Source organism: Cavia porcellus, unplaced genomic scaffold, assembly GCF_034190915.1.
Source record: "Cavia porcellus strain 051 isolate PalLab524CR breed Dunkin Hartley unplaced genomic scaffold, mCavPor4.1 scaffold_9, whole genome shotgun sequence".
Classification (NCBI taxonomy): domain Eukaryota; kingdom Metazoa; phylum Chordata; class Mammalia; order Rodentia; family Caviidae; genus Cavia; species Cavia porcellus.
The window spans coordinates 82504630-82576718 of NW_026947492.1; the positions used below are offsets into that span (position 1 = coordinate 82504630).

General features: G+C 36.4%; 1 long non-coding RNA gene across 1 annotated transcript; it reads left to right on the forward strand.

The window, feature by feature from the left end:
- Positions 1-49074: 49074 nt before the first annotated feature.
- On the forward strand, positions 49075-52845 carry LOC134477591 (uncharacterized). The gene is made up of 3 exons (XR_010049599.1): positions 49075-49189; positions 51583-51737; positions 52577-52845. It is a non-coding gene; the product is annotated as an uncharacterized LOC134477591 (long non-coding RNA).
- The last annotated feature ends 19244 nt before the right edge of the window (positions 52846-72089 follow it).

A 72089-nucleotide genomic window follows, 5' to 3' on the forward strand; every position in this document is an offset into this window, starting at 1 on the left:
CAGTTGTTTTGAAGCCTCACTATCTAATTCATATTAGAAAACACTGTTTTCAAAGTGGGAGAGACAGGATGAAGGAAAACCAGTGCAATGTTTGCAGTCACTGAAGGTCTACCGATGAGAGAGGGAGGTAACCTGCTCTAGGTTAAACACAGAAGTTGATGGGAAGGCGGAGGGAAAGGTATGTAACAGGTAACGTGCACAGGACTGGTCCATAGACTGATGTGGTCATTGGTCATTGAGGGGCAAGTAAAGTATTAGCAAGGCTGAGGTGGGTATCTGACTTACTTAGTAAATACTCACCTAACTTCACATTTTAAAAATATGGATGATTCATCCTAAATGGGCTAAGAAGCAGAAGGGTCCATTTACTTAAGAAAAAATATAGGGTCCCCAGATCTAGCCACGGTGGAACTTAAGCACCTGAACTCTTAAGAAAACATTTCGTCTGCCCTCCTGGTATGTGTCCCATGAAAACCAGCCAGCATGTCCGCAGATCCTGCCATGGCAGAATTTAGACGCCTGGATAACAAAGCAATTTGTCTGCCCTCCTGGTAAGCACCCCACCCACGAGAGCCAGGAGGAGAACCAGCCAGCGTGTCCTGAGATCTGGCCGTGGTGGAACTTATGGGCCTGAACAAGAAAGCATTTCTTCTGCCCTCCTGGTAAGTGCCCCGCACGCCAGCCAGGAAAAGAACTACTCTCAGTGGCATAAGCACCTGCCTTGCAAGCAGGCAGTCGTGAGTTCGATCCCTGGTACCGATAAAAAATGAAAAAATGAAAAAAAAAAAAAAAAAGAGAGAACTACTCAACGTCTCCTGTGAGCCTAATTGCGAGAATCAACCATCTCATCCCTTCCCCGCCCCACCCCCGCCTTCTCCCCCCACCCCCAGGAGCATCTGGGGCCAGAGGTGTGAGCATCTCTTGGGAGGATGATCACATACAATATAGCAAATATGATTTCCTTCTATCTTCTGTTCGAAGGCAAATGTTCTTTCCACTGTTTCACTTTATTATGATTAATTGTAATGCTCTATTCAATATTCTCTTTGGAATGGTTTTACAATGTTCTGTATTTGATTTGATTTGGCTATATCTGATTGAATGGACAGCTATTGTGAAGATAACGAGATATACTATGGTACTTATTACTGTTGTCCTGGTATCCTGCTGTGAAGTTCTATACCAATCTCACTGCGTTGTCTGGATTGGCTTTGTTCTGTCTTGTTCTATTATATTTTTACTACCTTCAAAATAAAGTTTAAAAAAAAAAGAAAAAGAAAAAGTAAAAAAATATGGATGATTCCAACTTAAGAAATTAACTGAAAAAAAAAAAAAAAAACAGACATCTCTGCTAATACTCCAAATAATCTTCAAGCAATGAAGCAATCATCTTGCCTTTTTTTGATATGCAGTACACAGAGTAATTGGTACTTTCTCTGTAGATTCTCCTTACTCCTCTGCTTTCTCTTTTTATATTCAAAAGAAGTCAAAAGACAGATACACTATTTGGAATATGGAAATCCAGTGATAGCATTACTGGAAAACTGAAGAATCAGATTAGGAGCTACATCCAAGTTTACATACGCTTATTTATTTTTTTCCTTACTCACTTCATATTTGCGCGAGAAGAGTGGATGTGCAAGCCTGCAAAGATTGGACCACGAACATAAAGGAACCCAGAAACAGAAAGAGATGTGACTGCCAGAATGCTTTCTATAAAGCATATCATGGGCCCTTATTGTGGCGGAGATTAGCACTGAAATAATGCCAGCTAGCTCCATGAGGAAAGTTCCAAAGAAAAGATATAAAAGGAGGTCATGAGGAATCAAGAGTCCGTTCAACTCGCAACTCCTCTACCTATCGGCAGGGTGCTGGTTCACTTTATACTCTGGGATACCTGCACTTCATAAATACACCTCTGCAATGGGTGAAAAATACCATGTGTTCTAGAAGGCTTTCTTCAATATGGTCCATTTCCTTTTGGAAAACAAAGAGAAATCTTCCCCATGGAGAGATAAGGAGAAGTTTGTTCTGAAAATCAAACATATATTTCCTTTTGACAAATAAAAGTGAGTTATAAAACATGTAATTCTTTTATTCAGTAGTATCAATGGGCTTTAAAAACAGTACATGTATTCTGTAGTTAGAGTGTGTTAATATTGAATTCTCTCCCTCTGGATTACAAGTTTGCTTCTCATGATAAGGATGTTTAGGGTTTGTAAATGTTAACTGAGCTGTGCAGAGGAAGCACAGATGAAATTGCATTTTATTCTTGTGATGGGGCATTGCCACCTGGACACTGATTCTATTTGTAGGCACTGAAAAGGGCTATGTTGAAGACTGAACCTTCTGGTTTAGGAGACTTAAAGTCTCAGAATCTATATTTTTTCTCATTTTATCTCAGATATTTGGGTAGTTTCTCTGTGAAGGCAGAATTTAAAATCACTTATCTAAAGGGTTACTATTTTATTAACTCAGAAATAAAAATTGTACATTGATCAGTGATTTACAAATTATTAAAGAATCTGTAAAAGAGTAAAAAAAAAAAGACTACATTTGTTCGAGCTTTAAATGCCAGATAATTAGGCCAAAGATGAAGGGAAGAGTTTATTATATTTTTATTGTATATCGTGGATGCTGTGTGGGTGAGAGATCTGCTGTCCAGTTCCTGCATGATGAGGTGCATATTTCCTTTCCACACTGTTCCCTCAGGAGAGATTTATGTTCTACCTGTCTAAGGGCAAAGTATCGGTGAGGATGATTTATTTGTTCATTCATTCACTTATTATTCATTTATTTATTCACTGACTTTCAATTCTTTGAAGGTGTACTTTCTTTTCTCCTCTCCAGCAAGAGAAATATTGGTTAATTTTCCCAGCCTGACAATTTAAAGGTTATAGGATGAAAGTAGGATCACTTAAAAGACCATAAAATTCTTGTTACAGAAATCATGTTTACTACAATCAAATCAAATAATTTAAGTAATGAAAGCGGAAGAAACCAAACCAGTGATAAATATAAAAAGCGATATCATGGTTTTCTCTCCAGGAGCCTGGGTGATGCTATGAGAAGATTTGAAGAACATTCTTTGACAGGGCGACACTTTTCCTGTGCTTAGTTTTACCTTGTGTGATTGCTCATGTGAGAATGTAGCTCATGAGTTAAATACGTCTTTGGTTTTCCTGGAGTCCAGTAGAATATGCGAAGTGCATTCTACTTTAGGATTGTAAGAGTAAACAATACAAACGACATAACACTGAAACATAGAAATGAATGACATTGCATCATTGGTATTTGGAATTCTAGACGGAGGCTGTTTTCTTCACGACATGTAGATCACTGTAATAAATGATTCAACACAGATTTTATAATTTAAACGTTGTTGACTGTTGAACTTGCTCAACTGGAAAAAGGCATTTGTCAGTTTTTCATGTTGAACAAGAAGGTTAAAGTTATGCTAGGGCATCAGGCATTATCTGTGTGCCTGAAGATAAATTCCATCCTCTTGGCACCTGCAGGTGGAAAGTGAGGGGACTGTGTACTTCTTCCTTCCCTGCCACAAATCTGGTGCAGGAGGTTTTCCAAACACCCTCTGCAGTTTCACCTGCAGCCATCACAGATCAGTGTTTTTCAGCCTATGCATTGCGTTTTAATCATGACGGCATTCGGTCCCAGGAGCTGCTGCCTTAATGGACCTGGAGTGTAACTCGGAAAACAAGATTTCTCAAGCTCCTGAATACTTTTAGTTTGTAGCTAAATTTACAAACAGAAATAAATTATCTTGGCAGTAAAAGGAGTCTTTCACAATAACTTTTTTATTCCTATAGTCCTGATTCTAGATAAAAAGACCTTTTTATCAAGTCTAGATATCAGTTGTCCACAATTAATAGGTATTTGTATGGGTTTTTGATTGAAAAATGGTTAATTACCATATCACCTCTAAACTTTACAGTTATCTAGAAACATTTTCTTCATACTCTTTATAGAAACACATATTTAAATGCTTATCTTCCAGTGTATTATAGTGACACTTAAGGGACAATGTACATATTTTAAAATCTAAAATATTTAGATCAATACATAAGCATAAATCTCTTGATATTTTAACTTGAAATGTATTAAGTACAAAAGCCATATAATTGAGTCAGTAAGATATTAACATATTGACCAAAACTACAATTATGGTCTTCTAACATTGCCACATTGGTTGGTGTACTAAATACTTTAAAAATAAGCTTATAATTTTCCCCATTTCATCTTCCTCATGAATATCAATTAACAATATGACTTATGAACTCCATTCCTTGCTATGCTCTTTGAACCTTCTGCAAAATAATTTTTAGCAATTTAAAGATAAAATCCATCTCCCACCCAATTCAAAGGAAAAGAAAGAAATGGTAAAGTAGCCTGGTTCCATTTCATCATCATGTTATCATTATAATTGTTGCCAGTATCCCTGACAGCAGTAATGGCCTCTTGGTGCCTCAAAGTAATAAATGCCAAGCTATTATAAGAGTACTACAGCATAATTTCTGCTGGCTGCTTACCTATTCATAAGATAGAAGGATCCTTACATTTCCTCATGGCAATGAAGCAAGTATTAGTCTTATCAAATCTAAGGATATTCATTTATTTTATTCCCTTCACATATGAAAACTATTGATAATATTTTTGCTTACATAAAAACTAATAAACATAAATGCCAGATACAAAATACTACTTTTTACTGGATAAAAATGTGGTTTCTTTTTACACTTCTTGCCAAGAATATTTATCATTCTAAACAGATGCTTTATTTTAAACTTTATTAGTTAAGTAAGCTTCTGAGGAAAACATGCAGACAAGGAAACATGCCTGAAGTTACATTTTTGAGAAGGGTACAGGTGCTGGTTAGGTAGAATGCAGATTCAGAGAGCAAGAAACCGGAGATGGGGCCAACTGCTCACAGATGGTCCCATTTGGGGTAATCGAAAACAGTGGTAAGAGAAAAAGAAGGGAGTGGGATAGATGTGAAAAATACAACTTTGATCATTTTGCCAGGAATTTGTAGAGTTCTTTTAAGGTGATCAGGAAGAGATAAGAGTACTTAAGAAATCCTGTACCAACAGGAGGGAAAACATGACAGTACGGTATGATCTTTGATGGTGGGCTCTGACATTTGTTGTTTGTTTGATAAGCCATAAGAAAACACATATGCATGTTCACACAGGTAGACAGGAAACAGAGGAAGAAAGATGAAGAAGCATCAGTGAAAGGGTAAAGGAATCGAAGCCAAGCTCCAGAGGGAGCTGCAAGATGTGGTCATGGACCCCAGCAGACCAGGTGGACAATGAAGAAGCTTGGGAGAAGAGGTGAGCTGGTGAGGCGCTACCAACATCTTGCAACGTTTGATGTAAACATGAATAAAGCAAAAACTGCTCTGTCAGTGAGCTGAATAAAAATTCTTAAGATTGCTTTTCATAAGTTAACAGATCCACAGAGACTTCTTGACTTGGAGACGTGGTATGAAGTATGTCAGTGCGACTCTCATCCCATACCAAACTCTGCCATTAAAATCTTCCCTGCAGGGTCTGCTGAGCATTGGCTTATTTTTCACTTTGATCTCAAGATCTGAAAAGATAATTAGCATGCGTTTTGCTCCAAATAATAGCAACAATATGAAAATTCAGTCCTCGAAACAAGAGAGGACTCTGAATTTTAAAGTTAAAATTTTCTGCACATTGATTCCTTGTTGTATCCTCAAGCACCATCTTTTAAAGATGGGATTATTTATGAGCAGATATGCCTAAGTCATGTGCATGCAAGTGGAGAGAATCGAAAACAAATACTTTCATGATTTAAAGTGTCTTCAAGTTTTATTTTTATTAGTAAGGTTTTGCAGTATATAATGCTCAGGTTCTTTGGGAGTTGCTACACGCAACACAGACCTTAATTCTTTGTCATCCTCTTCCACTCCCTCCTGAGTTGGGGTTGGTGTTTCTAACTGCTCTATGTGCCTGGATTTACCTGCTACATTACTGAGGTCACCATGGATGATCCAGATGCTGTTTTATGCACCACTGGTCTGGAGAACTGTGCTGGACTCTTTCATCCATTCACTTAACTACCTTGCTTTTTCTGTTTAGTAGCATGTTTTTAACCACAATAACAAACTGCACACCAGTGTAAGGAATCTAGGACCAAGCAAAAATATAAGAGTGCACTCAGAGCATGACACAGTGTTCACACCTGTTCTTACCTGTTCTATGGCTTTTAATTTCATGATGTAAGAGACTTCAATTCCTCACCCATAATAAGCAGAGGCAGGCAAAGACACTGAGCACCATGCAACAGGTTTGTGTGGGTTACTTTTGAGACTGATGCTTGCATGAGCATCTCTCGTGGTAGCAGCTCCTCATATCCATACTAGTCAGCTTAAATCTCAGTTCTCCTAGGTACTGGTGTGTATAAAAGAATCACCAGATCAATCACTGTTCTCTCCCTTGGACTTCCCATTCATAGAGTGAGGTTATTGTATGACTGCATGACCAACTATCTGTAAAATGCTTATAAGAGGCAAACTATTTTTATTAGAAAAAAAAATAATTTCTGAGTGACATAAGTGGAAAACAGAAAAATGCACCAGGAAAACTTAATTCCATATATACAGTGTTTCCTTGGTTCTCAAAGGCTTCTGTTTGGTGACAACTTGGCTTCCAAACAGAAGCATTTGGCAAAATTTTGCTTCTTTCTGTGAAATACTTATTGATATTAAACACAACCACAGCTATTATCTCCATAATTGTGGAAAGAATGAAGTTTAAAAACAAAGGTACAGAGTTTGGGATCCTCGCTTGGCCCCAGACATGGAGCTTCTTGACTTTCTATTGCACTGGAGCAGTGTGGCGGGTCCTGAGCGGGCCTACAATTGCCTCACTGCTCCCTGTCGTGCTTGACAGACTCTGGAGTTCTGCGCAAGTTGCCGCCATAAGTTCCAGAGGCTGGGAGGCCTGGGGTTAGTGTCCCCACACCATCCCCCAAGCCCACATATCTTGGGATGTGCGCTCGGCCCTGGACAGAGAACTTCAAGGCTTCCTGTTGCACTGGACCAGCTTGGTGGGTCTTGAGTCAGCCTGCCCTACCAAGAGTGAGCCTCTCTGAATCTGGGGAAATGGGCAGCCAGAGTCCCAGGAGCTGAAGACACAGAAGAGGATTTCCAACAGACCTGGGGAAGCCATGGAATAACACTTGTAACACAGAAATATAGGAAAATGACAAAATAAAAGACCAAATTACAATCTCACAACTCCTGACAATCCCAAGAAACCTTAGGAGCTATGTATGTAGAAGAAAATATATGCTATGCACCTGAAATATCAGACATAATAGCAACTGAAATAAAGAAGCAACTCCAGGAAGCTTTAAAGTAATTCAAACTAGAAATAATCTTGATGTTAAAGAAGAAATGATAAAAAGAAATGAAGTAGATGCTGAACATATCTAAAGAAGACACAGTTTAAAAATAGGAGGAATTAAACAAAAAGATAGAATTCTTGGATGAACAATATAAGAAACAAACAGATTACATAAAGTAGATGCAAAGAGATATACAGGAAATCAAAAATTCCATTGAAAGTTGTAAAAACCGCCTCAGTGAAAGTGAAAATAGGATTTCAGACCTCGAAGACAAGATTGCAGCTAATGAACAGGAAAGGAAAGATATTTTAAAAATAACAAGGAATCATGAAAATAATTCAATAACTGCAAGATAATGCAAAGAAGAATAACATGAGATTGACGGAGATAAATGAAAAAGAATAGGCCAACATAAAGGATGTCAAGAGGACAGTCAGAGAAGTAACAGCTGAAAATTTCCCAAACGTGAGATTGGAAACTGACATGAGGATCAATGAAGCATTATAGAATTCCAAATAGTTATAACTAAAGTAAAACTACACCCAGACATATAATGATCACCATCCCAGAAATACAATATAAGAATAGAATAGTAAAAGCTGTCAGAGAGATCACTTACAAAGGAAAACCTAACAGAATCACAGCAGACTTCTCAGAACAAACAATAAAGTCAAGAAGACCATGGAGTGAAGTATTTCAAAACCTAAAGGAAAATGATTTCCAACTCAGACTGATATACCCTGCAAAACTGTCCTTCAAAATCGATGGAGAAATATGATACTTCCATGACAAAGAAAAACTGAAGAATTTGATGATCACCAAGCCAACCTTGCAAAGAATACTGAAAGACAGTTTAGATACACTTAGGAAAAGACCACTAAGTAAAGAAGACAATTAAACAACAGAAAGATAAAAATGCAACAGCAGGAAGATAACATGTCAGTTCAAAGTAAACCAACATATAACAGTTATAACCACTAATGTAAATGGCTTCAATGCACCAATTTAAAGAAACAGACTGGCAGAATGGATCAAGAAACAAAATCCAACCATATGCTGTCTACAAGAAACTCATCTAACCCAAAAGAATACTCATAGACTGAAAGTCAAAGGATGAAAAACAATACTTCATACAACAGGAACAAAAAAAAGTGGGGGTAGCTATTCTGTTTGCAGACAATGTGAATTTCAAACCAATAATTACCAGAAGAGATAAAGAAAATCACTATATACTGGCTAGGGAAAATCTTCAAGAGCAAGAGATAACTATCTTAAATATATATATCAAATTCCAGAGCCCCCAGGTATATAAAACAAGTATTAACAGAAAAAAAAATTAGCAGTAACACAATTATGACAGGAAACCAAACACCATTGACACCAAGGGAGAGATCAACTAGACAGAAAATCAGAAAAAAAAAAAAGAAAGAAAGAAAGAAAGAAAACACCAGAACTGAATCACACCTGTGAACAAATGGACTTGATAGACATATATACAGAGTGTTCTATCCAACAACATCAAAATACTCATTCTTCTCAGCAGTACATGGGTCATTCTCTAAAACAGAGCATATATTAGCTCACAGAACACATGCAAAAGTGTTGAAATTATCCCTTGCATGTTATCGGATCACAGCGCTATGAAATTAGCAATTAATGATAAAAGATACTGCAAAAATCCCACAAACACATGGAAACTGAGTAACACATGCTTGAGTAATCAGTGGGTCACAGGGGAAATAAAGAATAAATTAAACAATACCTACAAGCAAAGGAAAATATAAATACAACTTACCAGAATCTGTGAGATGCAATAAAGCTGTCCTCAGAGGAAAATTTGTTGCACTGAGTTCCCACATCAAGAAAACAGAATGAATACAAATAAATAACCTGATGTTACAACTCAAACATCTAGAAAAAGAAGATCAAGCCAAGCCCAAAGCCAAAAGAAGAGAGGAAATTATAAAAATCAGAGAAGAAATCAATGCAATAGATAATATGAAAACAATCCAAAAAATCAATGAATCAAAATAGTTGGTTCTTTGAAAGTATAAATGAAGTTGATAAGCCCCTAGACAACCATATTTTTGAAAAAGTAAGAAAAAGCTCAAATTCATGCAATAAGGAATGAAAAAAGGCAAAATCACTACAGACTCTGTAGGAATACAGAAGATCATCGACAATCATTTTTCAAAACCTCTATTCTCAAAGATTTGATAACACAGAAGCAATAGACAGAGTCCTAGAAAAAGATGTAAAACTCCTGAATAACTCAATTTCATCTGGAACAGAGGACGAATGCAAATAAATAACCTGATGCTACATCTCAAATATCTAGAAAAAGAAGAACAAGTCAAGCCCAAATCCCAAAGAAGGGAGTAAATTATAAAAATCAGAGAAAAATAGAGACTAAAAAAAATAGAGACTAAAAAAAATCCAAAGAATCAATGAATCAAACAGTTGATTCTTTGAAACAATAAATAAAATCGACAAGCCCTTAGCAAAGCTAATTTAATAAAGGAAAGAAAAAGCTCAAATTCATGCAGTAAGGAATGAAAAAGGTGAAAATAACTACAGACTGTGGAAATACAGAAGATTATCAAGACTTGTTTCGAAAACCTCTATGCTCATAGGTTCCATAACAGAAGAAATGGGCAGATTCCTAGTAACATATGAAGTACCAAAGCTGAGTCAAGAAGATGTAAAAATGTTGAATAGCTCAATTTCTATTAATGAAATTGAACATGTAATTAATTCCTTACCTACAAATAAGAGCCCTGGCCAGATGGATTCACTGAAGAATTCTACAAGAAGTACAAAGAAGACTTAATGCCAACACTCCTCAAACTCTTCAATGAAATTGAAAGGGAAGCAATCCTTCCTAAGTTATTCCTGGAAGCAAATATTACTCTAGCACCAAAACCTGAGAAAGACCCAACTAAAAAACAGAACTACAGGCCAATATCCCTAATGAACACAGATGCAAAAATCCTCAACAAAGTATTCGCAAATAGGATGCAGCAAATCATCAAGAAGATTATACACCACGACCAAGCGGCATTCATCCCAGGCATGCAGGGATGGTTCAACATACATAAATCAATAAAGCTAATCCAATATATCAATAAAGCCAAAAGTAAGAATCACATGATAATTTATATAGATGCAAAAATGCTTTTGATAAGGTCCAACATTCATTTATAAGAAACTTACAAAAAATTGAAATAAATGGTCTTTGCCTCAATATAATAAAGGCCATCTATGAAAAACCAACAGCCAGTATCATACTAAATGGCCAAAAATTGAAGGTCTTTACTTTAAAATTAAGCACAAGTCAAGGATGTCCCCTATCACTGCTCCTATTTAATATAGTATTATTAATATAGTATTGGAAATAGAATCCAGAGCAATTAGACAAGTAAGAGAAATAAAAGGGGCAAAGATAGGAAAAGAAGAAGTTAAATTATCATTATTTGCAGATGACATGATACTCTACATAGAAGACCCCAAAACTCCATTGAAAATCTCTTAGATATAATAAATAAACTCAACAATGTAGCTGGATAAAAAAATCAATACTCAAAAATCAATAGCATTCCTATACACTAACAGCAAAATCACTGACAGGAAAATAAGAGATGTCACACCCTTCACACTAGCAACCAAAAAAAGGAAATATTTAGGAATTACTCTCATGAAAGAAGTGAAATACTATGCAGGGAAAATTATAATACACTGAAAAAAGAAGCTGAAGAAGATCACAAAACATCGAAAGACATCCCTTGCTCATGGATAGGAAGAATAAGTATTGTGAAAATAGCCATTCTGTCAAAACTCTTATACAGATTTAATGCAATCCCAATAAAAATACCATCAACATACCTCACAGATCTAGAGAAATCACTCCTCAATTTCATCTGGAGTGAAAAGAGACCTAGAATAGCAAAGACAGTTCTAAGCAGCAAAGGCAAGGCAGGAGGCATCACAATCCCTGACTTGAAGTTATACTACAAAGCAACTGTAGTAAAATCAACATGATACTGGAATCAAAACAGAGCTGAAGATCAATGGAAGATCAATTAGAAGATACAACCACAACTACAAACACACTCAACTACCTTATTTTTGATAAAGGGGCCAAACATGTTCACTGGAAGAACGACAGTCTCTTTAATAAATGATGTTGGAAAAATTGGCTCTCCATATGCCAAAAACTAAAACTAGACCCATGCCTATCATCATGTACTAAAATAAAATCTAAATGGATCAAAGATCTGAATATTAAAACAGAAACACTAAATTATTGGAAGACAAATTGGGTAAAAACATTGAAGACATAGGAGTAGATAGAGAAATACTGAACAGGAATCAAACCACATGGGAAATACTTTCAGAGTCAATAGCTGGAATCATGTCTTATTAAAAAGTTTCTGCATGTCAAAAGAAATCTCCAGCACAAATTGGGAAAAAGTCTTAGTGAACTGTCCCTCAGAAAAAGGACTTCTGTCTAAAACATACAAAGAATTTAAAAAATCAGACCTCCAAAATTCAAAGATCCAATCCAAAAATGGGCATCTGAAATGAATACACACTTCTTAGATGAAGAAATACAAATGGCAAATAAATACATGAAAAAGTGTTCATCATCATTAGTCATTAGAGAAATGCAAATTAAAACCACACCAAGATGCATCTGAGACCTGAAAGAATGGCCAGGATCAAGAAAACCACCAACAACAAACGCCGGACAAGCTATGGGACAAAGAAACTCTCCTGCACTGTTGGTGGGAGTGTAGACTAGTGCAACCATTGTGGAGGTCAGTCTGGAGATTTCTCAAAAAGCTGGGATTGGAAGTCCCATTTGTTCCAGCTATTCCACTTCTAGGCATCTTCCCAGAAGAACTGAAAGCATCATACTACAGTGATATATGTGCATCCATGTTTATAGCAGCACAATTTGTAATAGCCAGATCTGGGAAACAACCCAAGTGTCCATCAACTGAGGAATGGATAAAACATTGTGGTATTTTTATACAATGGAGTACTTCTCAGCTATAAAGAAGGATCACATTGAGATATTTATAAATAGGCGCAGCTTGAGACCATACTCATAAGTGAAGTAAATCAAACTCATATGTATAAGTACTGAATAGTTGTCATAGTGTAAGAAGTAATAAGAATAAATAAAAGTATGTGGTAATCATGATTCCTGATTATATTGCCTTGAAGCCTTATAATGTTTTCACTCATTAATTGGAATGGTTTTGTTTTGGGTTGTTTTATTGTCTGTGATGGTATGAACAGCTATTTTGAAGAAAACCAGACATCATAGTAGCTAGTGCTGATTTAATATCATCTTGTTTTGAAGTCCTATCAAACTGTTGTTCTTCTGTCTCCACTGGTTTTATCATGTTGTGTTTTATTGGATTTTATTATATGTGATAGTATAAACTAAATTTTTTATAAGCAAGAGATAATATAGACACCATTGTTCAATTTCTGTTAGTTAGTTCTAAATACCCTGTAATACTTTCATTCTCTTGAATGGTTTCACACCGTTTTGATATGTTTGATGCTATAGTATAGAAAGTTATATATTTCAAGGAAAGTGACACCAAGGTAACTACTATTATGTCGAGTTATCTTGTGGTGAAACGGTATGTTGCTTAAATTGTTATGTTCTAATCTTTGCTGTGTTGTTGTTATGCCCTCATTTATCTCAATCTCCTTTTTTTAAAAAAAATATTTTTCTTATTTTTTTAATTAAGGGAAAATAAATAAAAAATAGCAGGATATATTATAGTAAGTTTTTTATTTCCTATTAACTTGATTTGAACTCCTGTAATTTAAACTCCCACCATCTTATTTTGATTGATTTTAATCTATTCTGTTTTGTTTGACAGTATGAAGTTTGAGGGTATAGGCAACTACTTTGAAGGCAATAAAATTCACTATGATGTTCATTCTGGTTTGATTATTATCTTGTTTTGAAGTCTTGTAATGTTAACAGTGTTTAGGTTTTATTGGTCTTATTCTATACTATTTTGTTCAACTTTATTATACCTAGTGATATAGGCAATTCTTTTTAAGGAAACAAGAGGCATTATGATAACCATTGTTGATAACCTTGTACTCTGTTTTTACATCATGTGCTATGTCTTTCCTTGGATTTGACTGATAGCATTGTTTTGTCATATTTGGTTTCTTAAGAAAATACTTAAGTCACATTTGACAAAATGGACCAATGCAGATGCCAGTGTTGATGCATGATAAATGTCATTAGTGCCACCAAATTTTATTTTTCTCAGTGCGTCTCACATGGCCTATTGTGGTGAAGATGTGACACCCATTGCCCTTAGTATTACTGTCTCACTTTTTCTTCCCAGTGTTCATTTGACAATATCAGTAGAAATAACGAGCATGAACAATCAATCCAATACCAAGTTATCTTAACTGTTATCTGGAAGTATTCTTTAGATCTGGTAACTCTTGAATTGGATTTCTTTTCCCTTCTTTCTTAAAAGACTTATTTGTATTTTAAACATATGGGCTAGATTTTAACTTTGGATAATTTAAAATGAGAAGAGAACTACACACACACATGCATAATTTCAATACTTACAGAGAGCTGGTCATAAACTTATTTGAAATCATGTTTATCACATACAAGTATTTTAAAACTAAAATCAGCATAGCATTTAGTATCTTCAACTACAATGCCATTAGAGTCTTAATTCCATCATCAGTTTAATGTTACATAGAATTTCTGTGCCTTTCACTAGTTTTTACTCAGCATTTTTTTTTAACTTACCACTTGCTTTTACTGTAGGACAGATTTATAAGTCATCATCTTGCAAATTTGTTGGAAGGAACAATCCAACAAATGCTGAGGCCTAAGAAGGAACTGTGGTGTTTCACTGAAGAGTCCTAGAATATTTAGCTATATTATTTATTGTCTCAGAATATTTCATTTCTAGCCTTCCAAATGTAATCAGTACTAAGGAATGTGTAAATCTTTCAAAGGATTTGTTTGCAAAGTTTTCCATACAACCTCACGTATAATATTAGAAAGATACCAAATGAATATCACTAATAAAATAAGGATTAAACTAAACTTAGTACTCATATATTGTACTGAGAAAACACTCCCTGTAATACTGAAAACAATTTGAGGATCTTGGGTCAGTGCTCCAATATTAATTACTCAAAGGAAACGTGGTTTTTACAAACAATGTATAGGGTGAAATGGTAATGTATTGTATATCCATGATTCATTTGAAGAATACTTGCCTTGCATGTGAAGGCTTTGCATTTAATATCAGCCCTTTCAAACAAATAAATAAAACTTTAATCATTAAAGTAAAAAATGAGCCCTGTTTTCGGTGAGTCAACAGAACATCCAGTAGGAGGTTATGGGAAAGCCCGGAATATCTCCGGATCATGTGCCATATATTTGCCCTTTTCCCTGCCGTTAACACCAAATCCATTTTGTTACATCTGTTTCATACACATTTTGACAAAGAATGCCTCATTTTCCTTAAATTCACTCAAAATGCCATTTCTGTTCTAAGACAAAGTGTTCTCCTTTACACACTGTTCAGTTAACCTGGAGGCTTTTCACTCAGAAGCATACTTGCTGGGTTTGCAGGCCACCAGCCTAGGGTTAAAGAAAGAGGGGCAGGTTCCCAGCACAGAGGACTGGGCCAGCTTCCATGATGGGGCATGCAGGGAGGAGCATGTTCTAAAACTCACTGCAATAAAAGAACTTATAAAAAAGAAAAATAAGAAATGCTGGTGAAGATTGAGGGGGAGAGGAAAATTTTACGTTTTTGGTATTCTTGTAAATTAGTGGAAACATTACAGAAAATGGCATGGAGCTCCCGAGTAAATTAAAGACAGAACTGTCAGCTGGGTGTAAACCCTGAGGAAAGGAGATCAGCAGTAGAGAACACCACTATTCTTGTGTTCATCGCGGGCCTATGCCTGACAGCAATAAAAACATCCTAATACTCCACCAGGTGATGAAGAGGAAAAGGAAATGTGGCCCATAGGCACCACGGTATGTTACTCCACCATTGAAAGGCATAAACTGAATCGTTATAACAGCACGCAAGTGTTTGGCTACTGTTAGGAAAGGTGAAGCCCAGTCCATGCAGACAAACACTGTATGATCTCATTCATATGACCACTCTCAAATGAGTCATGTGTAAGTTAAGATTATGAGACTTAGCTTCAGGGATGAGAATCAGGGAGTGATCAAGTACGCTGATCCGTGGTTACCAAGTTCTAGCATGTCTCAAAAAGCTAGGTGACAGAATTTTCTAATGTTTTTAACCATAAAGTAATGATAAATATTTCAGGAAGGAGCTATGTGTAGCATGATTTAATACATACATCAAAACATCATATGATGCTCAATGAGTATGTGTACAATTTTAACTATCAATTTAAAATAAATGTTTTAAATTAAAAAATTAAAACACTAAAGCTATTGCAAAAATTAGAATGCATATCAGTGTGCCTCTATCATGAAATCTATTTAAACATAAATTCACCATCAACCCTTGTGTGTTCTGCTAGAGGAGCTCCAGGGAATTGAGTCTACAAGCAAGCACAGAAAGAAAGTGATTTTTGTTTTGACTTTGAATTATTATCTTATGATTTTCTTAAAAGAAGTACTAATCATTTTGCTGTGTGTATCTTAGGGTTGTAAGTAACACTAAAATCATGTATATTATAGAATGTATTAATTGCAATCAGTTGCTTTTAAATTTAGGATCAGATCTTTTCCTACACTTTCACTTGTACTAAAAATCAAGAGTTAGAGTCTGGTACATACTGTGTTCTTTGCAAGTACTTAAGAAATTGTAAAGCATTCAGAGGGGCAGTTCTGTGTCATTATTTAGGACTTCAGCTCTATTCCAAAAGCCTAGCAGCTTAATCTCATTGTTTATAACTCAGAAAACACAACACGTGTGTTTTGCCAATATTTACTTTTCTTACTTGATTTTATGAGCAGCATGGCAGTACAACTATTTAGATTTGCAGAAAGATTTCTCATAATTTATCAATTTGGTATATACTGCAGGATTGACTTCAGGCTCTTAAAAATAAAGCAGGGTGCTATGAATTATAATTTCTATGTATTTATTACCTAATACTAATGATGCAGAATGATGATTTCCTCAGGGCACTTTCACTGTGAACAGAACATCCTTTGACCATAGCAAGCTGCCATCACATCTCTCTTCTTTCCTCTCCTTCCATCCTCTCTGTCTCAGTCACTTTCTTCTTGCTGACAATGTCCCACCTCCACAGACATAAAGAAGGAAAGCTGTATTTTGGTTCATACAATTAGAAGTTCCACCCATGTGGGATCAGTCACTGTGGAAGAGCCTGCCCTGGAGGAAAAACGCTTCAGGCCTGGGACCCAGGGATCCAGTTACCTGTGCTCTGTGATTGCCTCCAAACAAGGAGCACTTATCTCCTATCAGGTCTGCTCCTCAAGATCCAATCACCTTCCCAAATAAATCTTGGGGAACCCTTCAGATCCAAACCATTACTACCTCCTCTATGACATTACCTTTGCTATCAGGCTGTCTTTCTTTTATTCAGTTTGTGAGTGAGAAGGCTTAATATTTGTCTTTATAATTTGTATACCTTTCTTAAAATTCACAAGCTTTATGGTACATTAACTGACGCTCATTCTCCATCCTTTCAATATTTTTCACCATTTAAATGACATATTTATCTTAAAAGATAAGCATAAAGTCTTAAGAGTTGAAAATAAATATGCATGGATATCTACTAGACTTCAGGTACACAAATAGTGCTGGACATTGATATTTGTTTTCAACTGGAAACTGCATGAAATAGCTCTTCCATTTCTCCTGATGAATGAGTCACAGGAAACACAAGACATTACTTGGCAAATATCAAATGACATCATTGACATTTGAATTTCTCAGGTAAAGCACATCTATCCCTTCTCACTGCTCTTGTACACAAATCAGTAAAATTACTCACTGCAAGATTTGAGGATAACACATGCATAGCTACTTCATTCTAATCAGAATGGAACACTGAGTGAAGCTATGCTTTATTTAATTCCTAACATGTAGTCATTCTACCAACATTCTCTGCCTTTGCATCTCTGAGGAATAAAGCAAGACTCAAAGGAAAGGACCTGGGTGTGGTCCTGTCTTTACCTTCCTACCATGATATCATTTTCACATGAAGTTTCTGGGAGTAAGAAATACTATTATAGGATTTGTGCTTGCATTCCTTAGAAAAGCATTGCTTTTCTCCTTGCATTTGATGTGCATTCTGACTTGAATGGAAATTTTCAGCTTTCAGAGCTCCCGATGTCTTTTATTAATTGCACAGACAATTTTGATTTTTGCCAAATATTCAAGATCTCTGAATTGAGCCATTGTGAGCTATTGCAAATGTAATTGTAAGGACTGGCACATGCTGTAATAGGCTGTAATATCATTGAATTTACCTTGTAAACCAAAGAAAATCTTGTGTAACTTTGAGGATATTGACCACAAAAATTTGGAGCTCTTATAAATGGCAGTCCTGTGTATGGACACAGGTCACATATGCATATGAGGCTCTCCCTGTACCTAAAATCATTGTGCGCAAACCGATGAACATCTGCTGGCTCCCTAATTATTTTATTGTCCTTGGTTTTCATGCCAGGGACCTCTACACAGGAGCAAACACTCATCTCTCACATTCGCCTTCTTGTAATTTGCACTTTGATGTCACTAAAGCAATGACTTCCTACATTACAAAGCACGATCACTTCCAAGGTGCAGCATGGAAATGTCTCTGTTTTAAGCCATGTTTAAGCTCCTGCCTTTCCGTCTTCTTTCTTTGGCTGACAGAACATTTGCCTCTGTGCTCACCACCCATGCTGTGCTCCACCTAGCATGACTGCAGTTGTTACAGAAGTCCCAGAGATTAGAAGTTGAGATCATTCATCCATTTTTTAAAACTCTTCCTTGGAAGGCACTATATGAAAACAATAGAATCTGTCACGTGACTTTTCTATTTATGCTTGTGTAGATACAACAGATGATTAATACACAAAGAAGTTAGGGAAAGTCACCCAGCAAGGGAGACCAGTGTTCAGAGACCCCAGAGTGCACACTGCAGGACCACTCAGAGGATGGTCTCCTAGGACCTACTGAACCCTCCAGGACCTAGGAAAGCTCGTAATTCTGCAATGGGAAATGCAGCATTGAGGATTTATAGGAGGCTGAAAGGAGAAAAGGAATGCAGTCATTAATAAGTTCCCTCATAATACTTCACATTTATCAAAGCCTGGACTGTGAGTCTACCACTTAAAAATAGTAAAAATAGATAACTATAGTGTAGTAATGTATCACTGCAACACAATAATATACATGCCCTCGGACGGTAAATTTTACCTGAAAAATCAATGCTAAATAGTTAATATACATTATAGCAAAAACAACTACTTTGTACCCAAATTTCATGGACCTAATGCATAAGTCTAGTCTTAAGGCTGGGAATAGGGACTAAAATGAAGCTGAATATTTCAGGAAACACACCAATCATGATTAAATGAGAAACAGGTCATGCGATTGATAGAAAATTTAAATATATATTATTATATAAATTTACATTATATAAATTTTATAAATATAATTATCATTATTATACTGCTATCTTAAAAATGAAAATGAATCGCTCCAGAATGGCACATCATTCTGATGTGGAAAAGCCATTGAGAAAGCTAGATATATATGCACCAATAAAAAACAGATTTTGCCCATCTAACAACCATTTACTGAATTGGATATTTACTTACCATTTACTTATTTATTTACTGTCTTTTTGTGGCAGAGTCTCACTCTGCAGTTCAATCTGGACTTGAACTCGTCATGTAATGAAGCCCGACCTCAAACTCACACAATCCTCTTGCCTTGGCCTCCAAAGTGCTGGTATTACAGATGTGTGCCACTACACCTGGCATCAGACATGTATTTATTCCTTTATTTGTTTATTTTTTCCTCAAATACTCATTGAATGCTTTGTATGTCTCAGTCTACATAACGCAGACATCAAAAACTGAAATATGCTCTCCAGTTTTATATAGTTGGCTATTCTAAATTAACTATTGTCTATAATATACACATATAGTGGTAATGTAAGTAAATTTCTAGGAATGTACTCTAATTGTGTTGATGAATAGGAAAATAGGTATAAATGAGATAAGACGGTTATCATTTATGAGTGAGGAACCCATACTGTGTGTTTACATTTTGGCAGGAGTATTGCATAGATTATGTCATTTAATCTCCCCCATATCCTTGGGCTTGTTTTCATTTATATCTACATTAGATATTACAAAGCTAATTCTGCTGAAATTAAATAGGAAGTAATTGGCAAGAAAAAGGGCTGGAATTAAGGCTTAGCTGACTTTGAAATTCTTGGTGCTAGCTACTGTATGAGAGCCATTATCTTAAAAAAAAATAATGAATTAGGAAAATTTTGAAATGTTTATATGGCCTTGATGAAACACTTACCAACAAATGGCACAGGAAAAGTGAAAGATATTAAATAAATGAAAATAATTAAAATATTAATTCAAAATACTAGAAGACCCCAGGTGACTAACAATCGCTCAAGCCTGGTACTGAATTGAATCTATAGGTGAAAACAAGTATCACAATTGTACCTGACAAGAAAAATGTATCATTGGGACTGAGCTACTGGAAAGAGAATAAATTATATCTATGTCATTAAGTTAAAGAAGAAACTTCCTTTTGAAAAGATTTAAGTATTTACCCTCTTCTACTAACATAGTTTGCCAGTCAGAGGAGCTGATCTCGTATGAATAAATTATGGTATATATCCAAAATATTTACTAATAGAAATAAATTAAGTAGAAATTTAGTACTGTCCCCATCCTCTCAAACACATTGATACAAAGACCCAGCTGGGCACACACACACACACACACACACACACACACACACACTTCTACTTAAAGGAGGAAACTTCCCCCTCCTCTTGGATATTTACAAGAAGCCAAAGTTTTACAGTTTCATAACTTCTGTTTTCTTTTCTCATATTTTAAGAAGCATTTATTCAAGCTATACTCTGGGAAGTATCTTAAAAATTGTCACTAGACAGTTGTGAATGAAAAAGGCAATTGTTAAACATTTTATTATAAATGTTTTGTGGAGAATATAAAAAAATTCCACTAATTTAAAATACAAAAGTTGTTTTTACATATGCAGTTTTAATTTAGTCTCTGAAAAAAACATATTATTACAGTCACTTTAATCTGGCTAAATTGCATATTTTTTGAGGTAAATGTGTTTTTAACCTAGCTAAATTGAGTATGTTTAAGGTAAATTGAATATGTTTGAGGGTCGGGTTAGTTAATCACAGTGGTTATCAGGACAAAGTATGGGACCACATAGTCTAGTTTTTTGTTTGTTTGTTTTGTTTTTTATCTAGGTTTTAATACTATCTTCATTCTCACCAGTATTATAGTATTAGGTAAAACATTTATTCTCATTGCTCTCTGATTTTCTCATGAATAAAATATGATTGGTAATAGTTCATATCGCACAATTTTAAGTATTAAGCAATTTTATTTAATGATTATGTGAAATAATGTTTCACACTTGATCAGCAAATGGAAGGCATTATTAATAATAATAATGAGGAATATGGCTTTTAAGGTAATGTTTGGAAATATACTTGTTCTCACACCCTGTGATATTGTGGACATTTACTAGCATTTTAGTAATACTGGAGAATAGAGAAAACAAGCAAATATATATTTAGTAGCCTACACATGCGACAGATACTAAATTTCAGTCTCATTATTGTTAATTTGTAAATACTAAGGAAAATGTATACCCTGGGGAAAGAAAAAGAAGTAGGGGAAGTGGTGTTGTAATAAAGGGTTGTAATGAGAACAATTAGAATCAGGACACAGAATTTATAATGTTATTTTATCATGGTCATTCAGCGTTAAACACAAGAAAGTGCAGGAAATCTGTCCACAACACTAAAGACACAGAATATTCATCCAAAGGACTGGATCTCATAGCAATGTCCTGTGTGAGTCTAGAAGAAAACCTAAAGCCCATGATAATGCCTCCTATGAGTTCAACTGAAGGTCTAGAGACCACAAAGCAGGACTCATACCAGTCCCGTTTATGGATATGATGGGAAGGCCCAAAGATCAGGGGTGGAAACTAGAAAGTATATGCTAGCAGGTGAAGGAGCTGTCCAGATAGGTGGAGGGTTCTATGCTGGAGCCAAGAAGTCACGCTCATAATAAAGACCAGGGCTGCCTTGAAGAGCACCACAGCCATCCTCAGCGACACAGAGGCCCGGAGCTCCTCCAACAATGAGAACAGGTGAGTACATGCCAGGAAGCTAGCATGACAAGTTCATCCTGGAGATTAAACAGCACACATCTTCCCCTCAGGAGCCAGGAAACGGTGCTCAGTGTAAGGCCAGAGTTCCCCCAAAATGAACCACAACCACTCTCACCAACAGGGGCCCAAGTTCCTCTGATGACAATGATCGAACTCACACTGGGGAAGCTAGTCAGTCATGATGAGCTCCTCCAGGAAAACCAGCGGCTCAAACAGCAACACTTAGAGAAACCTACAATGCCTATCTCTTCTCCACGTCTCTATTTATGCTGGCAACTTTCCTCAGGTGGCCATCTACACTCAGCACCAGGATGATTTAAACTAGCAGGTATTAAGCTGACCAGCAGTTTTTAATCCCTAACAGCTGGCTAAGAAAAACTGAATACATCATGGACTTTGGCTCATAATTACATGTAAATGTGAAGTATAATAAGCGCACTATGTCAAAATAAGATATTAAAAGTAGGGGAGATTGGTTATGGGATCCTTGTAAATATCTGTAATAATGCATCTTCCAAAGTCACTGAAACCTTAACGTGTACTGAAAGTTTTTTTAGTAATGAATTCAGAAAAGAAAGAAATACAGAGTAACCTGCAACTTGGGAAAATTTGTTTAACTGACAAAGATAATTACCAAGAGAAGACATAACAGTTACATTTGATGGCCAAGGAAGACAGAGCATTCTGTATAAAACAGGCTTTATCCCACTGGCTTTAATAAGAATGTTTCCTCACAGCATGGTTTGCTATTTTTAGCCCAACCTGGCTAACAGAACAAAAATAAAGGCTTCAGGGAAATAAAAATAATGAAAATCATTATTTATTTGTTAGGCTTAATAGGGAAGCTGGGTTTCCATTCTGCACTTAGGGTTTACAGACCAGAGCAGGAGTATGAAAAGCATAGCACTAAGCCGAACTCTGGAGCCTGCAGAGGCCTTCGGAATTTAAAATATTTACTGCTGTCTGGTCTTTTAAGGCAAATGTTTACCAGATTCTGAGAAAGAGGCAATCTGGGAAAATAGAATAAAGACTATTTTACTCTTAAATCTGTATTTGCTCAAGAGGTAACCAAGTCTTTGGAAATGAGAAATTACACCATTCAGATGCGTGATGTGCCCCGAGCTCTGGGCTATAGGAGGATGGTGTGAGGTGAAATCTCAGAACAGCGGGAGCCAGGGTGCTTGGATAAGAACCAGGGCATTACATTAGAAAAGGGACATTCTGATAGGCAATAATGTTAGATAACCATCTTTCTATTCCAGCCAAACACCATCCCCTCTCTCAAAGGGGAAAATGAATCTTTGTTATCATCTTCACTTTGGTTAATCAAAAGTTGCAAGGGACCTTGGACCTCCATCCCAACCCCTCTTCATACTTCCCTGTCCCTCCCTCCCCTCCAAGGTGGGACAAAGTCTGAGGTGTTCTAGTACACCTTCAAGGCTGTAATAGTCTCCTAACAGTAAAACTCCTCTCCTCCAAGGTCTCGGGGTAGGCTCTTTGATTATTTTTGGCACTTACTCTGAACCAGCACAGAGAAAATGAGAGAGATAAGAAGGAGACAGAGGAGGCCTTTAATGCAAGCATGGGAGAGCTTCACGAGTCAGGGGGTACAAAGGCTCTAAAGGAGAACAAAGAAGTGGGACTGCTTTTATCACATCTGGCTGGGGGAGGAGTTTGGGTGGTAGGCAAGATGATGTATTATCCCCTGATTTGAAGGCGCATCTGCCTGTGTAAATGAGGAGACGAAAGGTTTACTGGGGGCTGGAGATGGAGGCTTGGATTGCTGTGGAATCTTGGGATTGGAGAGGGCTCCATGCACACAGGAAAAAGGAGCAGGAGGTTTATATCTAGAATGAGAAGTAGAACACAGAAGTCACTCTTGGAGAGAGAAGTTGTTTCTCTGGGTCCAGTACCAAGCTGGGCAGATGGAGCTACACCCAGGCCAGCAGAACCTATCACTATTGGCCACTGGGTGTAACCACTGCCCTCGCCTTCACCCTTCCAGAGCAGCTGCAGAAGAAGCCAAGGAAAACAAGTTTCAGTGGCACCCACAGTCTCATGACCCCCTTATCTGTGCTTCAAACCAAAGTCAGTCATCCAAGCGTCAGCACAGGCAGTGCTTCCGGGACCTCAGTTACAAAGACTCTCAGCTTTGAAACACAAATAGTCCACAGGAAAAGAAAGAGTGATGAATTCCATCAAAAATTAATTTTAAAAGTATTTGTTCTCATTAAACATCCCTGTAAAGCTAAAGTCTGAGAGAAAATACTGGCAAACCTGTATTTTTATAGCGTGCACACAGGTACTCTATAGAAATACAGATTCCTCAAAGCTCAGCAGTAAAGACTAGCACCATTCAACTTGACAATACAGTGAGCAATGACAGGAAAGACCCTCCATGAAAGAGGCTCTAAGGATGGCGAAGAGGAACCTCAAAAAACGGTCGAGCATGTTTAAGCATCAATAAAAGAAATATTGAAACTATATGATACAGTTTACCTATCATGAAGGTAAGAAAAATATTACCTTTAAAAAAGAAAAAAAAAAACAATCTATTTACAACAACAAATGTCGGTGATTTGATCATACATGTATCATGTCTGGGAATGTAAAATGCAAACCACATTTTTAAATGTATTTAGTTTTTTTAACAAATTTGAATGCAATTACCATATAACGAGAAGTCATGACTTAGATTTCACACGTCTCAGTATTTGTCCCAGAAAAATGAAGTACACCTGTTTTATTCATAACTGCTACATGTGCGAGGAGCCCAGAGAGATCAGTTGAAGAGATGCAGTGCATTGATGCCTTTCTAACAGGAGCAAACTTCTGAGAGTGTGGACAGGTGTCCAAAGTGTGGACAGGTGAATGACAAAAGTAAAAGAAAGAAAGACTGATCCCAAGAGGTTATATGCAGTATCCAACAGGATTAAGTTTCCGTAACACCCTTGGAATGGCTGGGTTACAGAAACACAGTCTGTACCACCACACCCCACAGATGATCCTGCGGCAGGGAATCTGTTGACCAACCCTCAGCTACACTGTTTCAGATAAACAAATCTTTCTTAGCACAGCATTGAGCAATCATTTGCTGCATTTCATTACTATGACATATTTCCATTTTCAAAAGGTCGCCCTTTAATAAACCCTGGAAGTGAGGGTTTGTGTGTGCACACCATAGACAATGTCATGAGTTGGTGTTTGATAGCAGGTGAGTGGGTCAATCCCAGAGTCTTCCTCTGCTATGCAAGTCCATGACACCTACGTTGTATTGTGATGTGATGAAATAGCTAGTAGGAGTTCTGAGTGATTTATAACCTCACAGGGAGAATCGGCTTTAATGGCTTTCTGTGGTGGTGGAGGAGGACATCTCCAGGACACACACCACCTCCAGTATGTAGGACCATTGCCCTGTGTTGGGTGGAAGGGAACAGGAGGGAACGGTGTGTTTAGTTAGTGACTAGGTTGGTAAAAATTAATAGGGAAGAGAGAGGAACCAGAAAATAGAAATCATAGGCAAACATGGCATTTAAGAGTCTGCTGCTTGCCAGATATTTGCCAGGTGTCTTACATAGGTCAACTTGTGTAATTTGTAATACTTTTCAAAATTTTGAAATAAATGTGATTTTGTTTTCCTAAGATACAAGTAAACTTAAACTTAAGGAGTTTAAGCATGTGTTCAAATGTACAAGGCTGATGTTACCTGTAAAAATAACAGCAATGGTACATTTTAACAGTCAAATGCACATGCACAGGAGCACACACTCACACACACTCACACACAAGCTCAAATAAGCCATTATTCCTTTCTCTTTCTTTCTTTCTTTCTTTCTTTCTTTCTTTCTTTCTTTCTTTCTTTCTTTCTTTCTTTCTTTCTTTCTTCTTTCTTTCTTTCTTTCATAGACTGTCTCCATTGAGCCTCAGAGTGACCCCAGGATATAAAATGACAATTTAGATACAAAAAGGATAAGAAATCTGCCCACAGCCTCATATCAGAAATGACACTCCTGGAAGCAGAATTCAGGAAGTCAGACTCTTCAAACCCTTTACCACTTCTAGCTGCATTTCGTTACTATGACATATTTCGCAGAGGTTGGCTTCTTTTTCCCACAAGACAGGAGTTTGCAGCTCTCTTCAGGACACAGTGTTAGGAGTCTCAGGGATCTCAGGCAGGAAGCTTAGATATAAAGAATAAAATAAGTTTTCCTCCACTTCCTCTGGGCTAACTCATGGGCAGTGTTAGCTGTTCAATGGCATTGACCTTGTGAAAGAAGGGGGAAGTCTGAGGCCAAGATAATGGGTTCACATACTATCTTTTGCTGGTTTACTGAACTTGGTTTATTTCTAATTAGATTTTCTTTCTCTATCTGTCTGTCTCTGTCTGTCTCTGTCTCTGTCTCTCTCTGTCTCTCTCTGTCTCTCTCTGTCTCTGTCTCTCTCTCTCTCTCTCTCTCTCTCTCTCTCTCTGTATGAGCGCGTGTGTGTGCACGCAGGGTGATAATTCCCACTAACCATTTGAGAAGTGAAAGGTTGAATAAAATTAATGTGCCTGACTGCTTGATAAGTACTTGGTAAATGAGTTTCCTCAATTTTTTTTTTGTGATTTTCATTTTATAAAACAACCTTACATGAATGTTCTCTTGGGTATATTTGCCGATCATTTTTGCATTTTTCTTTTTTTATTTCATGTTATTCTTGTTTCTTTTTGTTGTATTATTATTACCAAGACTATTAGTATTTATAATTAGTAGAAAATAATTACTTTCCATGTGACATTTACATATTGAATGTCTACATATCATACATTGGTCTTTTTTACTGTTTTTTAACCATCACAGATTTCCTCCTGACATTGTCCTCTTTCCTAATGGCCACCAGTCTCTTCTACCCTCACATCCTTTTCTTCCCTGGATGTCACAAATTAAAGGAAAATCTAATACTTGTCTTTCTAAATCTGCTTTATTTTGCTTAACTGAATAACCTATATTCCTGTTTTCCTGCAAATCACATGATTCCACATGTTTTTATGGTGGAGTAATATCCCACTATATAGTCACATACATCCTGTTTTTAAACTGTTCATCTGTTGATGGTCTGCTGGACCAACACTTTACCTCGGCTGCTGTGAACAGTGCCGTGTCCATGGGGGTGCAGGTTGTATCCGACACCGATTCCTTCAGCTCTGCACCTCCAGAGAAACATAGAGTAGCTGGATGTGATAATTCTATTTTTAGAATTTTGAGGACTCTTAACACTGATTTCCATAGTCCCTATAGTAAATCATATTATATCCTGGAAATCTATAAGGATTCTTTTATTCTCACATTCTTACTAGCATCTGTTTGTGTGTGTTTGTGTTTTGTTGTTGTTGTTTTCTTGATAATAGCCATTCTGACTGGTAGTGCTTTGAAATCTTAATGTTTTGATTTGCATTTTCCTGATAAGTTAGGATATGAATAGGTTTCCATACAATTAGTGGTCATTTGCACTTGTTCTTTGGAGAGGTATTTGTTCAGCTCATTTGTCTATTTGCTGTTTGGATTGCTTTTCTTTCTGTGTGAAATTTATGGAGTCCTGTATATATTCCTGATACTAATCCTCCACCAAATTAATGGCTGACAGAATTTCTATCCCATTCTGTAGGTCATCTCTTTACTCTGTTGATTGTTTCCTTTGCTCTTCAGAAGATTTTTAATTTGATGTGCTTCCTTTTGTCAGTTCTCACAATGAAATTTTTTTTTTAAGCCATTGGAAACCTATTCAGGAAATCATTACCTCTGAAACAATTTTCCCTCTAGTAATTCTAGAGTCTTGTATCTTGTGTCAGGAGATCTATCTCTTCTTCTTCAGGTAGTTGTTCAGTCTCTACAACATCTTCTACAAATGGGTAGATACCACAGCACTGACTAATAAAAAACAACGCTGGGGTTGAGTTTAGGTGCTACAGCTTTGTTGAGTAGTAATGAACTAGTTAACGTTAGATCCTTTCAATGCAAGCATGCTGTGGCCATCAGGAAATTTCACAATATTTGGTAGCAATCTACCAGCTTTTGTTTATTGGAAAAACTGGTTTTCTTTGTTTTTTTAATCTTTTTAATACTAGACAGAATTACAGAACAAATCTAGTTACTGATTTGGATGACAAAATCTTAGTTTTTTTTTTTTTTTTCCTTAAGAAATATTTGCCTCATTTTCCTATGAGGAAGTCAGCAAGTAGATAGTTTATTGAGGTTTTCTGGGAGGAAAATATCCTCAATGAGGAGGAAAGAAAATGGCACAGTCCTGGGAAGTGTTTGTGGGTACCCTGAGGGTGTCCTCGGAAAGAGAAGCTCACTGAGTTCTCTGCCATGGAAGTGGTCTGAGCCCTGAGTCCGCCTGTAACACTGAATCCTACAAAGAACACCCAGGACTTTTGCTCTCTGGGGATACATTTGACTCCGGAGAGAGCAGATTCCCAATGTTGTCATCACATCCAAGTGGCTTCAATATTATGCAACTCTCCTTAGCTACACAACATAAAACCACAGTTCTCAAACCACATCATGCTTTGGGTTTCCTGACTTAATTTACTCATCAAAGACCTGTATGCAGTTTGCATTCATTTCTGAATTGTGGGAAACACTGAAACAGGGTTTTCCACACACTAAGCAGTGTACTTAGACTATTCTATGAATATTTTATATGCCTCTTTTAGGAAATATCAACATTAATATCTCTCATGGTAATTGTGATAACTATGCACATAATTTTGCTATTTATTTTTCATGTAAAATCAGTGTGTGTGATTTTTCTATTAATGATTTGTGATCCTTGGTCAGAAGTTGTTTTCTGAGGTCGAGCTCATATTTCATAGCTTTTGTATCTGTATCTTCTTCATGGAGTTTAGGAATTAGGCTGTTTTTTCGTTCTTTATAACCAACTTAGAAACTTTTAAAGAGATCATCATGACCTTAGAGAAACATTAAATTTTCATTTCTAAATATATTTAAATGACTTTAGGATGATGTGTTCTGCTCAGCGGTTTTGCTTAAATAATCACAAAGAACTCCAAAGAAGGAACGAAAGCCTATACGTTCTCCCATCCTATTTCTCCCATCTTGTAAATGTTCTTCACGTTGCTCAATAGCATATCTACAATTAAACAAATTGTGCATTTTATTTTAACTTAGGGATTAAGGTTTAATGCTCCCTCTAAATGGGTTTTACAATGGTTCCAAATCCTAGAGGTAAAACCTGTTTAATTTTTCTTAATGCACAGAGAAAATGAAAAATGACAATAGCTTTCTGCCTAGCAGAGAGAGCCTCACTCAGTTTTCTGTTTTTCTACTGGGTTGCCTGTCCGTGACCAGGGGGAGTTTATTCAACAGAATAGCATTATCCAAAGACAATGGAAAGAAAGAATGTGTAAAAAGTAATAAACCCACAGTGCAGGGACTTCTGCCAGCTTTTGCAAGTTGAAACTAATTTTTTTGGCAGATTATTTGTGAATTGTTTGTTTTTACTGTGTGACTTTTGTAGATTCCAATAAATTGTTGGCAGGCAGCGGGCTCAGAATCATGATTTAAATAAATTAGAACCAAAAATCCCCAAGCTATTGGTGCCTTGAACAGAAACCACATGTCATTGTCACTCTGTGCAATATTTGATCAGACCATGGGAACAGGTGGCTGCCCTTGCAATACTCTCAGAGTTGGCTGATGTCCAGGTGCAGCAGAGCTGAGGAAAGGTTCCCAAAGTCCTGGAACGAACTGGCTCTTCTTTCCTTCAATAACGTTCCTCTAACACTTAAATATAAAGTGTATTGGGATGTTAATGCTAATATTCATTTTGGAAATAAAAAGTTACTTCATTAATTTTAGGAAACAAAATAGGATATGTATATACTAGAATATCTTGTAGAGTGATTGCCAAATCAGCTGTGTGCAAATAAAAACCTGAATATAGCCTGTTGTTCGGTGCCTATTGAGATGCAAAATCGCATCACCAAACTCCCAGGGCTACCTCCTCTGACTCTGTAATATTTGGCTAGGCTGTTCCTTATTTAGGGATCACTTAGACTAATGTCTCTTTGTGTGGCATTTTCTTCACCATTTGTGATGACTTGTCATGACCTTTTGCTTGGTTAATTTCACCATTTAGTAAAATGTTTGCTTTTAATATATGTTAGGTCATGTTTATTTACAAACAAGTATGTACTTTTCCTGCTAAATGGCATTATAGATAACAATGCATTTAACTCTTCACACAGATGAAGAAATTATGCTAATTGAGAAAGGAATGTGACTGCCTAAGAGCTATTCAATAGTTAGGAGTTAATCTCTACCAGAACTGTTTTCCTTTACTGCCAAAACACTTATGACTATGGATTTTGCAGCTGAATTCAGGTTCAGTGTATTTCAGTGCCTAGTATCTCTTCCTAGGATTGTTCCTCTTCTTCTTCACATTTTATCAAACATGGTTCACTTGCTGAATGATAATGGTGTGTTGAATGAGTGCATTTTTCATAAACATGAAAATGGCATTTAGTGCAAATGAAAAACTGGAGAAAAACTGCTTCACCATGCAAACAGGTTTATATGTCAGATATTTCTGGATTCCAATTATTTCTCTATAGAATGTTCTGATCTTCATGCTTACTTTTACCCCCATCACTTGTCCTCTTATTTAATTAAATGAATCAGGAGCCTGACATTGCTCGGGTTTTATGGGTTTGTTTTATTTTTCCCCACTGTGGATGTTTTCACATACAAGAATTTGTGAATGTTTGTTTATACATTTTCCATTTATCCAAAGTTTTTTAATTATGTTTGAGAAAGGTCATAAGGAACAAATCATTTACTTTTACAGATAATAAATAATAAGCAAAAAATGCAAAAGAGTCATTGTAATAGAGTGTGTAGTAAATAAATAACACAGCAGCGAAAGTGGATGAGCTGCTCCATAGCCCTTCATTTTAAAGTGATAAACAAAATAGTCCTTATCGTTGAGAGTGGAAAAACAGTTAAAATTAAATTAAATGAAATTAAATTTTAAAAAAATGATTCTTCATCACAAGCTCTGTCCAAAAATAAAATAAAAGAGAGAGAAATAAGACAAAGAAAATCATCCCAATTGACACAAGAAAGAAAGATGCTTGAGTGAAGACACATTTTCTTGTATTGAGAGATAAAATCAAGGAGTAAAACATCACAGACTTCCTGGAAAAGTCAGAAAATGCTTTGAAAATGTACAATCCTGGAAGACAGCAGTTACTATGTTCACTTTGGTCACTGTAAAAACTAAAGGAATTCAACACATACATTTGATGCTGTAGCAGTGAGGTTTGATGGGAAAAGGGGGAGAGGAAATAAACCACATTTAAATATCTCCTATTGTGTACAGAACAGTGCTCATAATTTGTCTGAATCTTGTGACAGAGCTTTTCTGCAGTTTAGCTGGGTTTAACCAGCTTTGTAGTTTAAGAATCAGTTTAGCGAGAAGATACAAAGCTCTCTAAATCTGCAGTGCAGAGGGTTTCTAACTGCTGGTGCACTAACCTAGCTCTTCCCACCACTCGCCTCTGAGGAGGAGAGAGAGTAACTCTCATTGTGGACCAGGTTCCCATTTCCTTCTCCACGCTGGCTGCCACACGTCATTTGTTTTACTGTGATGTCTGTTTTGCTTCAGGTGACATTTTTCACATTTCCAACAAACAGAAATAGTGATGCACATAAAGGAGACTTATAATTATAGCCTAGGGTTTTTCTACAAAATCTTTGCTGTGTGTTCTGAGAGTTAAGATATCCTTTGCATTTCATTTTTAATACAGAAGTAAAAAGATAGGAATAGATGCTGTGTATGCTATTTATTATACCACAAAATATAGAGTAATTTCAATGTTCATGATGCTTGTTAATTTTACTCCACGTAACATGCCACTTTAGAGAAATGAGTAAGTTCATTTTAATTAGTTAAAGGCTGCAATTTTAACTTTGCAAGAATCATCACACATTTTTTGAAAAAGAGAATTTTAAAACACCAATAAAATGACAAATTACACTTCTAAATTTATGGCACAAGTTATTTTATGAGTTTTCATCTCTTTTTCTTCAATGATTTTTTTAAATTCTCATTTAAAAAACCAAGTGTTTACTTTCATTTCCAGATTTTCTTCATCCCAGCTGCACAGCCTGGAAACCTAGGAGACTGCTTTATGTCTTCTCATTCCGCTAACTACTGTTTAAAGGTCCTTTGTGACTAGAACTCTTCTTGACACACATTAAGATCTGTTTGAAAGAATAAATGAGACCGAGTCTCTCTGGAACTGAATGACTCAGGATGTCTGAAGCTTGCAAAACCCATCAAATTATTATAACGAAACTGCCTGAAACTTCTTCAACTACTCTACTTTCCTCTTAATTGCACAGCTCTGAAAATAGAACGCCTGAAGGAGCTGCTTGCTGACATAACATCCACGGTTATGTCCTGTGTATAACATGGCCAGGTTTTAGACCTAGGTTAATGACACGCCAGTTTAAATACATGGGTACACTGAACAATTTTCTTACAAGAATTGCCTTTTACTTGTCAATGTGCTAAGTGTGGCTGGAAATAATTTCCTGTTCTTTTTGGAATGTCTGGCATTTCCAGTTAAATTTATTCTGTGTACCCTTAACTCTCCACAGATTTTTAAAAAATTGATCACATACATTTTTTAAACAATGGACTGAGGTATTTGCAGATTTGAAGTCATACATCTATAGCAGCAGAGGTTAACTTTGTTGAGTGAAGGTCCATCCAAAAAATTGGTGGAGTTTTGTAATTTTGAGTGTTGATATTTTATTGTTCCATGTCATTAAAACACATTATATAAAAGTAGAATGGGTAAGTATAAACAATCTGACTAAATAGAAAAGTTAAATAAAAAGACCCATAAATCATTACAGTGAGAATAATTCAAAGGCTGAAATTCATATAGTAAAAGCAGATAATAGATATATAGATAGGTAGATAATAGATGGATAGCTAGCTAGGTAGATAGATAGGTAGACATTAATGACTGCTTTGCAGATATGTTTCTGGTTATTCACAATTGTTATGGACACAAAAATTTAGGTGACTTAATCAAGGTAACATGAAAATAGAAAAAGTTTTTTCTTAGTTCCTCAATCACTCAAGTTAAGGAAATGAATCTGCATCTTAATAATAAGGAGTCAGTTTAGAAACAGATTTTTAGGTTATAGTGTAGGAAATTCTCTGTAGCTATAAAATGTCTTTTGAATTACATGCACATAGTGAACCCAAGCACACTCTGTTTTAGGTTTCACTGACACAAATATAATGCATTCAATATATTACTCTACCTACATAATCAACACCTTTAGGTGCTTTTCTTGGATACGTTATCTAAATTTATCTTGCACAATGGAAATAGCGAGGTGTACATGGTTTTTATGTAGAAGATATATATATATATATATATATATATATATGTATATGTATATGTATGTATGTATGTATGTATCTCAAGACCCCACAAAAATATCCTTGATCATGGGAATTTTAGATTAAGAGTTCTGGATTATATATAAAACCAAGTGAATATCTAATAATGACAAAAGCCATAAACATGGAAGATATTTATTCTACCAGGGACGATTTATTTGCATCCCTTCCTGATACAAATCTGCAGATAATATTTGCCCTCAGAGAGGTGTAAAATAGACGTTAGTACAAAAATCTATCGAAGTTGCAAGTCTAAAAAGACTCAGAAGTATTGCAGTCTTTGCTCAAGTGCCAGATAACTTTCTTAGAGGCAGAAATAAGCTCTAGAAGCTAAAGTCTGTCTTCTAATTCAAGGTGAGTTGCAAGACCAGCACTAGTGGTTGTAAAAGAGATGTTGACACAATTATCTGCAGCAAGCCAGCTGTTTGGGGAGATCACTAACAGACTGGAATTTGCATGATTTTTGAATCTAACATAATGCTTCCTTCAGGCCCTTCTTTGGCCACAAGGAAGATTAAGAAGCACAAGCAGGCTGAATTCCAATGAAATAATTCTGTTTTGTAACCCTTGTGGCAGAAACCAAACTCTATAAGTGATTCTGATTAAATCTCAGAACCTCATTTCTGAATAAATGGGATCATCTGACTATTTTCTAAACTTTCAGAAACCCCTTACCACCGGAGGTCCAAACTCACTCCTGGCTGCAGGAGGAATTTCTGGTAGAAGGGTGTGGCCCCTGGGTGTGTCTCTGACCTCATCTCCTGCTACTCCCTCATTTCAAGTATCTGCCTGCTGGCTGGCAGGGCACTGGTTTTTGAATGATACCAATGGATTGTTAACGAACACATGTTCACTTGAACCATATGTATTTTTAAGGTGGTTGAAAGCACATAACAAGACATCTATACTGAATAAATTTGAAGTGTGCTGCACGTGATTCCTAAGTATGAATATTGTATATTCCATCTCTAGAATTTCTTTCTCTTTGGTAACTATTTGAAGTATGAAAGACACATGTTAAGTTTTACATTTTTAATGTAGTAACTCAATAGGGTTAGAGACAACTATACACTTGCCAATTGATCACACATTGTGTGCTTTAATCCTATCCATCACTTCCAAAACATCCCTCCTGTTTTTATTTTTGTTATTACTGTTTGTGATAGGAAAACAATGTAAGACCTAAATATTAACCAATGATTAATTACTGTATGACTGTCCTACTGAACATTGGCACTGCACTAATCAAATGACACAATAACACAAGATTAATAATTCCTAAAGATCTACGGTTTACTCACCTAGCATGAGTCATATTCAGTGTCCATTAAAAGGAAGCAAGAAGCAGGCTGGATGCCCATCTGAGTTCATGAGGATTAGAGGTTGTTCTTTGTATATGAACAGGTAGCACATTATGCGGCACTAAGCTGAGCTCCTTCTTGGAGCTGCTTCTGCCTGCTCTGACTGCACTTTCTCAGGTTTTGAAGAAGACAAATGAAAACCATAGAAATTCTACAAAGAACTAAAGTATTCAGCATTGACCTCAGACCTTGGCAGACTTCCCTCTTGGAGGGCAGCTGCACCTCACCTGCTTCCCTGTACCACCTCCGGGACCTAGTACTACTGGAGATTTTGACTGCCCCTCCTTGATTAACCTTGCTGGGTTGATGGGGACTCAGTAACATCTCATCCAAACAGAGGACCTCAGCAGGTTTCTATCAGTGTGGTGAGTTTGTCCCTAAAATAGAGGACTTCAGTGGGTAAACAGGAGCTGTAACAAAGTCTCCTCCAGTTCTAGGACCTTGACGAGCCTGGCAAGAGGGTGAATGAGTCTTTCCTCCACACAGAGAACATCAGGTGGTTGAGGAGTGTGTCAATAAGACCTCCCCCTACCCGGAGAAAATAAAAAAGGCTTATGAGACACCTGGTGACACAGTAGGGTGCCAACCAAGACAAACACTATAGACAGGTATATCTGGTGGTCTGGAACAACCTGAAGACATAGTAACAGCAGAAACTAGGGGCTGACTTACATCAATACTCCTAGACTATGAGTCTAGGAAGAATATAGAACTCACTCAAAGGCACATGCAGGATGAATTCAGGTGACTGGGCCTTCTATTCATTGTGGTACTCAGCAACTGGACAAGTATCAACCACACAGTAGGACCCTAATATACACACTACGGACAGGTGAGACTAGCAGGATTGAAAGACCAAATATTAGCCTGAAAGGTGAAAATGACAAATGAACAAGCAAAATACAATCTCAAATATCTAGTCCATCAGGAACAAGTACAGGAAAACATTTAATAGAGCACTTTAAAAGTCATACATCTGAAATTTATGAAAAGATAGCAAATGAAAAAAAGAAACAAATCCAGGAGACTGGAGAGGAAATCAAATTAGAAATAATTTCTCACATAGACTGAGAAATAAAACCCTTAATAAAGAAGTTGATGAGTGTAGCTAGACAAGACATAGATTAAATAGTACAAGAGCATGGGAAAATAATGGAAACATTGAATGAACAATATAGAAAACAAGTAGAATACATAAAACATATTCAAAGAGATATCCAAGGAATAAAAATTCTATTGAAAGTTCTTTTTCAAAAAAGGAATTTTATTTAAAGAGAAAAAAGCAAAACAAAAAAGAGTAGAAGTAATACAGAATTTCAAAAAAAAAAACAAATAGAAATCATTAGTTAATAGATTACATATTGTTATCTTAGAAGTCGCTGATCAAGTTACAAAATTAAAGCATCCTAAGTGGACATTCAAACAGTGAGACTGCAAACAGTTCTATTCAATGATCCAACAAAAACTTAGTATGGTTATTTGTCTTACACAATTAAACATACATGTAGTTATATCCTTTAGAGCACTTTGTTTTCCTCTTTTTTTTTAACATAACAATTAGGTTTTTTTTTAACATAACAATTTTAGGTTTTTTTACTCCTACAGTTCTTATTACTTTGTTCGAAGAGAATAAAACCAAATGTGACAAAACAAAATAGTATCAGTTAAAACAAGAACAGACATAGTATATGATTTAAAAACAAAATACCAGGTGATAACAATGACTACTATAATGCCTCTTGCTAATTTCAAAATCTTAAATATCTTAAAGAGGGTAAGATTAAACACAACAAAACAGAACAAAACAAATATTAAGGAAACAATTTTAAGAAGCACGATTTCAAAGCAAGTCCACTGGAGATCTTCACTGTCTGTCTTATTGTCTCTAGTTTTCTTCCAATAGTTGCCCCCATCTTCACACGCATTGAATACATATTGCACATTATAGAACTAATCTAATCATAACAGGATGATGAAGACTTTTTAGGTCTTCAAGACCTGACATTAGGGAAGTCAATAGTGACTGCCCTAATGTCCTTCATTCTCTTCATAATAGCTGTCCTTATCTTTACGTACACTGAAATTGAATGTAAAAGACTAGACTAATATCATTCTGAACAGTGAATAATAGTTTTGCTAGATTTTATATCGTAATGTTACTGAATTAGCACTGGGTATCTTAGTGTCTCTTCTTCATCAGAGTATTTGTCATTACATCGTAAATTATATACTCTGTTCCTGCAAACTGTTTAGAAATTCTCCCCATGTGTGAATCTCTATCTGTATATCTATCCTTTCTGGATTATAGGGAAAAATAGATCGTAACAAGACAAAAAAATTCTTAGAAGAACATGGAATGAAAATGATATATAAAACCACAATATTAGGTGATCTCCAGTAGTTACTCTGCTTTCCCATGTTATTTTCAATGGAATTGTCCACATCATCAGACATATAATAACTGAACATAGCATTACATGGATACTTTAAGAAACACATAACTTTGGGGACACTGTAGGACTTCAAAAGCAGTTAATAATCAAACCAGAATGGGCATTTTATTACAACTTGTCATCTTCAGAGTGATTGCCTCTATCTTAGACTTATCACCATTAAGCATTCCAAATTCAAATAAAATCAGTCAAGGCAAAACAGCAGTTTATCAAACCAGCTTCAAATAAGATCAGTCATAGTAAAACAATGTAAGTAACACAGGGCTTCATTTAAGTTAATAGGAAATTAAGGATAGTTACCATGGTATAGCCTGCTATTTTGGGGGTAGCTCTCTGTGCCCTCAAATCTAGTATGAGTAGACTGAGCAGAATGAAATAAAATCAAACTAAGCAGGGCGATAAGACTCCTGTGGCTTTTAAATCCTAATACACTATTAACAATGTCCTCTGCCTTCCTTTTTCAGGCGATTCCTCACCTTTCCCTTTCTCAGGATGCTTTGTGTACTTTGGGTCCCACTAACTCCTTTAGCTTTTAGATTAGGGGGTGAACCCTAATTTATCTGAGTGTTGCTCTTTTTACCCCTGAGCTTGATCTTGAGCTGTTCTCTTTTACTTACTAAAGCCACAAGGTTTTCCTTCCTTCTAGCTTTGTAGTTCTATACTGCACAAAAGTTTCATAACTTTCCAACCTATCTGTGGCTGCTGGATGATTGTTCCTATTTCTCTCTGGTTCCCTGTCACTTAGAGCTTCATTTTCTCATCTTTGACTTTCAGGTTATTAACCTTCTTTCAGGTTGGGTATATTTCCTATTCAAAGCATCTCGATGGATCCTGCTCCTAATCTACTCTGCCTGTGTTTCTCCTTGTTAGTGTATCTAGGCTATCTATGTTAAAAATTATAGCCCACTGTCTCTGCCTCAGTTCTGCTATTCTATTTTTCTGCTATTATTTGTGCATTTTTCTCCTTCATTCCACAATGCTTCCTGTTCACTGAGGCCTCTCTAACACTGTTGCTGGAATCCTGGTATTTTTTTCTCTATCTCTCTATAATATCCTTCAGTATTTTCTGTAGGGTTGTGGTGGTGGCCATGAACTCCCACAGTTCCTCTTTGTCTTGGAAACATCTTGTTTTTCCATTAATTTTGAGAGAGAGAGATTTTCAATTTTCGTTGCAGGTTATTCTCTTTCAGGGCTTGGACTATTTCCCCCCAGCCTCTTCTCGATTTAATAATTTGAGTTGATAAATCTGTTGTTATTTTGATGATTTGTTCTTCATAGGTGATCTGCTTCTTTTCTCTGGCTGCTTTTAATATTCTATTCGTGTGGTGGATTTCTGGAATCTTGAGTATTATATGTCTGGGTGTAGATCTGTTTTGGTTCTGGGTGGCTGGAGTTCTGTATGCCTCATTTTTCTGGGTATCATTTCTTTTTCCTATGCTTGGGAAGTTTTCCTTAATTATTTCTGTGAATAATCATTCTTTTGTGGTTACTCCTGCTTCTTTGCTTACAATTTTTATTCTTAAGTTATAGGTACTTTTGTTGTGTTCTAGCCTTTGAATTGTTACTTCTTGGTTCCTTGTTATTTTTAATAGGCTTTTCTTTCATGATCATATACTGTAAATCTGTCTTCAAGTTTTGAAGAGTTAAGTTTTGTTTCTGTCAAGGCGTTTTGCCAGCTTTCAATGTAGCTTTTAGTTTCCTGGTAGTCTCTTTGGATCTGTTTCATGTATTCTAGATTTTGTTTATATTCTTCACCAAAGGTTTCTCTCCTTTTTCTGGGTTCCTCCCTTCTTCCCTCTGTGTTTCCTTGAGAGGGGCTTAGCATTTCTTTAATCAACCTTCTTATGTCTTGCTTCACTTGGGTTAGAATTTCAGTTTTAAGTTCATTGATGAAGTCACAGATGTATTTATTTATGTCTGCTGATTAACTGCATTATTGCTGGACTGATTCCCTTCTGTATTTACCTCTCAGGGCTTATTTTCCCAGGGTCAATGGCTGGAGGTTTTGTCTTTTGCTCTTGTCATGTTTCTGGTTTCTTTCAGATAGGTGTTTGGAGGAGGTCTCAGGCCCTCTCTGTATTCCTTACAGTTTTTCTAAAATGTGCTGGCTGGGGGCTTGCTGCTCTCACCAGTTTGCTGATGTCTGAGGTGAGCAAAGTGACGCTGTGGGCTGACCCATCCCCTTGAGCCAGTCAATCTGCAAGGACCTTCAGCAAGTTATGCTGTGCTGTGGCGAATGTCACAGGGTTGGAACCATTTCACCCCTGGCTATTGCTTCCTGCCCTGTGGTGTGGTTCAGCCCAAGGTGCTCCCATCAATCCTCTCTGGGCTAGGAGTGGTTGACTGATGCCACCGCAGCGTGGGGCTCTGCCTTACTCCAAGATATCTTCCATTCAGCCACTCATGCTGTGGGGGCCCAATTTCCGGCACTCACCGAGAGCCAATAAAGCTCTCCACCTTGGCTCCACTCCACACTGTGCATCACTGTGGCTTTGTAGTATTGTTTCAAGTCAGGAATTGAGATGCCTCTTGCCTTGCCTTTGTTGCCCAGAACTGCGTTTGCTATTATAGGTTTCTTCTGTTTCCAAATGAATTTTAGGAATGTTTTCTCTAGGTCTGTGAGGTACGTTAATGGTGTTTTGATTGGTATTGCATTAAATCTCTTTAACAGTTTTGAGAGTATGGCCATTTTCACAGTATTAGTTCTTCCTAGCCAAGAGCAAGGAATATTCTTCCATTTTCTAATATCCTCTTAAGTCTCCTTTTTTTTCCATTTTCTAATATCCTCTTCAGTTTCCTTTTTAAGCATAGCATAATTTTCAGCAAAGAGGTCCTTTACATTCTTAGTTAGGTTGATTTCTAAGTATTTCATTTTTTAGATGCTATTATAAAGGGCAATATTTCCATAATTTCTCTCTCAATGAGTTTTTTGTTTGTGTACATGAAAGTTGTTTATTTTTGAGTACTGACTTTATATCCAGCTACACTGCTGAATTTGTTTATTACCTGTAGTAGTCTTTTAATGGAGTTTTTTTTGGTCTATATAGAGTATCATTTCATCTGCAAATAGTGATACTTTAACTTCTTCCCTTCCTATCTTTATGTCTATTATTTCTCTCTCTTGTCTGATTGCGCCGGCTAGGGTTTCCAGAACTATATTGAATAGGAGTGGTGATAGTGGACTTCCTTGTCTTGTTTCTGATTTTCAAGTGAAAGCTTTCAGATTTTATCTGTTTAGTATAATGTTGGATTTTGGTTTATCATAGAAGGCTTTTATAAGATTGAGGTTCAACACATGAACATGTGTTGGACTTTATTGAAAGCTTTTTCTGTGTCTATTGAGATCATGTGGTTTTTGCTTTTGGCTTTCTTGATGTGGTGCATTACATTTATTGATTTGCCTATGTTAAACCATCCCAGCATTTCTGCCCAAAGAATCCCACTTGGTCATGATGTATAGTCTTCTTGATAATTTGCTGCATTCTATTTGCCAGTATTTTATTGAGAATCTTTGCATCAATTTTCATTAGTGAGTTTGACCTATAGTTTTCCTTTTTGGTTTTGTCTTTCTCTGGTCTTGGTAAGAGTGAAACTTGCCTCTAAGAATGAGATAGGGGAGATTGCTTCCTTTTCAATTTCACATTAGAGTTTGAGGAGTTTGTCAACAAATCTATAAATTTTTTGTAGAATTCAGTCATGAATCAGTCAGGACCTGTGCTTTTAATTGTTGGTAAGTTTTTAATCACATTTTCAATTTTAATAGCTGATATTGGGTTATTTAAAATTGCTATATCTTTTTGGTTGAGCTTTGTTTCTACTGTAATTCGTATGTTTCTAGAAATCCGTCCATTTCCTCTGTGTTTCCCAAGTAAGTGAGTAGAGATTTTCAAAGTAGGTATTCATGATATTTTGAATTTCCGTGTGATCGGCAGTAATTTCTCCCTTTTCAGTCCTTATTGTGTGAATTTGCATTTTTTTCTTGTTCTTTATGAGGTTAGCTGGAGGTTTGTCAATTTTGTTTATTCTCTCAAAAAGTAAGCTCTTTCATTCATTAATTCTTTGCTTTTTTTTTGTTTGTTTGTTTCAATTGCATTGATTTCTGCCCTAATCTTTCCAACATCCTCTCTTCTATGAGCTTTTGGTTTAACTTGTTCTTCTTTTCCAAGAGCTTGAGAAGAAGCATTAGTTTATTTATTTGCACTAATTCTGTTTTCTTGATATAACAATTTATTGCTACCAATTTACTTCTTAAGACTGCTTTCATTACATTCCATAGGTTACAGTATGTTGTTTCCGCATTTTAATTGAATTGTAGGTAATGCTTTATTTCTTCTTTAAAGTCATCTGTAGCCCACTGGTTGTTCAAAAGTTTGTTATTTAATATCCGTGTTTTTAGGCAGGTTTAGAAATTTTTTTGCTATTAATTTCAAATTGTAGTGTGCTGTGTTCAGACAGTATGCATGGGGTAATTTCAATACCATTGTAGTTACTTAAGAATGTTTTATGGGATAATATATGGTCTATTTTAGAGGACACCCCATGTTCAGCTGAAAACAATGTTTATTCTGATGTGGCTGGGTGGAACAGTCTGTAAATATCTACCAAGTCCAATTGCTTGCAGGTATGATTCAGTTCTATTATTTTTTGCTGCCTTTTTGTGTAGTTACTCTATCTCTATCTCTATATCTATTTGTGATAATGGGCTTTCAATGTTCCGTATTATAATTGCATTCTTGTGTATTTATTTTTTCATGTCCACTAGTATCAGTCTTATGTAGTTGGGTGCTCCTGTATTTGGTGCATATATGTTTATAATTGTTAGTTCTTTCTCTTGAATTTTCCAATAATGTGTATGTAATGATCTTCTTTATCTCTTTTAAACATTTTAGGTTTGAAGTTCACGTTGTCTGCAAATAGGACTGTTAGCCCTGCATTTTTCTGGGTTCTTGTTTCATGGAATAGTGTTTTTCCATCCTTTGACTTTTAATCTATGAGTTTCCTTTTGAGTCAGATGTGTTTCTTGTATACAGCACATTGTGGGATCGTGTTTCTTGATCCATTCTGCCAACCTATTTCTTTTGATAGGTGAATTGAGGCCATTTACATTTATGGATATCACTGAAACATACTGGGTCAACTTTGCCTTATTATGTTCCAGTTGTTTGATTTTTGCTTTTCCTCCTTGTTTAATTGCTTGTCCTATCTAGTGGTTTCTTTCTGTTGTTGTTCTTGGAATTGTGGTCTTTTTATCTCTATCTAGTATGTCTTTCAGTATTCTTTCTAGGGTTGGCTTGGTGGATGCGAATTCCTTCAGTTTTTCTTTGTCATGGAAGTATCTTATTTCTCTATTAAATCTGAATGAAAGTTTTTCTGGGCACATTAGTCTGGGTTGAAAGTTGCTTTCTCTCAGGGCTTGACATAACTCACTCCAAGCTTGTCTTGATTTGAGGGTTTGTGCTGAAAAGTCTGCTGTGATCCTAATGGGCTTTCCTTGATAGGTGAGTCGTGTCTTTTCTCTCACAGCTTAGTATTCTGCTTTTATGCTGTATGTCTGAGACCTTAAATATTATATGTCTGGGTGTACATTTATGTTCATTGTGACTATTTGTCATTCTGTATGCCTCACTTTTCTGCATATCAGACTTTTCCCCATTTTGGGGAAAATTTTTTCTATTACTTCCGTGAATATTTTAGTTATGTCATTTGCATTGACTCCTGCATCTTCACTGATGCTTATTAAACTTATTTTTTTCTCTTGGCATCATCTTGAAGCTGCTGAATTGTCACTTTATGCTGCTTTGTTAGTTTTAAAAGTTCTATCCTTTCATGATCACTAATTGTGATCCTCTCCTCAATGTCCTAAATCCTATCCTCAGCTTAATTTAAACAGTTTTGCTAGCTTTGAATATAATTTTTTCTTGGATATATTTTGAGTTTGTTTAATGAATTTTGCATGTTTTCTATGTCATTCATTCAAATTTTCAGTAAGTTTCCCATGCTCCTGTACGTTTTTCTCTATTTCTTGTTTAGCTGTGCTTAGCACTTCTTTAATAAGGTTATTATTTCTATCTTTACATGGGAAAGTACTTCTTATTTGATTTCCTCTACAGCCTCATGGAGTTTTTTATTTCACTATCTTTTCAGAGACTTCTGGTGTGTTACTTTTAAAGTCTTCTATTTCAAAGCCTCCTGTACTTGCTGCTGGTGGACTAGGTGTTTGAGATTGCATTTTGCTTTCTGGTTTTGCCATTATTCCCTTTCAAGTTAATATTTGGTCCTTCAATCCCACTAGTGTCAATTGTTGCTAGTTTGTATCTTGGGGTCCTAATGTAAGGTGGATGTTTGTTCAATCGCTGGGTGCCACCATGAATAGGTGGGCCAGTCACCTGATTTCCCACTGCAGGGCCTATTGGTTGGATGAGTTCTATATTCTTTCTGACCTGTCAAGTCTAGTAAAAATGCTGTAGGTCCTGCTATTACTTTATTTTCAGGTTATGCCAGGTCACCAACTCTCCCTGTCTATAGTGTTTGTGTTGGCTGAGGCCCTATTGTGTCCCTATTGTGTGCCTATGTGTCTTATAAGCCATTTTGATTTTCTCCAAGTTGAAGGAGTCCTTATTGGCCCAGTCCTCACTGCCTGATGTTTTCTGTGTGGAGGGAGGAGTCATCCACACTCTTGTCAGACTCACCAAGGTCTTAGAGTTTGTTGGAGGGAGCTTTACTACTGGCCTATTTACCCACTGTTTACTCTATTTTAGAGTCATTCCCACCACACTGACTGGAGCCTGCAGAGATCTTCTATTTGGGTGAGGCAGTCACTGAATCTCCCTTCAAGCTAGCACAGTTAATCCTCTGTAGTCTGATGTTCTTGGGGAAAGGGTGGGAGCTCTGGCTGGAGTTCCCAGTGCTGCAAGGTGGTCTTTGGAGAAGGTGGAGTCTCAGGAGAGGCCTAAGTCTGGGCCAGCCCTGGGCATGTCTTTGGCTGGAATTCCCAGGTGCCTTGAGGTGTATCTGTATTTTTGTTACATAAAAACAAAAGCTTCTATGTTGTCCATTGTATTTCCTGTTCTTCTAAAAGTTTTTCTCATTGTTCTTGTTTCTTGTCTTAAAGAAAGTGAAGCTTCAATTTTCTTAGATTATTACTTTATTCCAAAATATTTATTGATTTCATCAGCACAGATGCCACCAGCAACTGGCAGACCTTCATGGCCACCACTTAGCTGACCAATGAAGTTTCTGCCTTTGGATGCGATCTCTGGAATCTCCCATTCAACTAGGGTGGCTCCTTTTCTCATTAAGTAGATGGTTCTACAAGGGCTTTTTGCTGAAGGTCCACATAGAAGCATTTCTTCTTTGAAGACCTCAAGTGCACATGAAACTGGAACAAGAGAACACCTAAAACAGGCTAACATGAAGTCTGAAAGGGATGTGTGGTGGAAAGCTGCTCAGAAATGGGGTCAGAAGTGGAGGAAACATCTATGCTTTGATTTTGTAACTTGAACAGCTACTTCTATGATAATAATATCTAATTTACCTATCAACTAGTGACTTTTTACTGTTATTTTTTTAAATGCTATAATATTTCTACCATTTTTGCTGTTTTTCTTCTTTCTCTTTAAATATAATACTTAAAAATAAAAAGGCAACTTGCCACTTTTTCCAGCCTGCATTCACTGGGCACAACCATTCCATTGTCTGTATCTGTGGATTTGACTGTGCAAGCAGAGCCTTGAACTTTCTTTCTTTCTGTGACTGGCTTCTTCACTTAGCTTCTGTCTCCTGGATTAATCTGTATTGGCAGATTTCCTCCTTGTTTAGAGCTAAATAATATTTGTAGTACATATACAGCACAGTGCACATATTCATTTGCCCCTCAATGAATACTGAAGTTGCTTCATTATTTTGGCTGTCATAAACAAGGCCATAACAAAGGGACAGTGTCCGTAAGGTTTGGATAAATACATGGAATTGAGCTGCATGTATCCTCCCTCAGTTCTCTTCTCATGGGGCTTCCACATTGTTGTCTGTGCAACCTGCACCCTTGATCTCCTTCCTCTGCCCACAGGCATTCATCTAGGATATGAGTTTTTAATTGAACAGTAACCCTAATATATGTATGGAGAATCCTCACTGTAATTTTCTTCTGCATTTCCATGGGGCTAAATGAAGTTAGCCTCTTTTGATTTACTTCTAAGATTTTTACCTCTTTTTTGAAGAAATGTTCATTCATGTGATTTATCTATATTTTATCTAGGTTATCTTTGTACTTGTGTACCAATGATTTTGTGAGAACTTATCATTTGAGATAGATTTAAATCCATGATAAATTTGATTCTTTACTATGCAAGATTGTGAGCACATGAGTAATATGTAAACAAATCCATACATTCCTTAGTGGTTTAAAAGGAATGTATCACAAACATATTTAAATATTACTTTTTTATCAGCTTCAATTTTACCATAATTATTTAGATATTTCATTTTGACTTGTTTTGTTTTGACCTTCTTGTCTTCCTCCTTCTCCTCCTCCTTCATCTTTTTGGCTTTTGTTAGTCCATGTTTGCACTGATTATATTCGCTGTAAATGATTGGTACATGTACACAACACATTTCAGTTCCTTTCTTTGCACCACTTCCCTCCCTTTTTTATGTTTCCACCATCAGATTCACTTATTTGTCTTACAAGACCAAAGAGAGTTAATTAAAAACAGACTCATTGGCCAAATAACCTGCAAAAATTTTGATACAATTGAAGGCATACGTGTAAATACTTTGGATTACAGTTGGATTACAGTTCTTATTTCTTTCCTCTTGTTTTGAATTTCTACTTTGAGCAGTAGATTAATATGAACTATGTTTAGCCATGGTCTGCAAAGAAAAAAAAATAAGGAAAAATTTTGTAAGCATCAAATAAAATACCTGACATGTTAACAATATGTACTGCACGTTCATTTTGGAAGCATTCAGCAAACTGCAATGGCAATTAGAATATTACAAAAATATATTGATCAAAATATAATTAATATCTTTCAGATACTGCAAAACAAACTACACTATATATTACTACAGACAAGCTAATGGTCAATTCATGTCATCTAGTTGTCTATGAGAAGACATGCTTCCTTAAGAAATTTTTCCTTCTGGCTTTTTCTTTCTTTAATCAGCATTTTAGTGCATTTTGTCAGCTACAGGGAAATATCCTGAACTGGAGGTCTTATAAGCAGTATAACTTGCTGCCTCCTAGTTCTCTAGGATGAGAGGTCCAATCTCAAGGCTGGCAGCTCAACCTCCACAGACATCTGCTGGCTTCAGGGAAGGGAGGCTCCTCCTGCTCCTCTTTCCAGAGGATGATAATTCTAATGATGAAGTCTCCATCCCATGACCAAGATTTTTTTTTTTCTATTGTTACCCTTGGGAACCTGAAAATAAAAATTTTGGGGCAATATAGAGGCCTTGAGAATTAATTTATAAATTTTTCATATGATATAAAAGTCTTAGTTGAGCGGAATGTTACTGAGTGAAATACAAACACATGTAAACGAATTTGTTTGAGTGAAACTGATTTAATAAAATTTCTTTTTCTTAGGCACAGCACTCTTAGCTGGCTGCCATGTCTGGATCTAATGCACAGAGATACATACCTCTGTACCAAGAGTAAGGCAGAAATCACCTCAGAAAACAAAATGAATCTTACTTTTCAGTGGCTCTGAATGACCTTTACGAGTAGTTTGTGCACTTTATTTTGTAAGGAATAAACTCCGACACTTGGAGGTAAAACCAGTGGCTACTTCCCACTCTTTGGTGGAATGGTGCAGGGGAGGAAGCGAGAGTAAAGGCACCCACAGGAAGCCCACTGCAGGAAGACGATGCTGTGAAGCTCCCCCAAAGTCAGAGCGACTTGGAGGCTGTGCAGGGCCTCTCAAGCCTGGTAGTGTTTGTGGTAATGTGTGACATATACAGTTCCACCTTTCTATTCAGATGCAACAGGATTGAAAACTCTGGAGTGTTTTCATTCTTTAAAATGTATTTCAATAAAAGACCGTTATTGTGCTGTCCTTGTCACTTTCTGAGGCAGTTCAGCATGTCTTCTATCCTGCTTACAGGGTGTAATAAAAAGATAGGGCAAATACTGCCAACTCAAGAGACAGGCAGGAAACTTTAGGGAGTGCCCTGACCTACTTTCTCACTGGACCTGGCACCCTGCAACTTCCGGCTGCTCCACAGAGCCTTGGTGACTACAGGACATAAAAGTTATGGGTCAGTTTGGGATGTTTAGGTAAATAGAAAAGATAGTGCAATTAGAGACACATAGACTGATTCCCAGAATTGCATCAGAAAACAACAGGAACAATGGAATAAATGTTTTTCATGCAAGGGAAAGTGTTTGAAGGAACTTAGCAACAATTTTTCTCTAATAGCAGCCTGTTTTAAAATTAAATTTTCACTATATTTTTTTATTCCACATCTGATACATGTCTGTGAAAGTTATTTTGAGCATTTAGTGAGGAATGAATCAGATAGGTGAGATGTCACAGGGTTTAGCATGCTGCTGTGGCCTGAGGGTGCAGTGTTGGGCAGGTGGGGGATGGCTGGAGAACACATTTTATAAAGCGATTTCTAAAGGAAAACTAATCATACATATTTCATTACATAAATTACAGACCCCCACACAGAGATGAGTCAGTGGTATGAATACTGAAGGTAAGGTTTCCTTTTACTGTTTAATTCAAATTTGGTTTGCATAAGTAGCAATCCAAATTGCTGGAGTCATCTTAGCCCAGTGACTTTCCAAGTAGACTGAAGTATATGTGTGTATATATCATGAATGTATAGGATCCTTTCATTAGAGAGGTGACGATAGGCATGAGTCATGAGCCTCATCTCCCTTGGGTACCCTCACTGCCCCCCTGGGGGGTGTTAATACACTTTGCTGTTCATACACTGTGGAATTTTGGCTAACACTGCTCTTCATCCTTGGCTCTGTCTTCTGAGTCAGCCAAATGAGGAAACCAGATTGAATGGTTACTAAAATCCTTTCCACACAAATCATTATTTTATGCATTCCAGGAAATCACAGAAGCTCAGTGTTCTCATATAGCAAATATGGAAACACTGTTTTAGAGAGAAAAATCACTGTGGAAGCAGATCTGTTCACAAAGCTGAGGGAGTTCTACTGCCTACATGCTATTATCCATGGTGACACATTTCCTGACTTCATTTTCATTTTCCATGAGTTGAATATTTAGCTACTTATCTCAGTGAATATTCTCACTGTTGTTGTGGTGATTCACATTAAAATTTGTTATATAAAATCTTATCCATAGTACAGGCAAAAACAAATGGAGGTAGAAATAATCAGCACTGAAGGAGGTACATTTAGGAGGTAGAAAGTCTGAGTCGAGCTGCATCTTAATCGATTGCTGAAGGAATCAAACACCTATCAGAGGCAACAATTTACAGAGGTGCAATCAAGATCATGTAATCAAGAATAAATTACTAACCAGGAGGGTGAAGTAGTGTAGGCAAGACACTGGTAGCACACCCAGATATGACAGACAGAACCATTAGAAGGATTATGGAGCCAAGAAAGGAAGGAAGGAAACCTAACCCTAACCCTAACCCTAACCCTAACCCTAACCCTAACCCTAACGCTAACCCTAACCCTAACTCTACAGCCATGCATGAAGGGAAGGGTGGAGAATGCAAACCACCCTCGCTCCCTGTATTTTCTGATACCCCATCAATCCCTTCCACTGACTGCATGCATCCTGAAGCTTTGGAGCCCAAATAAGGCAGGTAATAGGGACTGCAGTAAGGGAGAGTGAAATACAAACACATGTATTTGGGAGAGGCCTGTTAACTATTCAGTGTAAATGTGGAATAGCTGGTGTAGCCAATCTGTTTTCCCACTTACATTCCACTCGTGTACTTTACTGAAAAGAAGAAACCCATCGCCACCATTCCCCAAAACAGGAAAGACAAATCCCAGCAGCAAACACAGCTGCAGTGTAGAGACATCGATTTTACACACTGACAACTGGGATTTCAAGTGTAACAGGTAGGAACCTGAGATGCTTCTCATCTAAGCTTACAGGGAAATGCATTAAAATGTGTAATAGTCATAATAACAGGCACATAGCTACTGTGAGTCTTCAAATCTAGAAAGACGTATTGTTGTATTTTATATTCATACTTTCCTTCCTCCAGAAATCATTTGATTTTATCATAAACTTTTTCAATATGTCAGTAGACTGGCTTCACTATATTCCTAGTTTGATGGCACAAATCACCATTAGCCCTGTACTAGCAATCCTGGCTCTTTGGGAAACTGTCAGTTTCACTGATAATTATATATATTTAAGTGCACTATGATAAAACCATCTGGTCCTGTGGATTCTAGATGCAGTTCAGTTTACCATCACTGTCAAGGTTTAGCACCCTCTCTCTTTCTCTTTCCCACTGATGCTAATTGTACTGGCCAGAACAAGGACTCCTTCACTCTGTGTGGGGTCAGCCACAGAAACACTGTAAACTTCCACCCTGTTGGAGAGATAAAGCAAAGTTTGCTCTGCCTGACTTTTACATCATTTCACTGTCTTCAGTGCAAACAACTATATCTGCGTTGCTAGGCATTTCTGTGTTGGCTCCCCCTCAAAACAGAAGTTTACTTCTAGTATTCGTTCCTATCATAATTTAAGATTTCACCTGAGACTCTTCACAGAAGTCTCAGAGATTATGATACTAGTAGTTTATATAGCATTATTTTATAACTTACACAGTGGTTCATAAAGATGGGCATAAATCAATGCATGTTTGGTAAATGAATGTGTGTGTTTGTGTGTATAAAAATATATAAAAAATGCAAGATACTTTGCAAGGTAGCTGCAAGATATGACAGCAATATGACAGAAACAATTACATATGGCTGAAATTGTATTAAGCAACTATGTAATTCCCAGTGCAATATATATTATTGATGATACACTTTTTTTATCAAGTCTGAAATACAGAGACTGGTGTGTTTCTCATGGGCACATCAATCATAATATTAGAAATGGCATGATAGAGATTTAAAAGTGAAACTTCTTATTTAAGGTTTTCTTTTCCCTTTAATACAATATAGAGTTTGTTATTTGCAGTAATGCTCATTGGTTTTTTTCTTTAAATTCTACACAAAATAAAACTTATAACTGAAAAGAAAATTTATTAAAATGGTACTTTTAGGTTAATTGAAAAGTGACCTAGAAATTTCAGAAGAGAATTAGAGCTTATGAACTTGACCGTTAAGTCACACTGAGGATTTTTAATCAGTATTGTTTCAAACAAAGAAATCAGAAATGACCCCAAAATGCAACTTTAGTGGTTTCAGGATGCACTATAAAATATGCTAAAGCTGAAAATGATGACTTAGGTGTAAGTCAGTAGAGATGCTGGCCATTATTTTAAATGGTGTATTAAAATCTATGAGATAATTTGTTAGAAATAACAGTAATTTCTTGCAATAACTTTATGTAACCAATTCTTTTGTAACTACAGGTGGGAAAATGATCCTAGTGTGAATTTATTTCATCTGGTATTAAACAGAAGTTATAAATTTAACATTATTGGAGAAAAAAAAGACCTGCTAGTGAAATAATTCCCACCTGAGAATTATAAACCATCAAAAATCTCCTCGATACTTGAGACCCTGCCTAGGCTTCCTGCAGTAATCTGGGGCTATTAATTCTAGGTAGAGCACAGTGCTGGTAAGGCTTTATGTTGTCCAAGGGTGTTGTTTGCTTTTATTCTTTGACTCTCAGCAGTCACAGTCTCTTGAGGTCCCATTAATCCCTCATTGACAGGACCACCCAGCAGGGAAATGCACAGAAATAACCAGGTCACTGATATTGAACAGGAAAGTGATGCGGGTCATCCCTGGCTCACCGTTTGGGGTGCAGAGAATCACAGTTAGAGTAAGCCATCTGAAGTCAGTAACCCAGAAGGTGTGTCACAGAAAAGCAGGAAAATACAGTGCACCCTGTCACACAATATGTTCCCTAACTTTCTGTGTGCAGAGCTGAGAGAGGAGGAGATGCCACCTGGGCATAATCATACCAATAACAATCACAGTAACAGTACCACAAATGGGTTATGTGCAGAATGCCTTCAGATTCCTTCTCACTTCCTGATTACTTACCTCAGTCCCCAAAGTAGGACCTTTTCTATTGGCTCTATTCACTTACAGGGAAATAGAAGTTACCTAGAAATGTTCCATAGCTTCCTAAACTTCTTCTGCACCCGGAATTATGTAGGAAATTCTAATTCTGGACAGATTGTCCCACTTGTTCCCCACAGCTCTTTGTTTTGAAGTATGAAACACTGTGAATCATAAAATATTTGTCCTAGCCTGAAGATGCAATCCCTCACCACAGAAAATGTCAATGAGTTGCTTTATTTCTGGATGTGACCTAGGTGCTCCCTCATCCTTATGGACCTCTGAGTAAATCTTTAAAGAAGATTTCATCTCTGGAGGAAATGCATGTGCGAAAGGAATACCTTATAATCTGCAGCTGTCAAGTAGTCCATGAGCCTGACAAGATTTCCAGGAACAAGGACCATTAATGAAGGTTTGTACCAATTAGCACACATCAAAGTTTTCCTCACTAGTAATAGAAATCTATTGCCAGACTATTTTGGTCCTATGATAGGCAGTTTGTCTAGCATACACACAGGGCCCTAGGTTTGACCTCCTTGCCCTGATAAAATAAATTTTTGTTTATACATTGTGATTAGTCTCCCAGAGAGAGTGAGAGAGAGAGAGAGAGAGAGAGAGAGACAGAGAGACAGAGAGAGAGACAGAGAGAGAGAGAGAAAGAGAGAGATTTTGTGTGTGTGTGTGTGTGTGTGTGTGTATTACTGCAGGCAAAATTAATTTGAAGCTCTACTTTATAATTTCAGATAATAAAGACTACAGATTATATAGTAAGTTATAATAAAGTTCGATAGCCTGCGATGTGTCCTGAGAACCACAGAAGAAGCAGTAGATTGTATCTTGGCGGGTCAGGGCAGGATGACAAAACTACAATCCTTTGGAAAATGAGATGCAGGTCAGCAGTGGTCTCTTCTGACAGACTCAGTTTCTGCAACACAAGGATTTTCTCTGAAGTTATTTGACACATTTTAGACTGTGTACTTTATTATCGAGAGAAAGCTCATGAAATAGGCCACAAGATTCCTTGATTTCTAGAATAAACCAGGAACTTTCCTTCAGTAAGGTTCATTAAAAAAGGCAAACAGCTGGAAATAAGACCCCATGTGAGTATCATTTAATGCTTAGGGAAAACTTGAAAATAAGGGGTTACTGATTTTATTTAATTTTCTGGATGAAAACATTAAATTCAGCCTAAGAATGAACTGCTTCTCACATATAAAGTAAAGCATTTGGTGTATATTTTTTGCCATGCAGTGTCCTGCCTGAATCCAGAATGATTCCATACTGACATGAGAAATTAGAAAGGGAGTATCTCCCACTGCCAAAAACCAGAGCATCTTTGGATAGCTGGAGAAGTTCATGGGCATGTCAAAGGCTGACAGTGGAGAGCAAGAAGCCACCTGCTGCCATGCCAGTGCACCCCTGAGATGCTGGCTGTGAGGGTGGACCACTACCCTGTGCCGCACACCCCACACCTGCCAATTCCTGCAGAAGGTGGTGGAGAGGAACAGAGGGAAGCTGAGGGGGGCGGGGAGAAGACCCTCAGCTCCTTCCATGTTATTTCTACACCTTGGATGACCAAGCAAGGATGGGATCAGTGGGCAAGGGAAAGATGCTCCAAAAGCAGGGAAAGATGACTGGTTTTAGATTGAAGAATTAATTGGTCACAGACAGTGCACCTCTAAGGCAGCCATATGGATCAAAGACCTGAGCTGACCTGGAAATTAAAAAAGATGATGATGCACATTACGTGGTGTCACCAGTCTGCTCTTTCACGGCAGAGACTGCATTGCACACCTGTGCATTGTACTGTCTTTGATTGCAATGCACAGAGAGAAATTCATTTATCACTTTATTTCTAATTAGCAAAACATTCAATTAACCTTCAACCATGATATTACCAACAATTGTGTGATTTCTGTGGAATCATTCTTTAAGTCGACACTTCATTAATTTTTAATTAACAAATACTTCTATTTCCAACATTTGAAATATTTAATACACAATTACGAATAAAATAATTACTTTACAAACTTGTTTGTCAAGGCCACAAGACACTGTTATTCTGACAGCAACTGGGTCAAAAGACAGAGATGATATAACTAAATAAAATATCTGTTAGGGCATCTATAAAGAAAAAAATATGCAGGTGAAAGAGATGAAATTTATAGGCAATTTTGGAGCTTAAATTCTGTAGTCAAGTCAACTTACTGAAATTGATGTTTGTGCAGAATTCAAAGTTGATGAGGGAAAATAGTGTGGTGATATTTGCAAAGAGAATAATATACACCCTTAGGAAAAGTGTATACTTAATAGATTTGATGAAAATCAAGTAATTAAAAACTCTATGTAAACACGGCAAATCAGCTTGAAAAAAACTAAGGATAAATTATTCAAACTGGAGGACAGGTTTGCAATGTGGGATTATGAAAAAGAAAACTTTTTTAAAATAACAGGGAGACAAGCAGTAACACTACAAAGACTTGAAGACGACAAGAGGATCTATAACTTGAGAATAAAGAATATGAATGAAGAAGCAGGGGTACAAACAAAGAAACTACAAAGTATATTCACAGAAATAATTAAGCAAAATTTCCCATACATACGAAAAGGAAATGATATTCTGATATATGAGGCATACAGAAATCCAGCCACCTACAACCAAAACGGAGCTACACCCAGGCATATAATAATCAAGGTCCCAGAAATTCAATATAAGAACAGAATATTAAAAACTGTCAGAGACAAGAAATAGATAACCTATAAAGGAAGGCCTATCAGAATAGCAGCAGGCTTCTCAACACAAACCCTCAAGTCAAGAAAAGCCTGAAATGAAATATTCCAGGCCCAGAAAGAAAATAAGAAAATAACCTCCATCCCAGATTGAATTACCCTGATAAACTGTCTCTAGATATTAATAGAGAAACAAGATGCTTCCAAGAAAAAGAGGATCTTGGGAAATTCGCAACCACCAATCCAACTCTACAGAGAATACTACAGAGAATTCTAGAGAGAATGAAAAGTACTAGGATTCAAGGAACAGTGGCAAAGATGCCTCAATGGATGGAGCATAAAACAGAATGAATAAGATAAGCAGACAACTGATGGCAAAAAAAGAGCAAAACAGAAATGAGGCAGAGAAGATTTTATTCAAAACTGATATGATTGCTAGTATCAAGTCTGAGAGTATAGACAACTATGCTGAAGAGGACAAGACTATGATACACATCCTGGTTTGATAACTGCTGGGTTTTTGAAGTTCTATGCTATATACAAAGTTATGCTTTTATTAATGCTATTATGTCTTGATATATTCAATTATACTGTATCTGATGACTTAGCCAATTCTATTGGAGATAAAAGACAACACAGGAACCATGGTTGAACTCTTCATACAATGTTCTTATATGTTTTTTTTTTCATTTTCTTGTGTTTATAGGAATATGTTTTGTTTTGTCTTACTTTGTTTTGTTTCTCCCTCTAATATAGAATGGATAGAAATACTTGTTAACACTCATGCATGTATACAATCTATAAACATTTTATGAGAACTGATCTTGTGACACATGATGAAATGATGAAGAAAAAGAGACACTAAAATACCCAGTGCTGATCCCTGTGTGTCACAATGTGAAACCCAGCAATAGTATTATTCTTTGTTCAGAGTGATATTATCCTACTTGGGTTTATTCAATCTCAACATACTTGAAGATATGGATAATTGCATGTATGTTTAAGTGGATAGGATTGATAACCATATTTCTAAGTTTTTGTTGGATAATTGAACAGAACTGGCTGCAATCTCACTGTTTAAATCCCCACTTAATATGCTCCACTTTAGTGTCTTGAATAACTGTTTGTAAGAGGACAGTCTGTGATCATCAACTAGTGATTTCTTACTGCTTATTTTTTCTTTGAAATTATGTATTATTTCTACCCATTTTCTGTTTTGTTTAGTCTTCCTTTAAATTAAATTAAAAAAAAAAAAAAAAAAAAAAAAAAACTACAGTACCCAGTACTGATTCTGGAGTATCATGATATGAAATCCAGCAATACTATTATTATTTGTTCAGAATGATTTTAAACTGCTTTAGTTTGTCTAATCTAAACATAAATGAAGATATGGATAACTGCATGTATGTTTAAGTGTATAGGATTGAAAACCATGCTACTTTTTTGTTGGACTGTTAAACAGAATGTTTTTAGTCTCATTGTTTGAATTCCCACTTTACATGTTCCATTTTTGTATCTTGAACAACTATTTGTAAAATGACAACATGTAAATATCAACTAGTGATGTCTTACTGTTTATTTTTTTCTCTGAACGTATGCATTATTTATATCTATTTCTTATTATGTTTAGTCTTTCTTTAAATAAAATTTTTAAAAAAAGAAAATCAAGTTATGCTTCATGCGAAGGAATATAGAGGGAAAGCATTGATGTTTTTGAAGCCAGAAAGATCTTGTAGCTGAGATTATTAGTAGTCAACAAAAAAGGATAGTTTACATGTTTTTAACACTTATTTTAATTGTGTAACATTCACTTGATACTCTAAGAGTCTAGATTTGAAGTGCAAATATGAGATAATTTTGATCACTGATTTTATCATACAAACATTCAAAACCTATTTTTTCTGAAGAACTAGCTACAAAAGTAAATTTGATAGTTAAACAGAATGTTTTTACTGAAAAGAGTTTTGACATTATCTATTTTTAAAAATGAATTTTGAATCTAGAAACATTATTAGGGTTTTGTCTTTTAAAAGCTGATATAGTTCACTACAATATTAGATTGCACAACATTTTGTTTTATGGATAGACAGACACTCATCACAAATTATTTTATACCAAAAGAAGCTAGGATTATTGTCACATATAATAGAAATTTCTAGAAATACAGAAATATTCGTCCTCTGCTAAATTCAGAGTGATGCCTTACACTGCTTTCCCCTTTACTGCTTTTCTCTTTTCCCCTTTTCATTCTCAGACTTGTGCACCCAGACTTGCTACAGAGACCCCCCCCCTCTATTATTTCCTTATCTGTTTGTGACCAGAGAAGAAAGCATATATATCTCTTTTGACATTTTCAGTGGAATTTCTGGGGTCTCTTGGCTTGGCCTAGGTTAGGCCATAATTGCTCTGAATAAATAATTTAATCTGTATAAATGAGATTCTCATTGTCCACATCTGCACGAAGGGAAGACCAGAGGGTCACAGTCAGCCAAAACAAATGACACTGAGGGTCAGGGCAAGGACTTTCAGAAGCCTGCCTGTGTGTGTGCTGGGCACTGCATCTGTCCTGGGTGCCTTACCCTGGTGAACAGGAGAGTGAAGGCTGATAAGGATGAGGGCTTTGCTTCAGATCACAAAGTTTGCCAAGAGAACCCGGCCAAGCTCACTGCATGTGACCCCCCATCACTCCCAGGTATCTGTGATACAGGCTTCTAAATACACTGTGCCATGAAGTAATAAAAACAACTCATTCTTAAGGAGACATAATTTAGGATCAGTGTTTTCAAGACACTGAAAGCTGCTCAATGTGAAGAAATAGACTCAGGTTTGTATTCAGTCTAAGAAATATTAAAAGCAGAGAAAATTTGTTATTTTATTTGAATAAAAATGTCTTCCATATCTTACAAAGCATCTGAAAGACATTTCAAAAATACTTAAAAATGAAATGTGTACATAATTTCAGCAATATTTACATAAAATGTAAAAACAAAATGATTACAGTCAATAATCATTTCGATAGTCAATAATCTTGAATATAAGCTTGCACCAAAATAGCTTCTTTCCTTTGAATCACATACACATCTCATTTTGTCACCCAAGATAAAATGCCTTCACTTTATGTATTAAAATTTTTGTGTGAAGAAATACTTTAAATGATTAGGTCTGTTTTAGTGTCTTATAAAAAATTTCATCAAAATTGTAGATATTCTATATTGTTTTTAGTATATTTTCATCTACATGTTTTAATGCAGAAATCTTAAATAAATATAATATTATCAACTAAAGCCAGGCATGGGAACACACGTATGTGATCCTAGAACTTAGGAAGCTGAGGCAGTAGGATCACCTGGAGATCTAGGTCACCCTGGGATACATAGTGAGTTCAAAGCCTGCCTGAACTACAGAGAGGTCTTTTTGCAAACAAACAAACAAATACACAAACAAAAACATTCATATTTCAAAAATTATGAGAAAGTAGCTAGGACATAAGCAATGTAAAGAGAAATGGAACTGGTACTAGTGATTTAAATGAAGGAGAATGTAAATCCTGTTCCTGGAGGAGTCAGCTTCCTATAAAAGTTCATTATCTGTTTAGTTTTGTTTCTGATTATTTAATAAACCTTTGTTTTTCTTAGACAGGACTATCTGTATGGGTCAGGTGTTGTCCAGCTGGCTGCTGGCTCCAGCCTCGGCCTTCCTGCTGGGTGCCAGGTGGGTACCACAACATCTAGCCTGTTTAATCAGAAGAAACCAATACAACTCCATGAATCAGAGCAGAATTGCTGAATAACCAGAAATATAAAATTCAATTTGAAATCAGAGTGACAAAAAGACCGTGGGTAGTAGGAAAATAAAAAAAATAAATAAATGGAAGATAAATCCCAGTATAATTTCTGTTTAAATGATAGAAAAGAAATAGCAAAAGTAAATGTTTTAAAAGGAATATATATATATATATATATATATATATATATATATATATATATGGATTAAAATATAGGCTCCTGAAATGTTCAAATGTATATGTAAATTAAATGCATAGAAAGCACAAAAATAATGAAAATTTTTAAAATCTCAACAATTTTGTTAGTTTATGTGGATAAAATGGAGAAGTATTTTGGAGTTACCACATGTATCCTATCCAAAGAACACACAAGTATTCTGGAGAATAAATATGCCTGACATATAGAGACAATTGATATGTATATCACAGGGAAGTAGACAGATGTAGAAATAGTCCACACCTGAAATTTAAAATTTAAATCATTGAATTCTAACACTGAATAACACTTTTAAAATAAGTCACTCCTTGAAACTATTCCTTGGAAACTGTATCTGAATACACTGACTTTCAAGTGATTCACAGTAGTGTGGTATACGGAATAATGGAGGACTAAAGTATAAGTCAAAATCTTAATTATATTTGACATTTGCCAATTCACCTCTATATGACACAATATTTTATATTTCCTTTTTCTGTCTCTCTCTTTTTTGTCCTGGGATTGAGTTCTGGGCTTTTGCATGTCATGCACGTTCTCTGTTACTGAACTTCCATTTTGGCACCTATTTTGTCTGTTTTGTCACAAGATCAGGGTACAACGAAGGAGAAATATTGCGCTAGAAGGGTCAACTATTGCAAAAAACACAGCCAGGCTCCTAGGCTTGAATGCCATCACATGAACATCAGGGAATGCACAATACTTTATCTGGATAGTAAAATTGATAAAATGGGCGTGGTAACACACACCTGTAATCGCAGCACTTGGGAGGAGGATCCCTCTGTGTGCAAGGCCAGCCTGCACTCTATGGCGCAAACTTGCCTCAAAAGGAGAAAAAAAATTATGTAGCTAACAGGCAAAACATTTTCTTCCATAAAATGCTTAACATAGTCAATTAATAATTATTTGATAACAGGTGGATTAATCAGACTGATTAAATAAACAAGATACTTAAGAATGAGAAATGTTTCATTTCTTTGGAAAGAAGTGTGTTATTATTAATGTATTGAAAAAGTGTGAAATGCTAACAACTTATTGTAAGATTTAGTGACACAAAATATATATAAAACAAGGGTCACTCATATTAAGAATTAAAAAGAAACAGAAATGAGATATTTTTAAAATATTTTTTCAAGTGTAACCTTTAAAAAAATAATTAACAACTTTTAATTAATATTTATATGAATGTTTAATAGACTGTACAATTATTATATTCACATATAGTATATATGCTTGTAAAATATAGTTTGTCTGCCATTGTCACTCTAGCACATTTAACCATGCACGTGTGTTATTTCTAAAGTTGTGTTCCAAAGAGTATTTTGTAGTACAGTAATTCAATAGGAGTAAACTATTCAGAAAAATGATTCTAATGGTACATTTTTGTTTTTTCAATTTTATAGTTCTTTATCTAAACATGCCTCCAAAATTAAGTATGGAAACATAATTTTAAATATTTTGCTATTTTTCTTTTTTATTTTAAAACAGCAAAACAAAAAAGTATAAAAATGATAGAGAGTTTCAAAAAATAGAAGGAAATTATCACTAATTAATACACCACACATTGTTATCCTAGAAGTAATTATTCAGCTTACAAGATTCAGGCATGAAAAAAATGATCAATTAATCCAACAATGAAAATGCAAAATGCTATCTCAGATGAACCAACACAGATGAGTAGTGTAGCTATCTATCATATAAATGATCTATATGTACCAAAAATGGCATGTGAAGAAAATATGATCCAAAATGTACAAGATATTGTGATAACGAAAGGAAAGAAGATATTCAAAAGGAAAGAACAACTGGGATAGGGAAAGAGAGAAGGAAGAAGTGGAAAGATTATACGTCTATAGGTATTCTTTGCTATTCTTCTAAAGAAAAAAAGAAGGCCACCATGAAAATGCCCTTTCTTGTGAGTGCCTTCCTCTCTATCCTCAGGGCTCACACTGAGCTGGTCTGAGGTGAGAGTCATCACTGGTCTCAAATATTTAGAAGCTGGGATGAGCATGGGCTCATGCTTTTCTAGAATTCTGAGCCATGAACAGATTCTAAGTGGAACCTGTGCATACTGCTCTAATCTAGACTCCAGGAAGAAATCCCTGAGTAGCAATTGAACTCCTTGATCTAAAAGCTCCTCAAAATGAGGAGGTTCGGATTCCACCAGATAGCAATGCCAGCTCCATCTCCACGCCTCCCTTTGCCCCTGCCTGGGAAGCTGACCTGTATATCCTGTACAGTGGCCTCCTCCTCAGGGATTTTAATTATCTTAAGTGAAACAAGCTATGGGCAAAGGGCATTAGTTGGGAAGTGTGAGGATGGTTTTTATGAAATTGAAAAAAAACAAAAAGGTACCTCTTAGAATCACTTTTCTAAATAGTGTTTTTCTTAGTTCCTTCTCTGCTGGGTCATGAAGGGTCACCATTGATGCTCAAAGCCACAGTGAAGGTCAGTCTTAATCAGTGATTTCATAGAATATGAAATTCCTTCTGCCACACTCCTCACTAGTGCCATTAAATTCTGCCTATATGCTTGTAGATTTGCTTTTCTTAATTTTTTTTCCAAAATTATCAAACTCAAGTATTATGTATTTAACCTCAGAATGCTGTTGTTTAAAACATGTGAGTTCCTGAATTGCTTGATTACTAGACTGTAAATTTCCTTTTCTTAAGCTAGCCTGAGTTGTGATCCTTCTCTTTCAATTAAATAGTTCTTATCAGCATTGGGCCAGGTTATGTACTGATAATAGTATCTGGAGACCTGAAAATATCGTCAGTGTCATTTTGTATGTTAGAGGACTTGAGAGTCCAGTTAGAAAATTTCTCAGGCCAAAGACTATCTTGCCTGAGTACTGCACCCGCGTGGTTATCACTGCCTTTTGTCCCGGATGCCTGCTTGAGCCTGATATATTTGGAATTTGGACAAATCTCCCTACACAGACTTCATCCCATCTAGTAATGTTAGCATTAAAAACAAAAGCAATTAAGTCCCCAAAAGTGACCCCTTCCATCTATAAGAAAGTAAATCAATACCAATATCTTCTCCTGGAGTAGAAATGCAGAGGCCAGTGCCACCATTAAGGATATCTGCTGCGTAGGTGTTTTAGTTCACACAGTTCAGCAAGCTTGCCTCTACTTAACTGAAATGTCTCCTTGAAAATGACGGGAAATTTATGGTTGGCTAAGTCAAGTAATAGAGACCCACAGCTTATGCACAGGTGAAGTACCTACATTAATAACAAATAATATTATATATGAGTATTGATTTTGCTTACACATTAGTTTTTATGACACATAATTATGTAGCTAACAAATACTTCACATTCACAGAGTGCAAAGATATATGTGATCATCTTTTCCCCTAACACACTCGATCTCTGTCCTATATAATTTGCAATGATATACACTGAATATAATGGAAATCTTATATTAGCATCAAATCCAAGGAGGTGCAAGGGTGCAAATAAACTGCACTAGCAGATAGTGCAAGACCTCAAGTGTCACCCAAGAGAAGTGGTCAGTCTCCTTATGAGTCACTACAGGGAGTCCTGAAGCCTCTGTATGAAAGAATAGCAAATATCCAGGCCTTTGTGTATGGCAGTTTGTATATGATAGTCTTCTGGAGAGATGTTGCCAAGGGAAAATATTTATAACTGAAGGATATGCAAGTGCCTCATTCTAAAAGATGTGTCCAATTTTAGATTGTGCAGAAATTCCTTGATGCAGTAAATTGGCTGGAAGTTTATTCAGCAATCTTAAAAGAACAGAATGGAATGTCAGCAGCATGAAAGTAATTGATAGAAACATGGAACTGTATATATGGTCTTGGCACAAGATCAGAAGGTATTTTTGTTATGTGTTAAAACATTAACCAGAGCAAAATTACAGACAATTAAGAGACCAAAGTCTCTGCCTTCTGATGTTACCCAGATGCATCATAACTGGGACCATGAGATCATGCTGAGAGTGACAAAACGGTCAGAGGTGGATGTCACACATGCCTCAAATCTATGGGACCTTTCTTGTGATGCAAAACTGAGCTAATCATATTTGTAAATCACAAATCTAGCAGCAACAGAGATCAATCTCAAATACGTAATACAGTATTTTTCCAGAAGAATCTAAATTGCTGCTGAATGACAAGTCAGTTTTGCCATCTGCTTTCATTTTGAAAACCCTAGAAAAACCACAAATTTAGTTTAAAGCAAAAGACACCTGTTTGCTTTATAGGCCTGCCTTTCCTTACAGGAGGGCCTTAACCTATCACTCCATGCAACATAACATTTGAATAACTGATCAGCCATCCTGCAGTGCCATGCAACATAACATTTGACCTAGACACTGACTTATAGCTGAGAACAATCACAAGCCCAAGGCCACGGAATCCCGTGGTTACATTATGCATGGTGCTGCAGGGAAGCAGCCAGTGCTACCGTGTTTAAATGCTTTGAATTGAGAAATGTGATGCAGCACGCACAGCAAGAAGAACAATGAAAGGAATCACCAAAGGCTGGGAGAACAGTGTCACTCTCCATCATTCCCAGGGACTCAGTGAGCCATGAGGTCCTTCATGTCCCTGGAAACCTTAGCAGGATCTTCAAGTTTTGTGGTTATAGAGGAAACAGGGTGGATTCCTTACATGAGAAATCTGTAGGTGCTCTCTGGACAATGTGGACATCCTTGGCCAGTGAATCAACATGTGTGGAGAGGGGTCACCGTCTTTGCATGGAAGATTTGTACAGCTGAGCAAGGGAAGCGAGGCTCACCTCTATATGACACGGGCAGTGATCTCTCTCCATGTGCTACACTGGTGATCCTTTCTAAATTCCCTTCCTCCCCCTGCTCCATCTTTCTTTCTGTCTGTCCATCTGTCTTCCATCTACCTTGTTTTCTCCTCCTCTCTTCTTTCTTTCATTCCTTCATTATTAATTTCTTACCTCAGCAGGTCTTGAACTCTGGGGCTCAAGTTAATCTCATACCTCAGTTTCCCTGATAAAATACCTGATGCTTATTTGTTACTTCAGGACCTCACAGGTTTAGTCAAAGCCAGACACATTCCAATGTGACAGGAAAAGACGTGGAATGTTGCAGAAGGTGTGTTCAGTCTTCACCTACGCCCTACAGTTCTGTGTCTTGAAATTCTAATACAAGACGGATATGTGGTAATATCTCTCATTCTCCTCTGTATGATTTGACACTGTAACCCTCTATGTTATTTCAAAAGAAAGTGTCAAAATGTTTTGATAAACTCTTCAGTCTTTTACTCTAGATTAAAATGTGCTAAGATTTGTATATGTGACTTCCCTACTTTTTTCCAGCTTTAGGCAAATAAATCACCATTTTTATTCCATATCTTTATTTGTTTAATACTTTTACAAATGCTTCTAGTTATAATGTATTTAAGCTATCTGGGCAAATACTGATCTCAATGTAGGTAATACACTCAGATTTTACATGGAAACACAGGTTTGGCACTCAGCATGGAACTATATGGTCCAGCAACATCAAAATTACTTTAACCTGTCAGTGAGCTAGGAAGTGATGAAGACACCCCAGAGGATGAGAGTGCAGTGAGGAGAAGGGAAATAAATATCGATTAGCAAAACCACATCTCTGGCTCAACCTCGTCACTCAAATCAGAGCTGGAAGGCTGTAGAGTTGTTGCATAAACTCTTGAAATAGGAAAGAATGAACTTCCCTTGTGTTTTCTTGTTTTTCTATGAATATCTCAATCATTCCTGACCTTTTTAATATCTGTGTAGAAAATGAATATGAAATTAGACCTTAGGTCACTCTGGATCCATAAAAAGCAAAAATGTCAATTTAGATTTAAAATGATACATAATTAATTCATAGATCTATTTTCTTGGATTTATATTCAAGGCATATTGGCATTTTCTGTCTATAAGGACTTCTTTCCTCACTTTATTTTCTTTCATATCTTTGAATAAAATATTATGTTTCTTCCCAATATGTTTAGTATCATGTTAAGTTTTGGCATAGGTAGTTGATATGTCTGATATTGTTGCAGTAATGTTATTTAAAACTTATATTGTACTTCATGGACAACAAAATTGGGGAAAGAAAAAGGAAATATGAGGTGCAACTTCCCTTTGAGAACAATTCCTGTATTACGGGACTTTATATGGTCAGTGTGTAAAATGTATGAGGAAATCATGTAAATATAAAAAAAGGCATTTTTATAGTTGCTAGATTCTGAAAAGACTGAACCATGTTCCTGTAGAAAGCTCTCAGGCATCCTAACTTAGGAACAAATGATTAGAGCTGGATGAATTATTATATAATCTGCAAACCTGATGGAATTGAGTCCTTGCTTGGAAAAAGAACATTATTCCCAATTCTATCTGAATAACAGGCATATCATTATGTTGCTAAATAAATCTTGGAGGAGTCTGATATAAATTTTATAGGAACAGGGCCTTTTCAGCAATGAGTGAATAAAAACAGTGATCTTTTGAGAACAGAACCTGGGTTTAAACAGTGGCAGACATTTTTTTTTTCCCTGAGAGTTTGCTAAAGACACTTAATGAAGTACCTTACATTCTGAATGAAAAATAAAAAAAATGTTCATAGAGATGATGAATAAATGTCTTCTTTAGAGGACGATACAACCAAAATGTGAATAAACATGGGATAAACATTTGACATTTCAAATTTTTGTGAATAATTTTTCCAGGTACCATGAGTACACACTGCATAATTCTATTATTATTATTATTATTATTATTATTATTATTATATTGAAACAAACCAAGTTGTGTTTCTTGCACTTGTCCACTGCCTCGTATATTACTTGAAATTTGTGTTTTTTCTACCAGCAATGGGACATTATTATCTGGAGGAGAAATTGAAAAACTGAATGAATTTACACAAGACCAATTATTTCTGGTGAAAGATGTGGACAGCTGCTCTCCTCCAAGACGTCTCCTGCATTTAACATGCGAAATGTGGCATCAGTAGTTGCGAGCAAGAAAAGAGGTTAATTCACCTGCTTCTGTCTTCTCCTTCACTGCCAGAGCATGAGCAAGTTTTCAGTAAAATATCTTTCTCTTGTCCCTTGCAAAAACAGTTCGATGGGTTAGGAAGAACACTTTGGTGGCTGTAGTTAATTAAAACAATCAAAAGCAACAGTCTGGACCCATAGGCTTAAGAGGCTGTTGGTAGCTGTATGTATCTACATGTTCTATTTTTTCTCTTATATTCTTTATCCTCCTTTATCTTGGCCTCTGTGGAATTTTCCTTTCAACTCTCACAGTCATTTGTGTTTACTCCTGTTATCATTCTAATACCCACTCATTCAAATTTGCCAATGATTTATAAATTAAACACCTGCTTAATTGAGTATATATCTAAAATGTCCCTTGAAAGACACAGTGGAAGCATGATCTCTAGCTGTTGATGTTCCTGGGATAAAGGGGGAACATCTTTTAGGTGGCTCCTGAGGGGAGAAAGTTGGTGAAGTGAGCCATGGCCTTAAGGGGATATTGGGGACCTCGTCTGTATTCTTTTTTTTGCCTCCATGAAGGGGCTAAGTCTGCTCCCCACATGCTCTGCACTTCATCAGTGGACCAAACACCATGGATTGAACCCTCCAAAACCAAGAGCCAAAATGGTCCCCATTGTATATGGTCATCTCAGGAAGTTTGTTGTAGCAGAGAAAAAGAAACCAATGTGCTAGACAGAATCACTTCTAAAACAGAAGTTTTCAGTAACATTTTCAGTTCTTCTGACATATCCAATTAGCCAGGCACAAGTCAGGAGAAAATTTTGGATCCGATTTACCTTTTAGGTAATATATTGAATGTAAATTTTTCTACCTAACCAAATAATTGGTAACTTTTATCTTCTCAGTGCATTTGACAGACCCACAATTACCAATAATAGACTCATTCAGTTATTTATAAGACTACAAATTAGGAAATTTAAGAAGACAGAAAACAGAATGTGTTACTGTTTCTGAATGCAAAATGATCAAATTGTGCAGAAAGGATTTGAAGTGCATGTTAAGCTCAATGCCTTTTCAGAAGAATTTTAAGGAAATTTTATTTCCTCTTTATATTTAGAACCAAGTAAGAGTTTAAGGGAACAGGAACACTACAGTTGCTAGGCAACCAAAATTAATTAGATTCAATGACCTAAGAATTACATTATTTACTATTTAAGCACAATTTCAATGTCCAACCCAACTAGAATTTCTACAATTTTACAAATCAATTTATATTTTCCACTCAAATTGCCATTAAATGTACAATGTTGATAAATAGATACAAGGCAGTTTAGTTAATTTTGACCAAAAAATGAAGTAATAACTGTGGCAATAAGATAGTAACAGGAAAAAAATACAAGCAAAGATTTATATAATATACAGAAATATATTGTGTGATATTGAAGGTTGAGCGATGTGTACTGATACCACCCAAGCAAGCATACTGACATGTAATAAAAGCCGATGTTGATGCCCCTTTCCCACGATGACACATTATTTGTGCGGGGGACTGAAAAGAGGTCCTCGCGCATGCACAATAGCCACTTACCACTGAGCTACATCTTTTCTATTTCATTTTTTGGGATAACGTCCATCTAACTCATTCTTTTCTCTCTTTTTTTGTCTTTTTCCTTTTTATCGGTACCAAGGATCGAACTCGCAACTGTCTGCTTTCAAGGAAGGAGCTTTATGCCGCTGAGCTAAATCCCCAGCCCCCATCTAACTCATTCTTACGTGTTTCAAACTTGTGATCCTCCTGCCTCAGCTCACAAGTAGCTGCAGTTATAGACTTATGCCGTTGGGTCTGCACATGTCAAAACCCAACAAAGGAGGTGGAACAAGGTTACAATAAAAGTGACATCCAGATTTGCCTTATTTTGATTTCCTCCAAAGATAGTCTTTAAATGGATTGGAAAACAGTGCTACTAGCTTTGAGTGTTTTCTTTGGGAATGTGCTAATTATTTTAACCTTTTTCTTTTCTTGTCATTCTTAATCCCTACTCACTGTTTGCTCTACTTCTCTTTAATTGTTCCAACCTCTGCCCATCTCTATAAACTGATGGAGCTGCTGCCACATAAGAGTTACATATAGTGCAAGCCTGTAATCCCTGCATTCAGGTGGCTGAGGCAGGAGGATCTTTGCAAGTTCGAGAACAGCCTGGGCTATAAAGTGAGCTCAAGGTCAGCCTGAACTGCATAACAGGACCCTGTCTCAAAAAGACCAAAAAAAAAAAAAAAAAAAAAAAAAAAGGAGTTGCATATTACAATTACCCTCAAACAAATGATGTGAGTATTTATGGCTCCCAGGTAATTAGCTTCCCACTCTTCCATCTCCATTATTTGGTTCATTTGGTTTCTGTGGAAATTTTATTTCCTAAACTGATTAAATATTAAATATCTTCCACTACAAAATTCTTTTTTTGACAGATGATCTTTGCTCTTAGAGATTTGGACCTATACAAAATTATTCTCCTGAAATTCTTTTGTGACCATCTCCTTTCACAGCGGACCAGAAAACGAATGAGATAGCAGGAAACTACACCGAGGGACTGATTTTTCCGTGACTGACACCTAAATGCAAGCGGCTTTGGTTTTATTTTGCACCAATATTGTAAAGCAAGTCTGTCAATCTAAATTCTCCCAGATTCATGATCCTTTTCATCATTTTAAAGGAAGAAAATGTTTACCATTAATCAGAGCACAGCACAAGGGGCTTGGCTCTTTGCACCAATTTATCATGGTTTTCTATAAACTTTAGGCCAAGCTCATACACTTTACTGTCCTTTCTTGCTGTTAATTACCAGAGAATTCACTGAATCTAGAAGCCGACAAATACAATGTTCTTTAGTCTTTTTTCTTTTCTTCTTTTAAAATTTATTTTATTGTCACCTTTCTGAACCTAATTGAGGCAATATCTATATTTTTATTAGGAGCTGGAAATTGAACAATACCAGCATTAGTATAATTCAAATTACAACTCCAAATCACAGTATCAAGTAGAAAGAAAGATTGGCTATATATTTATTATGATGTGACAGGTTTAAAAATTATTGAAGAAGCACAACTTTTTGCACTGATGTTTTCTACACAATTCTAAAACATGGCCAGAATAAAAATCTGATTTAAGAAGGACTTCTTCAATGTATCAGAAACTTCCCTACATTTGTGTACAAAACTTTTCATTGAACACACAGATTATAATCTGTGTGCTTTGAAGGAACAAAGTTTAAGGATTATTGTCTGGAAGATTTAAGCAATGCACTTCTGAAATACTCAAAGGACCAAAGCTCTCGTGGTCTACATTTACAAGTGGATCATAAAATAAATGAAGGGAAACAAAGGGCCTCACAAGACAGTGATATTTTATTTTCTTGCCCACCAAATGCAATTTGTAAAACCTCTGTTAGCATTTAATTATTCCAATGTAAACATGTCAGTAAAGATTTTTGTCCTAAATATACTAAAGGAGCCTTGAAAAGTAGTTGCATGAAATTAAACCTAACGAAACGGATTCTGATGGAACCAGGATGCACTCCGGCCACCATTTCATGTCAAGTCTTCCTTATAACAGATGGGAGGGACTCAGGGTGTTGAGAACAGGGTGAAGTCCCAGTATCCTCTTTTTGGGCAAGACCATCTCATCTTTCTGAAAAGTCTGCTGTGTAAAGTTTAGGTGATTTATTTCACCAACATCAGAAGGAAGATGGAAACAGGATTTCATAAAGTGCTGGTGGTGAAGGGAACTTGAGGTCACCAGCATGTTCCACCCTGTGGTGGACGTCGACCGTCTGCAGCACAGCTGCACACCGTGTGGTGGGAGACTGGGAGTGATCTTTGTCTCTTGTGTTTCTTAGAAAAAGCAACATTTTTCTGTTCAGCTGTTTGGTATGTAGATAGAGCATAAATGGGGTCTTTCACTGAGTTACATCCTCAGGCTACCCTGTCTGTCTTTCTTTTTCTTCCTTCTTTCCTTCCTTCTTTCCTTCCTTCCTTCTTTCCTTCCTTCCTTCCTTCCTTCCTTCCTTCCTTCCTTCCTTCCTTCCTTCCTTCCTTCCTCCCTTCCTTCCTTTCTTCCTTAATTTGTTCTCTCCCTTCTCTTTCTCCTCTCTCTCTTTTTGCTCCCTGTTTCCTCTGTTTCTGTTTCTGTTTCTGCTTTTGCTTCTGCTTCTGCTTCTCTTTCTCTTTCTCCTTCTCTTTCTCTTTCTCTCTTTCTTCTTCTCCTTCTCAGTCTCTTTCTCTCTCTTTCTCTCTATCCTCCCTACCCTCTCTGTTTCCTTTTATTTCTTAGCTTCAGCTTCTTAAGTTGTTAAGTTGTCCCAGTTGCTTTTAAAATTGCAGCCTTCCCTTCTCAGCTCCCTAGAGTGCTCGAGTTAGAAGTATGTGACACCATGTATGGACAGGATTGGGTTGACTTAGCTGCACTGGATTGCATAGCATTATTTCCATTCTATTTAAATCACGATCTTGCCAATTCGTGACATTTCCCTGGCTGGCCTAGAGCTTGAGATGTCCCTGCCTCAGCTCCCCAGAATAAGGTTACAAGCATGTACCGCTTTGCCTAGCTGAAAGGCATATTCTTCAACTTGCCTTTCCAATTCAGAACCTGCATTAAGCTATTAGGATCCCCAGATAACTGAAATCAATCCTGCCCTATAATACCACCTTCTAAACATGAGTCCCATTCATGTAAATGTCTCCAGATACTAAAATATCGGTCTCTGGAGAAACTTTATTTTTCTTTCTTCTCCAGTTTTCAACAGCATCCACAATAACATAGTCATTGTTTTCATTATTGAAGGCAAAAAACTTTGAATATTACATGTGTGATCAGAGTTTTACTCATAAAGTCTTTGCCAACACCGGTGTCTTCAAGATTTCTATCTATTTTCTCTTACAGCAGATTTAGTTTTTCTGCTTTAATATTTGGATCTCTGATCCATTCTGATTTTAGTTTAGCTGATGGCAAAAGACAGTGGTCTAGCTTTAATCTTCAGCATGTGGAAAACCGGTTTTTTCCAGTATCATTTATTGAACAGTCTGTCTTCCTTTTAGTGAAGGTGCTTGGCCCCTTTGTCAAAGAAAAGCTGGTTGAGTGTTGTTTCTGTACTTTATAATCCATCCCATTGATCCTTGGGTATTTTTTCCAGTACCACTATGTTTTTATCATAGTAACTTTGTAGTATAATTTTAAAGCAGGGATTGTGAGGTCTTCTGCCTTGCCATTGTTGCCCAGAATTTTTTTTTTTTTTTTTTTTTTTTTGCTTTTCTAGGTCTTTTCTGTTTCTAAATGAATTTTAGAATTTTTTCTCCAATTCTGTGACATATGATATTGACTTTTTGATTAGGATTGCATTAAATTTCTATAACAATTTTGGATGTATGGAAATTTTCACTCTATTGGTTCTTCCCACCCAAGAATGAAGGATGTTTTGCATTTTCTGATATCCTCTTTGATCTCCTTTTTCCTCTCTCAAAGTAGTGTAGTTTTCAATGTAAAGGTGTTTTGCTTCATTCCTTAGATTGATTCCCAGGTATTTCTTTTTCCTTTGCTTTGCTTTCCTTTCTTTTCTCTTTCTTTCTTTCTTTCTTTCTTTCTTTCTTTCTTTCTTTCTTTCTTTCTTTCATCTTTCTTTTTTTCTTTCTTCTGCCTTTCTTTTTTGGATGTTAATATGAATGATAGTGGTTTTTTTGTTTTCTTGCTCGACGAGTTTTTATTTGCGCACAGGAATTTGGTATTGATTTTTGAGTACTGATTTTTTATATAGCTACACAACTGAATTTGGTCATTAATTCTAGAAGCTTTTTGATAGAGCCTTTGGGGTCTTCTACGTGGAATATTATGTAATGATACTTTAACTTCTCTGTCCTTATTCTTTTATTTCTTTCTCTTGTCTAATTTCTCTGGCTACTGTTTGATTGTAGAACACCCATCAATGTTTGATTTAGAATTTGTCAGAATTTAATGCAGTTTCGTTGATCTCATCTGCCCTATGCATACTTGAGAAAAACCACCTCCTCACCTACATTACAGAGTATCTTTTATTCATAAAATTCACCGATGTCATAGATTTTTGCAGAAGGAAGAGAGATAATATCATATCCTGGTTTCTGACTGAGTCTAGAGATTCCTAGAATCCTAGTTATTATGTACTTCATTAAAAAGCTATTTATTAATATATTACTCATGTCAAATTATTTATTTGCACAAAAAGATATTTAAGAAGCTGAATGTTCAGAGACATCATCATTCTTCTGTCTGCTTATCTGCAGCTGTTAACTGTTACAGTTCATTATTTTTCTTCTCTTCATCTCCTTATATTTTTAGATTTGATTGTTCATTAGGCAAATAAAATGATACTTTTAGCCATTAAAATACTCAATTTTTTAATTTTTTAGCCAAATAAAATACTCAATTTTGGAGATTTACGGGTTAAAGCATTTTCATTTGTGACTGACTAAATAAACTCCTTTAGTAAATAAGGCTCACTGAATAACTATGTTCTTACTGTTCCAAAACACCACATAGCTCACTGGAACTCTCTGAAAATCTACTGAGGGAGGTAAATGGCCTTTTGAATATGCCCTAAGTCACAGCTTTGTGTCTGTAACCTGTGAAGGTGATTTGTATAAGGCAACAGTGACTTGGGAGATGTATGTTTACCTTTTGTTTTATTGTTTTTGTTGGTACTTGTTTGCAGTTCATGATGACAACCTCATGGGGAGTCGGCACATGCATGCGACAGGTTATTGTAGAAATTGTGTATGGCTCTCCTCCATCACATATTCTCTTAGAGCAACTGTCTTTCTCTTGCTGAAGCAGAGAAGAGTCAGAAGAAGGTTCCGAGCTTCAGATTATAAGAAGACAGCCTGAACATTTGCTAGTTTGAAGGTAAAGGAGGAAATTTGATCAGAATGGTGGGCAGTGGAAGTTTTGCTGACAACAGCCAGGAAGGAAAGAGGGACCCTTTCCCAGAACAAAATCTATCTTTCATTATTATTAGCAGTAGCATTTGTTTGTAATATATAATTAT